Below are 72,089 nucleotides of genomic sequence, written 5' to 3' on the forward strand. Positions count from 1 at the left end.
AGTCAAGACAGCAAAGAACAAATAAGATTAAAAGAGAAAATGAAAAATGTTTTGGAAGTTAGTGAACCAATGCCTCCAGCATAATGAATGGAATGCTGGGGATGAACTGATAAAAATTATTTGGAATGAACATGTGAGAAAAGCTGGAAAGACTATTTTAGAGATTTCAATGAGAATGGTAATGGTTTTAAATAGAATTAAAACTAAAATTAAAGATTTCATTTTATGAAGAACATTTGCAGGAATTGGGTATGTCTAGTTTATTGAAAAGAAGGACTGAGTGATATGATAGCAGTGCTCTAATATCTAAGGGGCTGACACAAAGAAGAGAGGGGTAACCTATTTTCCAAAGCACCTGAAGGCAGGACAAGAAGCAATGGATTGAAATAAATCAAGGAGAGAACCAACCTAGAACTAAGGAGAAATTTCCTGACAAAACAATTAATCAGTGGGACGACTTGCCTCCAGAAGTTGTGGGTGCTCCAACCCTGGAGGCTTTTAAAAAGAGATTGGGCAACAATTTGTCTGAAATGCTGTAGGGTCTCCTGCTTGATCAGTGGGTTGGACTAGAAGACCTCCAAGATCCCTTCCAACTCTGTTATTTTGATATAATTGTTAGAAAATATTGATGGAAGGCCATACATGCTGTTCAGGGGTGGGTTCTACTTACCTTTACTACCAGTTTGCAATGGAAGCATGTGCATGCGCAGAAGCTTCTGCACATGCCCAGATCATCCATGATGATATTTGGGCAGGTGGGCGGAGCCTCCCACCACTTTTACTACCGGCTCACAAGAACCGGACCAAACTGGGAGCAACCCACCATTGATGCTGTTACAAAATAAGACGGGTGGAATAGATGGTATGTATAACTGAAAGAATGTTGAAGTATTGATCAAATGTGTTTATAGAATACTATTATTTTTCTCCTATACAAAGCAAAATGCAAATAGCAACTATGAATGCAAAAACTACTGGAAGACCATTTTCTTAAATGCACCTAGGCAGCTATTTGACAGAATATCAATTTTCAATTTGATTGAAAGGATATAAGGAGTAACAATGTACAAAATTTGAGAGTATGGTATGGTTTTATTCAGACCAGATTTTCCTATTCACCAAGACTGTGAAAAATGTATGGGAGCGAAAAAAAACAGTTATTATTAATTTAACCAATAAATAACCAAAAATGATTATTGATTTAAATAAAGCATATCTTTCTGCTGTCATTTTTCCAACCTATGAAAGTTCTATTTGTGTGTGTGTATGTATGTCTCATTTACCAAATTTTGTCACCTTGGAAGGAATTCAGGTTATTGGCAATGATTGGAAACAGAGGCAGTTAAGGCCCTGTAAAGATTAGCTATGAAAAAAGTGAATTTTGCATCAATTTATTTATTTTATTTATTTATTTTATTTTGTCACAACAATATATGTAGGTATCATATAAAAGATTATATAGTATATAAACACATATATGAGTAAATATAAGGAGGTATAAGCATATATATAGGAAGAAGAAAAGAAAAAAAACAATAGGACAGGAATGGTAGGCACGTTTGTGCGCTTATGCACGCCCCTTATGGTCCTCTTTGGAATGGGGTGAGGTCAATAGTAGAAAGTTTTTGGATAAAACTTTTAGGATTATGGGAAGAGACCACAGAGTCAGGTAAAGTATTCCAAGCACTGATGATTCTGTTACAGAAGTCATATTTTCTGCAATCTAGATTAAAGCGGTTGACATTAAGTTTAAATCTATTAGTTGCTCTAGTATTATTGCAATTAAAGCTGAAGTAGTCTTTAACAGGAAGGACATTACAATAGATTCAGTGAGTTAAGCTTAGGTCATGTCGAAGGCGACGGAGTTCCAAGTTTTCTAAGCCTAGGATTTCAAGTCTGGTGGGATAGGGTATTGTTGTGACCCAAGTTCCTGGACCCGGACTCCTGGACTCGGATGATTCAGAAAGTGAGGGAGAAGACCTGGCCAGCCCTGCTTCTCGTGAGCCCTTTCCCTCCCTGGCACCCACTCAAAGGGAGGAGGAGGGGCCGGCAAAGCCTGATTCCATGGAGCCTCCTTCTGATTTGGCAATGCCCCAAGAACAGTTTTGGAGTGATGCAAGATTACGAAGACGTGATCGGCGTGCGCAGCAGCGGAAGAGTTGGGACAAAGCCAAGTCATAATTGTCATGCAGTGACATCTGCAGAGACTATAAATAGGAGGCGGGACTTCCTGGTTTTTTGTCTTGGACAAAGTAATGAATTTGCATGGGCAATCTGTATCAACGGAGGGAAGAATATATTCGTGAGTAATTCTGGCCTTATCTGTAATTTCCTTGTTATCTCCAGAAACTTGGCAGGCCGTGGGTAGACGTAGCCAGGACATTTATATATATGTAAATAAATCAGAAAAGAGGCCTCTGACTGACTCTTTGCTGGGAGTATTGGGGGAAGGGAAACAGAACAGGTATTTTATTGTTTTCAGAGGAATGGAGAACTCTTCTTGTAAAATATTTCTGGACACGTTCAATTGTATTGATGTCAGAGATGTAGTGAGGGTTCCAAACAGGTGAGCTGTATTCTAGAATTGGTCTAGCAATATTTTATATGCTCTGGTTAGTAGTGTGGTGTTTTTGGAAAAGAAGCTATGCAAAATTAGGTTTACAACTCTTAGAGCTTTTTTTGTTATGTAGTTGCAGTGGGCTTTGGCACTTAGATCATTTGACATGAAAACTCCAAGGTCTTTAACAGGATGGGGGTCATCTATAAGGTAATGTCCATCTAGTATGTATTTAGTTTTTGGGTTCTTTTTTCCTATATGTAAGACTGAGCATTTGCTGGTTGAAATTTGGAGCTGCCAATTTTTAGACCAAGCGGATAGATGATCAAGGTCGTTTTGAATGATAGAAGTATTGTCTGTGGTGTTAAATAGTTTGACATCGTCAGCAAAGAGAACACAATTACTTGAGATGTGGTCACAAAGATCATTAATGTATAGTATAAAGAGTGTTGGTCCAAGGACGCTGCCTTGAGGAACGCCACTCTTGACAGGAACAGGATTTGATAAAGCATTGCCAATTTTGACCACTTGTTGTCTGTTAGACAGAAAAGCAGATATCCATTTGTGGAGGGGTCCTGAGATGCCATAGGATGTTAGTTTTAGGAGAAGTTTATCGTGTACTACTGAGTCAAAAGCTTTGCAGAAGTCTATGTAGATTGCATCTATTGATTTGCCTTGATCGAGATTTGAAGTCCATATGTTTTTGCAGTGGAGAAGTTGTAAGTTACATGATAATTTTTTCCTGAAACCAAATTGTTTGTTGGAGAGTAGGTTGTTAGTTTCTAAGTGTGAGGTAATGGATTGGTTGATGATAGATTCCATGACTTTGCAGGTGACGCAGCAAAGGGAGATCGGTCTGTAGTTTTCGACTAAGCTGGGGTCTCCTTTTTTGAAGATAGGGATGACTGTGGCTAGTGACCAAAGTTTGGGAAGAGAACTGGTAGTGAAAGCTTTATCAAAGATAATACTTAGGGGTTCTGCTATATTAATGGAAAGTTTTTTTAAGAAGTATGCACATAGTCCTTCGGGTCCTTCTGATTCAAGGATGAGAGAATAACACTTGAATTGAATATCTATGGAGATTTTCAGTCATACAAGTCATGGTTATCCCAAAGGTGCTTCTTCAAAAAAGCAACTGGACTTTCTTGGCTTTTCCTTGAAGGCATTTTGCTTCACATCCAAAATGCTTCTTCAGTTATGAACTGAGTGGTGTAGAAAGGCCCATAGGAGGAGCCAAAGCCAAAGCAAGCAAAGAGAAAAAAATAATATAGTGAAAAGAAACAATGATTATTTAGTTAATTGTTTAGCCATCAGCTGAATATGAAAAGTTACCATAGAGACATGGAGAGGAAGAAAACTACAGAGAAGTTCCATTACATGAACAGAAGGATACTCATGTAGCAGCGTTGTTGTTGTTGTTGCTGCTGCTGCTGTTGTTATCAGAACTTGTGGCTCTGCTGTGGTACTGGGAGTCTGGCAATGGTGGGGAGCTCTTAAAATGGCTCTATTGAGCTGATGTAGAATTAATTCTGTCGCTGACTGTGATTTTTATATCACAAAATTTTATCTTTTCTATTGTAACAGTTTATATATATATATATATGGTTTTTTAACTTGTTTTACTGGGTTGTTTTATCTTTTGTGAGCCACCCAAAGTCACCTAGGTAAGATTGACAACCATATAAATCAAATAAATTAACAATCATTCTTCATCTTCATCATCATTTTTTAGCTGAAGGAATGCTTGAACAACACAATGTTTGTGAACTTCAATGTTCACTGTTTTAATTGGGATGAACACCTTTTGAATGGTGTGGGAGTAGGAATGGATTTCCAGAAGAAAAACTGCACAATACAGGAACCAGGACCACTACTCAGGTGACTCTGAGGACAAAGATAAACCTCCAAGTGCTTCAATGACCCTCTAAAAGGATGTAGATTACCAGCTGTCTGCAAGGAATATAAATCCTTCCATTCCCCACTGTCCTGTCAGAGCTGAAGAAGCTTCTTGGATGAGAAGCGAAACATCTTCAAAGAAAACAACAACAACAAGAAAGTCCAGTTGCCTTCTGAAAAAGCACCTTAGGGACAGCCATGACCTGGTGACTGAGAATCTCTACAAACTGTTGTAACCAGTGTTTCCTGAATTAACACTTTAGTTTGACTTTACTCACAAACTTTTACATTTCCTGAGAGTTATACTGTAGCATTTTTTTAAAAAAAAATCATTAAATCATTTTCAAAATACATAGTTTTGAAAGAAAAGCTATCTAGAAAAAACATATTTAAGAAAAGTAGTGGTACAGATTAAAAAAACAGATTATTACTTAATTAAAAAAAGATAAACATTGATCTTTTCATTCTATATTCTGGATATTTCTAGGAAAGAACGTAATGGAATTTTCCATTTCTCCATGAAATTCTTCTTCAGAAACAATCTACAAGAGGCTTTTTCAAAAGGTGCCTTCCAGACGTCTTGGGTATACAACTTCCAGAATCTAGGGAATGAGAAAAGGAAGATTCCTTAAAACAAGGCATCTTTCAAGAAGAAATTACATTTTGTTTTCTGTAGAGGAATGAATACTATTAATACATTTCAGGTAGCAAATCTAAATTTTGGGAAAATTTTCTCAACCAGAAGTTCAGTCAGTAGCCTTTGGAGAGCTGTTGTTTCCATATTTCCCAGTTTTTAAAATAAGGGAAAATTTCTCACAAAGTCTGCTCTACTGTCTATAATTAAAAAAACCCTAAATGGGTTAAGATAGTGCACACATCTTTCCATGAGTACTATGTTGTATATAGGAACATATTTGTTGTCCCTTTAATATAGTATTTACAAATGTGTGTGTTATATACATACTAAAAGCATGTTGCACCATTTGATAAGGCCATACCAACATTAGTTCAGTGCCCAGAAACCCAAACATTAACTGATTTTGAGATCATAAAACACCAGATACTATTTTGCAAAGTCTTCCATAACATCCATTATCAAACAACCATTTTCAGAAATCATAACTTATGAAGACAAGACCCTTAAGTAGCATAGTATAGACCAGGGGTATCAAACTTGCGGCGTCACATTGGCATCCTGTGACGTATCATGACTTCGCTAAGGGGTGGGCATGGCCAGAGTATGATGCATCTGGCCCTCTGGCTGTGAGTTTGACATGGTCAAACTCACGGCCAGATTGTAATTTGCAAGCATCCCCATGGTCATGTGATCAAAATTTAGATGCTTGGCAACTGGTATGTTTTTATGAACAGATGCAGTGTCCCAGGGTCATAGGATCACTTTTTGAAATTTTCTGAAAGTAAAGTCAATGGGGAAACCAGATTCACTTAATAACCATGTTACTAACATAATAACTGAAGTGATTCATTTAACAACTCTGGCAAGAAAGGTCATAGAATGGGGCAAAATTCATGTGTCTTGCTTAGCAATGGAAATGTTGGGCTCAACTGTAGTTGTAAGTCGAGGACTACATATACTACTACTAATATCAGTAATAGCCACCATCATTACCACATCTATCTATGGAATTTTATATACTCTTTTGCAGGCATTCCTGCATTTTGAAACATGTACTACCATCTGGTTTTGGCACTAAAGTGCCATCTGGAAGACTTTCAAAGTATATAAAAAAATTGAATCCATCAGTTACAGGTGTCATGAAGAAGGTGAAGACACCCCTATCTTTTAAAGAAATAAATTCTTGCGCTGTATTTTCTAACTTTTCAGTTCTGCTTGTTGCAGTTCTGATCTGACACTGTCAACAATAAAGTGTAGAAAATATTTCCTATGAGATCAGCTTGCTTGCAATCTCTTGTGTGTCAGCAATCAAATAATGACCCACAGGGCATCTCGTGATATAGGGTCAGATATAGAATGTAAACCTTATTGGGTATTGTTTGTTTGGAAATTAATATACAGAACAATTCATATCACCCTTATAATTAAGTTCTTGTGGTTCTTCCACCCGCAAAAAGCATCTGTAGGTTTATCATCAACCTGCAACAAAAAGAGAAGAAGTTTGTACTTGGTGCCTTGGGCTGAAGTTTTCTTCCTGCATTCCCCCCTCCCCACTGCCTTATTTTAAAGAAAATCCAACAAGGAAATGCAATACTTGAGAAGCTGGGGGGAAATAAAGGTTCACAAGCAATCCTGCTTGTGAACACAAATTTTATAAATAGGCACTCTGGCAAACATCAAAGAAATTGCTGCCGAGAGAAACTAACTGATCATGTATATTTTACATTGCCCATTTATTCTGAACAGAGCTAGCCACATATTGCCAGTTAACTCTGAAAGAGCAAGTAAATGCTGCCCATTTGGGATGTTAGATGCTTCTTTTCTTTTATCCATATGTTTTTCTATCTCAGTGCATTAATTAAACATTTTCTATTATGAGTTTAGATAATTTGGAAAGAAAAACACCCCTGGTCACCTAATCCAGGGAAACTGGTGAAATAATGTTAAACCAACATCTGGAGGCCCAGAAATTATGATTGTTAAGGAGGAAGTATCAGACAATAGCTGTTATTGATCACTGTTTTGTTTCCTAGGGATATGCTAAGTTTCAAACTTTAGGGAGACCTTTCCTTTCTGGAAAAAAAAATGCTCAGAGAAGTTGAAAGTTGATACCCTTTTGCCAAGAGAAGCACGTCTAATAAAATTCCCTTTATCTGTGTAGTTTTTTTCATAATCTCTAGAACTATTACAGCTCTTTTAAAATACAGAGGGTCAGTTGTTTGGGGACTCATTCTTTCCTCAGACAATGGCCTAGGAGTCAGAAGGCATTTTAGCCATGTAATCTTACATAATCTGCTTTTCTAATAAAGATGGTGTCATCAAGCAACAAAACATTATGCTTCTGGAGCAATGCAGTCGATGGCATTACTGTGAGCAGGTCCATTGTTTAGTGTTTTCAAGTTTAAGAATTATAAAGCTTTAAAGCTAATTATAAGATTAAAGAGATTAGGTTCTTAAAAGTTTATAGATTTTTGTGAAGTTTTAATTGTGAATTATTTGGTAGTCTTTTCTGAGCTGAAAGAGGACACTGAGTTAATTAAGAAATAAATATATCTTAAGGAGACTTGGAATAAGACAAACGTTGCATTCCAAATAAGAAGAGTCCTTAGTTCACATCTAGTCTCTGCCAGGGCAGTTCACTAGATGAATTCTCTCAGATAACCACTCAATCACTCTACTTCCCCATCTTAAAGCTCAAGGCAAAAAATGCACCGATGTTAACATATGGCATAGAGCTGTGGCAATGGTGGGTTGCTACCGGTTTGCCCCGAATTGGGCGAACTGCTAGTGGTGGCGGCAGGCTCCACCCATATGCGTGCACACCCACAAGTGAACCAGTAGCAACAGGTTTTGAAACCCGCCCCTGATCTGTGGGTTCTGTCAAAGACCTCCTTATTTGAACAGAATCAAATGTACTTTTTAAGAACTGTTCTAGGGACTGATAGGAGCATACTTGCAAAAGCAGTAAGAGCTGAAACAGGAATCCAGTCCGTGTATAGTCTAAAATAATCAAAGTATTTAATTACTAATGGAGGACATTCTCAATGGAACCTTACAGTCAAACCTTACCTGATGGGCACATTTTAACCTACCACACGGATCAATCAACTTTTCCAAATCATCTGACATCATGGCCTCTCAATAAAATACCTATCCTCAGTTGGCTGTCAGGCTAAGCCAATGTTCAAACTAAGAGTTTTCCATGTTATTGCTTAAATTGTTGAAATGGCTGGCCAAAAATAAAATGACCTTCCAAACAGAAAAACATTTGACAACAGGTTTGACTCATTACCACAGTGATAGATTTGAGCAGCTAATTCTACAATTACATTTGGATGATTCCATCAAGTGTCATAACTTGAGAGAATAAGTATGTTTGTGGAGCAACAGAAATAGAACACAATACACAGGTCCTGTTCAATTGCCAACTATGTGCCTTAGCAAAGGCTCAATACTTACAGATACTACTTGACAGATTCATATATTGGGACTCTAACAAAAAATATCTTATATTGTATAAGCACAAATACATATGGAGTCACTAGAACTGTTAAGTTTATGGTCAGGGCTGTCCAGTATGGAACATGTTTAATTGAACACATTGAGACTGTATGGAAAGATGATGAATTCATTTAAACACATACTGTTTTTGAATTGTAATTTTTGTTCTATTATATATTTTTGCATTACATTTTACCTTATACTCTTTTATCTTTATTTAATCTATTATATTTTAGTTTAGTTTATCTTGCCATAGTCTATTTTATCCAGTGGTGGGTTTCAAACTTTTTTACTACCGGTTCTGTGAGTGTGGCTTGGTGGGCATGACATGGCTTGGTGGGTGTGGCTTGGTAGGTGTGGCAAGGTAAGGATACTGTAAAATCTCCATTCCCTCCCCAATCCAGGGGAAAGATACTGCAAAATCTCCATTTCTTCCTGATCAGCTGGATCTGGGACTGGGGAGGCAGAAAATAGATGGGGGTGGGGCCAGTCAGAATTTTTACCACCGGTTCTCTGAACTACTCAAAATTTCCGCTACTGGTTCTCCAGAACTGGTCAGAACCAGCTGAAACCCACTTCTGAATTTATCACATACTAATATATTATGCCCTATCTTATTTTATTGTAACTTGCTGTGGCTGATGCCCATAATTTGATATGGTCATTGGTCAACTGAGTAATCAATAAAGTATATTATCATATATTATAGTAGTATAAATCAATCTTCAGTTATTTGATGATCTAACAAGAGGCAGAAATCTATGGACAGTAGAACTACAATCTATGGACAGTTGGACCATAGTCAAAACAGGCCTGAAAAATATTATCTTAAATTCATCCTTCATATCTTATGAGGCTACAACTCCACAGAAGTACTGTGGCAAATATTTCAGGCATTTAAGACCATAGAAGCAGTAAAAGAGGCCAAAGCCAGAAAAAATGCTGATAGAGTCTCTTAAAAATTATCACAGCAGTTCTGAAAGTTAGTTTCCTCTTGTGAAACTCTTGCCCAGGAAGCAGTCATTGTTTCAAGCAGACATTTCTTCAATGAAACAGGTAGCCATAAAAATCTGCTTCTAATTAGTACATGGCTTTTTCTCATTATTAAATACACAGAACAAGGAGCTAATTTCACTGAGAGGAAAACAATATATTAAGTTAATTTCTCCCTGGAAGGAAACACTCTCAGGTATTCAATATGCGAGTAACATTTCATGCCTTGACCATCATTTGACACCGTAAGTGTCTAATTATTGCTAGGGAAATATGGTTCACATATGTGTAAGGACCACATTCTTGGAAAAAGATCATACCATTTATAAAATCTTAAAATAAAACATAAAATAAAATAGAAAACTACCCAGTCTAGGACACAGAATAAAAGGGTCAGAGCTTTACAAGATCTAGAAACCTGATAATCTAGGGAAATCAGACCTGAATTTTCTTTCTCTTTTCTTTTTAAAATCAACTTGACCCCAATATTTTGTTAATTTACCTGAATAAAAATAATTTAAAGAGCATACACATGGTAAAGGAAAAGTATATAATCTAGATAGTACGAATGTGGTAACTGGTAGTTTGAAAATGTAATTGCAAACAATTGAAGTGGATTTTCAAAATATTAGGTATTTTGGTAGCAAATATAAATGGATTCATAATATATAGGCTTCAGAGAACAACTTCTTACTCACCGAGAAAACCAGATTAAAACATCTCCAACAGATGGCTGTCTAGCCTCAGCTTTAACAAATCCCAGGGAGAGGATCCTATCACCTCTCTTGGTAATTGGTTCCATTGTCAGAGAGCTCTTATTGTTGGAAAAGTCTCCTCCTCCTCCTCCTCTTCCTCCTCCTCCTCCTCCTTCTCCTCCTCCTCCTCCATTGAAATCTGCTTTCCTGGAATTTAAATCCATTGATTTGTATCACCTACTCAAGAGCAATGAAGAACAATCAGATCTTCTTGGTGGAAACCTTTGTAGAATGCCGGCCATGTTACTCCTTCTGTCACAAGGCTATTATGTGCAGACTCTTCAATCTCTCTTTCTGTGACATAGTTTCTACCAGTAGTAGCCTAATTATCCTGTTTGCTCTTCTTTGAATCTATTCTACTTTGTCTGAATCTGAAATTTCATTTGTCTTTCTGACTACCATATCCCGAGTTAATTCATATTCATATTCAGCTAGTATTCAAAGATATTTTTCCAAAATATTATTACCAACTCAAGTAGTAATTGCTCCCACATAACTTGTGCACTTGACTTTTGCTTCTTATGTGAAGAAATCTGCATTTGTTAAACTTCATTTGCCTTTCTTAAATTCCATTCTGTTGTTTTCTTACCAAAACAAAACGGTTTGAAATTTCATTTTTTTAAATTTATCAATTAACTTTAATTGATTTCTTAATTTTAATGACCCACTTTTGCATTATCTGAAAATTTAATAGAATTTCTTCCACCTCTTCATCAAGTCACGAATAAATATGTTAAAGAGTACAAGTTCCAGGATGGATTATATGATATTCCAATTGATACTTCTTTCCAATGTGATGAGGAACAATTGATTAAGACTGTTAAAGAAATATCAAGTACCAGCTAAGAGCTGAGGTTGATTAATTCTTCAGCCTGAGGTCATTTTTTTGGGGGGTGGGGGGGGTGGGAGGGGTTTGTCATTTTCTTTTTGAATTTCATATTGTGAAAGTGAATTTTCTTTTTTAAAAAAATTATTCTAATTGTTATAAACAACTATCCCTTTCATTGTTCCCAGATATAATAACTAACATTTTCTTCCTATGAAACTGAGAAGAAACTCATGACATTTCCTCTGGGAGAGGAAGTCTTTATCAATAAACATTACCCTGTCTCCCTTTCCTTGTTATTCATTCCAAATAAATTAAAGGAATCTGCAATATATATTGCAACATAGAAGGCAGGGCTGGCAACTTCACCAAAGCAATTTGCGCAGATGCCCCAGGGCCCTGGCACTGCTATGGGGCCCAAAGGCATCCATATGCTTGAGTTCTGCTACAGATTCTTTTGTCAGGATGATGTGGACTTCAATATAACTCACAAAGCCCGATGCTATAGCAAAATAAATTACCAGCATACTATTAGTCTCTGATGCCATTCCAGATTTTGAACCACATTGGCAACAAAGATTGGCATTGTTAAAGGCTTATTACTCAAGGCCCATAAAATGCTGGAAGTTGGCCTTAAAAGGAGGGGAGTGGATACATGGCAACAACACACATAGTAATGAAACAATAACAATAGATGATGTGTGTTTTTTTCCCAATTGGCACTTTCATCCAACATTTTAAACTTCTTTCTCACACCCAGAGCTGCAACTCCAGGCCAACGTATCATGTGATAGTCATTCTGGATGTAGCTCATGGACCACATTTTGCCTAAACTTCCTTGAAGAAATCTACATGTTGAAGAGAAAAATACACACTGCAGTAGTATAATAAACTAATGAAATGTGTTCTCCATGAGTAAAGTATCAGGACTTCATCAAATACAATAAGGTTTTATGACCAAATACATTTGAAAGACACTTTCGAAAGTCAGCTTTAGGCTATCTGAACGGGAGAAAGTAAGTTCTTCAAGCTTAGTAGGGGGCACGCAGAACTTCAAAACTATATTTCATTCTAACCTTTGCTTGAATAGCAATGTTTTCCCCTAAGGATCTATGAAAAAGTAAATCAGTAGAAAAATTATCAGATTGGTGGTAATGAATTGGCTAAAGAGACTTTTAAAAAACTGAACTGCTTACATTAGTATATTATTTCTTTTCCTAAAGCTTCCTGGAAAGATAGATCTTGCAAATAGAGGGCATGACAAAATGTAATTCTGAGAGAACAAAACAAATTTCATTCCTGACGTACACTGTAACACAAATGAATGAGCATGTCTTAAAGCCTCAACACAATTTTTAAATTGTTTTACTTTGATGTCATTGTGATTAGGTACAGTTGTCTGTTCCTGGAAGAAACAAGCTATGGATAGAGTAGAGTAGAGTAGAGTAGAGTAGAGTAGAGTAGAGTAGAGTAGAGTAGAGTAGAGTAGAGTAGAGTTGAGTTGAGTTAATGGTTTTCTGCAAAGGGTTCTATACTGAAGTAGCCCTTTGAGGTCTCAGTTAATGTTGTTTCATCTAAAGGAGAATATTTTCCCCTGTAAAGCAGCCAATAAACTGTTGGGCTTAATCTGTAAGAAAGTAAAGTGCTGTAACTGAAAGAGATAAGGGTACTTGAGGCAACATGAGCAGAAACACACATTTTTCAAGCCACACCAGGAAAAAGCATCTGTATATTGAATTTGCCAGGAAAGGGAAGTGAACAAAAGCTGAGATCATGCTTCTACACTTAAAAATGTTGCTATCCTCTTCTAGATAGTGCATACAAGTCCTAAATCACCTCCCTTGTGTCCACTTGGCTTTGCTTTCTAAGATACAAGGAGCATTGAGAACATTACAACACCCATGAACATCACAACACCCACTCAATACATATGCCTTCATCTTTCTTCTTTAACACATCCAGTGGTTCTGACAGCTGGACATTGGAAGAACACAAAATGGCAGCTAGTTGCTATTCTTTCCCCTTCCTTGTTCTTTTCTGGACATTATTTTTCTTCATAGAAAGGTAAAGAAGTAGAAGAAAAAGCAAACAGTACATGGGGAGTAGGAGTGAGAGCAGGAAAGCTGTCCCTTGTCACAACTGAGGAAACAAGGATAGAATAAGGCAAGATATTAGTGTGCCCTAGCTGCAGAAATGGGCAAGGAAAAATATGGATGACGTGGGAATTACATACTGTGGCTGTTCTCTCCACAACTCTAAAGACTTGGGGCAAAACTCACTTTGCAGAATTTCTTCTAGAGAAGGCGTTTTCAAACTTTTCAGACTATAAAGGTAAAGGTTCCCCCACACATATGTGCTAGTCGTTTCCGGCTCTAGGGACAGTGCTCATCTCCATTTCTAAGTTGAAGAGCCAGCGCTGCCTGAAAACGTCTTTGTGGTCATGTGGTTGGCATGACTCGATGCCGAAGGCGCACGGAACGCTGTTACCTGCCCACCGAAGTGGTCCCTATTTTTCTACTTGCATTTTTTATGTGCTTTCAAACTGCTAGGTTGGCAGAAGCTGAGACAAGTAATGGGAGCTCACTCCATTACTCGGCACTAGGGATTCGAACCGCTGAATGGCTTACCTTCTGATCGACAAGTTCAGCATCTTAGCCACTGTGCCACCATGACATTTGTCATTAAAGTGTAAACAGTGTAATAAAAACAAGCAGGTTAAAATATTGTTGGATTTTCAAATACAAACTGATAAAAGTCTTGGCTCACAACACACCAGATTTAACTGTGGTAGAAAAAAAACTGGTGTGGATAATTGATGTGCAAAAGCAGGAGATAGTAGAAGTCAAAGAACTGGAGAAGACCACAAGCTATCAAGATCTGATAATCAAAATTGAAAGATTGTGGCGTAAACAGGGTGTTGTGATCCCAGTGGTTATTGGCACCCTGGGTGCTATACCAAAAAATCTTGGATGGTACCAAGAAAATGTGCTCATTGACAAAATTTCAATCTGTCAACTACAAAAAGTCAGAATGCTTGGATCCACACACATGCTACACTGATACATTACTACATCCTAGGTTCTTGGGAAGAACTCAAAGCACCTGAAGAACTTAAAACTGTGATCTTACCATTCTGTGTACAGTATATAATAGTAATAATAACCCAAGGATGGCATGCGTGATAATCATTTTTAGTCCACTGAGAATGCTTTTCTGGTGTTTCGGAAACTCGATAGTTTATTTAGTACTATTTAAAAGCTATCTAAAATGGCTTATATATATAATTTGGACTGTTGATTGACCCACATTTTAATGTTGTTCTGTGTTTAATTAAAAAATCACCATGAGTAGGAGTCTTAGATTATCTTTTTCTTAATATACACATTGATGTGATTTTTTTTCAGTATAACATTGAGTTATCCTCATTTACCATATAGTTTTTGTATGTTATAACAGAAAATTTAGCTCAATAAATATGTACTATTCCGTTCACATTAAAATACAACACAAATAACATTTTCTGCAGCTCTAGTAAGTTCCTCTTCTCCTATTTTAATGCAATGTCATTTTAATTGTTTTGTGCTGCCATATGAATTTGTCCTTTTCCATTCATGTTTTACAAAAGAAGCAAGCATTTTAAATATATAAATAGGAGGGAAAGAAATGAAGTTAGGGAGAAGCCAAACACTTCACCAAACAATCAGGTTCAATTTACAATGGTAGAGATATCTTGACATATTTTCTGCATTCTGGGCACAATAAGGTACCTTCAAGATCATCAGGACTTTTATTCTTCTTGCAAAGCATAGAAAAGTTCACATGTGAACAGACATTTCCTGTTTTCCAGGTGGTTTTTTTTTCTCTGAAGCCACAATGAAGGTGACAAAGAAGAGAGAGAGAAAGAGAAGGCAAATAAATACCATCAGAACCTGCAGATTACATCCGTTTAAATAAAATAGATAATATGTGTGCCCTGAGAACTGACCTTTACCATACAAAAGAAGGTTATGTTTTAGACCTTATTTCCTTGCTGTGCTTATTTGTATTGAGAGTAATGTAGTTAATGTGCAGTGCAGAAAAAAAAACTTGAGTAGTTTTAGTATTTATTCTATTTCTCTTCCTAGAAAATGTTCTGAAATGCCACAGTGATAGTGAAGGTGGCTGAGGTTACTGTTCCCCCTGGAAAGCGGGAGAGTTCTCTAAGTCAAAGCAAGCATTTTATCCCTTAAAAAGTTATTGGCTTTTCATACTGCCTTTTATTTCACATTGCAGAGTGATTTGCAAAGCCTTTGCAGCATAAATATGTGGCATGAACTGACAGTCAAGAATTATTTCAACTTTTTTTTTAAAAAAAGCTACTGTTTTATTCTTACTTCATTTGCCCTAATTCAAATTTATATCGTTTAACATCTACTGTACATTGTGCTTCATTGAATATTAACAACTACCCTACTTTGTCTCAGTACAACTTCCTTGTTAAGTAGAGCTGTTTTTTTTATTCCCATATTACAGATAGGAAAGTTGAGGCTGAAGCTAATTTCTTCCCTTCCTACCTCTTACTAGTTTGACATTTATGCCCTTAGCTGTTGTTTTATACACAGTTCACTTTAGATTTCAAGGTATGTTTGACAAGGAGTTCTACTTTAGATTCCTGTTCATGGATTTATCTGACATCAGCAGACAGTTACTAGCTGCCATTTTAAATATGTTAAATATTGCTGCAGGCAGTCCAGGAAAATTAAAGTGACAGGCTGTGGACCCTACCACTTAGTGTGGGAGCTCCCGCCAAGTATTACCATATGCAGGATCTGGCAAGATACTAAGGCTCTAGTACCTGCCTGGGGATATGCCAGAACAATCATGTTGAAAGCAATTAGCCATGGTTCTTCTCTGGTTATAAGTTACTTTCAGTACTAAGGAAAAGTTTAATCATTCCTTTCCATTACAGCCCAATGCACAATAGGGGAGCTATTCAGTGTACAAAGTAGCAAAGTACAAAAAAAGAAAAAAGAAAAAAAAAGAAAGAAAAAGGTAAAAACCCAAATTTAAGTCACATATGAGAATTCATGTGCCTAACTGAAAGTAAACACATGAAACACACAAAGCCAAAAGCAAACAAATGAAATGTGATTGGACTAGACATCCTGTGATAAAAACGAATGGCATTTGAGGAGACAGTTTTGGTGCTCAGCAAAGGGCTTAGGCAAGTTTTCCCAAAGCAGCAACCTTCCTATTTGAGTCTTCAGTTGCCAAAGCCGAACTACGAGATTTGCCAGGTTGGTTAAGAAATTGCTTCCATGATGCTCTCTTGCCTCTTGCTCTTGGACTCAGAATCACATACTGAAGGTTGCAAACACCATATGTTCTCTAATAGTCCTCCTGAGCAGAGAAAACCCTGTGGAGATAAAATCCAGGTTGCTCACTTAAGTCATTAAGTCCATTTCATGCTCACTAACTGGCTAAAGCTTGAAATGAGCATGTCTTTTGCCTAGCCCTTCATTGCCACCCCCTCTGGACACTGTCTATTCCCAGGCCTCTGGACATCGCATATTCCCTCATCTCCTCTGGTGGTTTCAAGCCTTATTTGAGGGTAGGCTAATCCCATCACAATCTTTCTCAGGCCAGGTAGGCCACAGAATGAGCAACTGTAATGCCCTTTGAAGTAATTACTGACCCTCAGGGGGCTGAAGAGGCCTTGCTAAGTGGTTTCTGCTTTTTCAATCCGTATTATGTGTCCCTGAGACTCCTTTGCATGGACAAGGGCATAATGAACTTAAATGGCCTGTTGAGTATTCATTAAAGTACTTCCATAGGAAGAAGACCAAAAGAAATCATCCCAAATGATTAGAGCACAGGACTACAGTCTTTTTAAAAAATGATGATTAAAACATGATTTGTGAAACTTGTTGGGAAACCTCCAGTCAACTCCCTTAAGTGACCTTCTGAAATAAAATATTCATCTGACAAATGACCACATTTTGAATACCGTGTATATTTCCTGCAATATCTCTGCAATGCAGAAAGGATATTGCAGAGTCCCCAAACATGTAGAAAACAGCCCCAAGGACTAGAACTTTTGGAGGGATTTTTTATTATTATTTTTATTACATTTATATCCCGCCCTTCTCCAAAGACTCCGAAGACTCAGGGCGGCTTACATTGTGTAAGGCAATAGTCTCATCCTATTTGTATATTTATATACAAAGTCAACTTATTGCCCCCCCCCAACAATCTGGGTCCTCATTTTACCTACCTTATAAAGGATGGAAGGCTGAGTCAACCTTGGGCCTGGTGGGATTCTGCAGGCTCGAATCTGCAGAATCTGCAGGCTCGAAACACAGCAAGCAGCTGTGTTTAATAACAGGCTGTCTTATAGCCTGAGCCACACCGCGGCTTGTTGCATTGAAATGGACTGTCAGAATTTAGAACTTAGAATGATAGGAAAGATTCTTTTTCACAGAAAAGGGAGGAAGTAAGTAGGCTGGTCCCTTTTACTGCACATCAAGCTTTTTAAGATGTGTGGGTCTGCATTTGTTATAATATGGAAACAAAAAAAATATTCTGTCTTGCAACCCTCATCCATACACTGAAGTGGTACAATTATGGTAGCTATTTGTCTAGTTCAATTCCCAAGTCTTCCTAGGATTGATAAGATAACAGATGGAGCAGGATTGAGAAATTGAGGCACCTGGACTCATTATTAATGTCTTCCTCCTTGATAAGCTATAAAATCATCCAAGCCAGCTATAGAGGTTGTCAGATTGTTTTAAAGATAAGGAGTGCCATCTGAAATCGTTCTGCAATGCAGAGTAACACATGTGACAAAACTATGCCAGTATATATGACCCTGCATAGGGCCTAGTATTGGGGAAAGGCAAAAACGACGCTGCCTTTATAGATTGGAAGTATTTTTCTAGTCCAGTTTCCAGATTCCTTGTCACTCATAATATCGGATGAAATGCTTCATGAACCAATCATGCAGCTGCCCTGAAAATCTTCCAGAGGAGCCGTCAAACATCCTATTAACACACTTACTGACACTGGTCACAGATGACTGTCTTTCTAACATGCCAGACTCTGAAAATATAAATAGTTTTGTTGGAGGTTTCCTTGAATATGAACACACTAAACAAATAATGCTGTGTTGCCCAGAATTGGAAACAGGAAAACATGCCATCAAATGCAATGATAACAAAAAAGGTGCTCGATTGTGCAGAAATGGATAAATTAACCATGGAGTTAAAAGAAAGAGAAGAAACAGAGTATTACAAAAGTTGGAATATGTGGTATCAATGGCTAGAAACGAGATGTAAAATCAGTGCATAAAGATGATATAGAAAGTATGTTAAATTGAAAGTTATATATATTCATGAATATGATAAAATTTGTTAAAGGGTAAAAGGAATGTGTGTGTGTGTGTGTTACATATATGAAGAATATACTAAATTGATGTTAATGAAGAACAAATGTAGAATATAGTAAAAGATATTACATATTTAAAGGGGTACATAATGTATAAAATAATAGGCCACAAACTAGAATTATAAAATTTGAATTGTTACCAATAATTGAAAGCTGTAAAAATGGAAATGCATTTTTAAAACTAAAAAAGGTTGAATAAAGACTATTAAAAACAAAAACAAATGCTGTGTATTAATGTAAAACTATTTTTTTCAATGGAACTAAATGTAGTGTGGCCTTAGTTTGGGGAATGTACATGCACAATTCATTTATTAAGCCAAATTTAGCAATTAGCAAATTTAAGCAGATTGAGAAATATTTAGAAATATAAAAATAGTTATGATTATTTTGCATGTGCAAAATATGATGTTTGCATGTGCACAGAGATGGAGATATATATATATATATATATTATATGATTTCTTGAATATTTCCCATACATGAAATATTTTCTCAAGCTATTAATATTCCTGTTCTTTGTAGACATCACACTATTCTGTAAATTCCAGAGCTGCTCCTTTCCTCTCGGCATCAGGGATTATTATGAACACTTTATGAATCATTGCATTCTCATCATCCTTTATGAGTATGCTTGAATCAAAAATACACACAGGTACTGTTTTATGATTGGCACAGCTTTGATTGGCTTTTCTCATTTATCAAGTTATAATGCATTTCAGAAATCTACTCAGAAGACAATACTCTGAATTCTCAGCAGAAATAAAAGTTTGGGACTGATTTTATTTAAGTGAAGGTTCTGTTATTTTATAAATACTAGTCTTGGTAGATAGAAGCTTGAAATTGCTATCTTAGAAAATATATAAAATAACTGTATACTCTGGCACAGGGGTTTCCAACCTTGGCAACTTTAAGACTTGTGGACTTTAACACCCAGAATTCCTCAGCCAGCTTTGGTGGCTGAGGAATTCTGGGAGTTGAAGTCCACAAGTCTTAAAGTTGCCAAGGTTGAAGACCTGTACTCTGGTATGCTGATGGGGAAGAGAATGACCATGATTATCCACAACTAGAGTTGTCATTCTCCTCCTCCTCCTCCTCCTCCTCCTCCTCCTCTCTACTGGAGAAAATATAGTAACTCTATCATGTCTGTCTGTCTGTCTGTCTGTCATCTATCTATCTACTGTGTTTCCCCTAAAACAAGACCCACCCCGAAAAGAATCCCTATCATGTTTTTGAATGCATGCTCAAATTAAGCCCTACCCCCAAAATTAGCCCCAAATAAGACCCCGCCTACCACGGGATGCAGGGGATGGGGTGAGGTAAAAATTAAGCTAGGATGCTGATGTGGGGGTGGAGCTGCCCTACTTACCAGGCCTAGCACACCCTGACACCTGCCTCGCCTTCTTCTGCGGCCATTTCTTCTGCAGCCCACTTCTTCTGCAGCTGCTTGCTGCTACTCACACATGTCACCCCTGGCCTCTGTTTCGTCATCAGAGCCTTCCAGAAAGCCCTCTGCAGCTGAGAAATGGGCTCCAGATTGATGTGTGATTGATGTGTGCCTCTATTTCGCTGCCAGAGCCTTCCTGAAAGCCCTTTGCAACCAATAACAGAGCTCCAGATCAATCTGGAGAAATGTTATCGGCTGCAGAGGGCTTTCCAGAAGGCCTCTGATGGCAAAATGGAAGCCAGGGGCTGCCACATGCATCAATATGGAGCCTGTTTCTCAGCTGCAAAGGGCTTTCTGGAAGGCTCTGGTGGCAAAACAGAGACTGAGGGTGATGTGTGCAAGCAGCAGCAAGTGGCCACAGAACTGGGTCAACAGTGCGCTCCTGCTGGGCGGGGCTGCCAATGCCGGGTTGGCAAGGTGAGTCAATAATTAGTCCCACCCAAAAAGAAGCCCTAGCCATTTTTTCAGGGGTCAAAATAAAATAAGACTGGGTCTTCTTTTCGGGGAAGCATAGTATCTATCTATCATCGATGAATCGGTCTGCCTGCCTTCCTGCCTGCCTCTATCTGTCTGTCTGTCTGTCTGTCTGTCTGTCTATCTATCTCTAAAAAGCCATGGTGGCACAGTGGTTAGAATGCAGAATTTCAGGCGAACTCTGTCCTCAGCCTTCCATCCTTCTGAGATCTGTAAAATGAGGACCCAGATTGTTGAGAGGCAATATCCTGACGTTGTAAACTGCGTAGAGAGGGCTGTAAAGCATTATGAAGCAGTACATAAGTCTAACTGCTATTGCTATCTAGCTATCAAATTTATATAGTCCCCCTCTACCCCTCCCCCATTTCACCAAAAGCAACTCTGGAAAGCACATAACAATCAGATTAAAAATGAAAAATACAAACAAATATAAAATTGAAAAATCCATGTTAATAAACATTATAAAAATGAAAAATGCAGACCATAGAAAAGGGAGGATAAAATTGCCATCCCAACAACACAGCCATCTGAGCAACTCTCCAGTTGCCAGGGAACCCCAGGCCTTACAACATAGCCAGGTCTTGAGTCAAAAACTGCCAGTCCCCAATTCAGCATCAAAGAGATGTCACATGAAGGTCATTTTTTCTTCCAAACCCTAAATAAAGCAATATGTTTCTCAACACCATATTATAAAGGAGATAAATCTAGTTTAGCATAAGAAGAATGATTCCAGGTAGCTACTTGCAGAAAGAGTTAGGATCTCCAGCCAAGTGCCTCCACAATTATATTTCTTGTCCTAAACTCTCCTTTTATTTATTTTACTGGGGGGCAAATGAAGTACACAAGTGCTTAAACCCTGAGAAGGCATTAATTTTCCCCCTTCCTCGAGATCCAATTTATTCTATTACTAAATAGTGCCAAAGGTAATGTATTTAAAAGAGATGTTGAAGTGATCAGGTTGAAATTTATGTTCACTAAAGAAAAGAGGTGGCTTAATTGAATTGGTGCACTTAACTCATTAACCCTTTGCCTCTAGGACTAATAAGGGTGAATCCTGGGTTGTTAATAATTGCAATGGCACAAAGTTGTGCTTTTCATGGCTGTTTAGAAAAAAAGAAAGAAAGAAAGAGGGCAAGAAGAATTAAAGAAAGAATAGAAGGAGAAATTGCATAGCCAGGTGAAATTGGTTCACAACCAAATGAATATCAGGTTATTTTCTTCCTTCTTAAGATGTAGATGAGGACAGGTGAGAAATTCATTTATTCATAATTTTATTAATTTTTATTATTGAAAACTGCCCAGAATCTAGTAATTTTTGTAAATAAAGAAACAAACTTGGCCTTCTCTTTGCAGCTTGTAGTGCTTTTCCAGAAGTAATTCCAAAAGCAACTAGATACATATCATCCTTCTCTTCTAGTAACTTAGAATTCAACTATGAAAAGAAAACTCATGCAAATTAGGAAAAGGGCAAAATACTTTTACAAAATCTTTTCCTTAGACAATCTCACAAGCTGAGGTTCAGGTGATATTTTGTACCCCATAATCTATTTCTTCACATCTTTCTTTCTTCCTTTTAGAAGATGTTCTAATCATATTTTCATAGATCAATATTTAGCCTGTCCTAACACTCAAATGGCTAAGCTGCCTTAATTAATGCTTCTTTCAAAGGGCATGAAATTAAAAAACAATGTACGTTCCTCTAAAAAAATCTATAAGATGAAACTAAAATGTATTCTATTAGAGAGTTACAGAGCCAATGAACTCCAATTAAATTGGATCTAGGGATCAAAAGCACGTTTGGTAAGTTAAGTTTCAAATCAGGCTACTTTCTTGTCATTCAGAACTAATTCATGAAAACTATGAGATTTAGATCTCTGTGAAATATTGGTCTTTTTTATGTTATAGCAATATATCATGCAGGATGCTAAATGTGTGGTTTGAATATTCCTTTCTCTTCTTTTCTTTTCTTTTTTTCTTTTCTTTATGTAAACCTCTGACCCCATTCTCACACATTGATCGTATTCAAAACCATGCTTCTTGCAACAAAAAGCATTTTTAAAAAGTCCTTTTTCTAGCAATCTAGGGTAACCATATGACCTTTATTACAGGCAGTGAAGGTCTTTTTACTAAAATACTAACTGTTTGAGAAGCTGTACAGTCTAAATCCAATTTATTTGCATATGGATTTAGAATATTTGCATTTCATGTACCAGGATTGTAATACTCTGCATGGAGCATGTGCAGGGTTTGATGAAAGAGCAGTAGCAGGGATGGTGGGCCACTAAGAAGTATAGGGATGAAATAGTTTTTACCTTCCCTCATTAAGCACAATACTCAAGATGGCTAACTCTTCTTGCCTGCCTGCCTGCCTATCCCTATCTATCTATCTATCTATCTATCTATCTATCTATCTATCTATCTATCTATCTATCTATCTATCTATCTATCTATCTATCTATCTCTTAAAAGCCATGGTGGGACAGTGGCTAGAATGCAAAACTTCAGGCTAACTCTGTCCTCAACTTTCCATCCTTCTGAGATCTGTAAAATGAGGACCCAGATTGTTGACAGGCAATATATTGACATTGTAAACTGTGTAGAGAGTGGTGTAAGGCACTATGAAGCAGAATATAAGTCTAACTGCTATTGCTATTGCTATCTAGCTATCAAATTTATATAGCCCCCTCATTTCACCAAAAGCAGCTCTATCATCCATCTATCCATCTATCTTTAGCAATAGGACATCAAAAGCATCACAGCAACTAGATAAAAGTAAAAAAGCCAGATGTGAGCCATCCAATAACATCTGTTAAGATTAATATTACAAATTAAAACAAAGATAATTTAATTCAAGAGGCCCAAAATATGTTTAAGGAGAAAAAAAAGGTGTTCTGCAAAAATTACCATTCCAGGATCAGAATATCCTTGGGAGCCTTAGAATATTTTATTCCTCCTCCAAACCACTGTAGGAGTGGTTCAATTTTTCAGAAATTAGTCCTTAAAACTGAAAGTAGGCAGAACATGAAGTTTTTTTCTACTTTGAGGGAGTTAGGTGATTCTGTCAAATGCAACCATACTTGTGGGATATAGGAAATTATGAAGGTTTTCCATAAATATATAAAAAATATTGAGATCAGAGATAAAAGGTGTTTGAATTGGTTTGAAGGGGTCTCAAGCAAAATGTAAAGTGGGAGTCCATGGCTTCCTTACGCTGGATCTTAATTAAATATCTAGCTTGCTTGCTCTACTCTTTCATCTGGATAATAGTAATCATACCTTCTCTTCTTCATTGCTGCTATGTGGATGCTATATTTGTCTGTCTTGGTTGTAGGAGGACTGGGGGATCATAGGCATGTTCCTTGTGGTCTATGATGTTCGTATGCACTAGCCCAGGGTTCTCCAACCTTGGCAACTTTAAGACTTGTGGATTTCAACTCCCAGAATTCTGTGAGTTGAAATCCACAAGTCTTAAAGTTGTCAAGGTTGGAGACCCCTATGCTAGCCCATCAAGAAAAATATTGCATCAATAGTATGGCCTTTTTGCTAATTGAACAAAAGCAAAACAGATACAATTAGATGCTGAGTCTCTAGAAAGAGTACAGAGAAGAGCATCAAAGATGATTAGGTGATGAACAATTTCAGGAATTGGGTAAGTCTAATTCCCCAGTCCTGTTTCTAATCCATTGTTGGGCCCTGGAATGTCAGTGTTAGCATAGGCAAAGCTTATGAGCTGTCTCCCATCATTTTTAGCCATAGATTCATAAAGTTGTAGTTCAAAATATCTAACAGGCACTAGGTTAAACGGGATTAGCCATACCACATTCAGACACATCTTTTCAAAAAAGCATGCTTAAAAAAACCAGTAAACAATGCAAAGGAATATATTCTTGCTGAGGAAGTATGTCATCTTTCTCTTGGATTTGAAAATATATTTTGCAAGTGTATAATCAACTTGCCAAGCCACAGCTTCTCCCTTCAGATCTGATGTCTAATGCTGCTTGTAATAAGTACAGAAAACATTTTGGTATTAGTGTGGCTGTCATCATCATCATCATCACGCCAAATGTTATTGTCACTTTCCTCCATATTTTATTTAAACAATTATGATATATTACCTCACTTCATTGCAGTTCATATGATTACATAAATCACACAAACGATAAGTTTAGGCATACTAAGGTATCCCCATGAAGCAACATATAAAGTACAGTATAATCATGTTAAGATAATTTGGATTCTTGAAGAGATTTAGGGATTTGAAATGGCTCAAAAATACAATATTCCATTTAGATAGTTACAGGCCTCTATCTTCATTCAGAAGTGTAGAACATGAGGAATAACAAATATCTTCAGCCTACCCAGGAATGTCAGCGATATATTTTCTGAACTTTCTAGTTTCATTTTTATCCTTTTTAGGATATTGGAATCTCAGTGAATAAATGTAAATCAATTCTGCATTGTCACCTCCAGGTTGCCAGTGTTGGGAAGTCATCTGTATGTGTGCGAGAGAGTGAGTGTGTCTATTTAAAATAACATAAATGAAAAGCAAGAGAGGACTTGATGGTAAGAGCTGTTTCGGTAGCAAGCATAATCTAAATACTTGAACATAAAAATTAATACCTCACAAAAAAGGTGAATGGTAATGTTTTTGCAAAATTTTGCCCATACTGATAGACAGGTAACTTTGTAGATGCTGTGATCCAGTACAAAATCAGGGAAACAATAAAACAAGCAGATTTTAAATGTTTCTACTTTGAAATGAAAACTTCATGAATTTCTTGCCTTCAATCTAAGGTAGCCATTAAACATTTATCCATTTGATATATTTATAGTCCATTGCAAACGTGCTCAAGTCGTAAGCAATAATAAAATAGAAAATAAAATACTAGATGTATAATCCAAATGCATCAGTAATATTAAAAATAGATGGCAGATAGAGATGGATGGTTCCTACACTTTCTCACTTCTCTTGTTTCTTCTGATTATGATATAGAGATAGGGTCTTCTTTAATTTTCTGAAAGATGTGAGAATAGAAGTTTCATTTGAATGTTACCAACACTATCAGCACCACCTGATAGGCTGCCTTCTCTTTCTATATTCCATTTTCTCTCTCTATTGATTTTGAAAATTATTTGAAAGAGGTACCTCAGAACATGTAGGAACTCAAGCACAGCAGCCTTCTCAAGCAGCTGCATGTTATTTTTGGCTTTCATAGGAGCTTGAAAAAGTGACTGGTTTAATGAGCCAGTCATCAATCATAATTTTTAATGAGTTGACTCCTTAAAGTAGCAATATCCATTTTTGGATTTGGGCCATAACCAGAGAAAAAAAAAAGCAATTGCTCCAAAGAATTTCTTTGCATTCTGAAATCTCTTCCAATTCATGTGCAAAACATGCGTAGTTGTAGAAATTATATCTTGTGGAAAGTTCTATACCCCAAACACCAAACCAACATGTAGTTAAAAAAAATATCTAAGAAATGTAGCACACAACTCTATATAAGTAACTTGTTACTATCAACTACTACTGACTTTCCAACCAATGAGGAATAATTGGTTGAGGAATGAAGATGGAAGAAAGAAGTGGACCATAAACTGGATTTTCATGAAACTGGATGTTTGTGAATTCAGATGGAAAGAATGTCAGATCCAATGGACTGAAAATGGTATAGGAGAAAAGTATCTAAGAAGGATGAGAAATCCTGCTAAACAAAAGATTGAACACTTGAATCCTACCAGATTAGAAAATAGGAGATATATAAAGATATTAGTGTAGACCTATGCAGAGCGCACAAAGGTAATGGAGGAGACAGTATTCCAGTTGAACTATTCAAAATCTTAAAAGAAGATGCAATAAAAGTGCTACACTCAATTTGCCAGCAAAATTGGAAAACTCAACAGTGGCCACAGGATTGGAAAAGGTCAGTTTACATTCTGATTCCAAAGAAAGGCAATGCCAAAGAATATTCAAATTATTGCACCATTGCACTAATTTCACATGCTAGTTAGGTTATGCTTAAAATCCTATGAACTAGGCTCCAGCAGTAAGTGGATCGAGAACTAACAGAAGTACAGGCAGGATTTCAAAGAAGCAGAGGAACTAGAGATCAAATTGCCAAAATTCGCTGGCTCATGGAGAATGCTAGAGAGTTCCAGAAAAACTTCTACTTCCGCTTCATTGACTATGCTAAAGCCTTTGATTGAAGCCCAAAATCTTGCCACAATTTGTTGATTGATCACAACAAATTGTGGCAAGATCTTAAAGAGATGGGAGTACCAGACCATCTTATTTGAGAAACCTATATGCGGGTCAAGAAGCAACAGTGAGAACTGGACACAGAACCACTGATTGATTCAAAATTGGGAAAGGAGTCCGGCAAGGTTGTATACTGTCTCCCTGCCTATTTAACTATATGCAGAGCAGATCATGAGAAAGGTGGGGCTAGATGAATCAAAAGTTGGAATTAAGATTGTCAGGAGAAATATCGACAACTTCAGATATGCAGATGATACCACTCTAATGGCAGAAAGCGAAGAGGAACTAAAGAGCCTCTTGATGCAGGTGAAGAAGGAGAGTGCAAAAGTTGGCTTGAAACTCAACATTAAGAAAACTAAGATCATGGCATCCGGCCCTCTCAATTCCTGGCAAATAGATGGGGAAGAAATGGAGGTAGTGACAGATTTTATTTTCCTGGGCTCCAAGATCACCACAGATGGGGAATACAGCAAAGAAATTAAAAGATGCTTGCTCCTGGAGAGGAAAGCTATGGCAAATCTAGATAGTTTACTAAAAACCAGAGACATCACCCTGCCAACAAAAGTCTATATAGTCAAGGCTATGGTTTTCCCAGTTGCAATGTATGGCTGTAAAAGTTGGACCATAAAAAAGGCTGAGTCCAAAGAATTGAGGCCTTTGAACTATGGTGCCAGAGAAGACTCCTACGAGTCCCTTGGACTGCAAGTCAATCAAACCAGTCAGTCCTAGAGGAGATCAACCCTGACTGCTCTTTAGAAGACCAGATTCTGAAGATGAAACTCAAATATTTTGGCCATCTAATGAGAAGGAAAGACACACTGGAGAAGAGCCTAATGCTGGGAAAGATTGAGGGCAAAAGAAGAAAGGGATGACAGAGAATGAGGTGGTTGGATAGAGTCACTGAAGCAGTAGGTGTGAGCTTAAATGGACTCAAGAGGATGATAGAGGACAGGAAAGCCTGGAGGAATGTTGTCCATGGGGTCGTGATGGGTTGGACACGACTTCGCAACTAACAACAAATGCAGAGCACTCTAAAATACTCAAATTAATACTAATAAAAAATCAAACATAGACAAAATAGAAGGATGGGTGTATTACCAAAGAAAAATACAATTGAGAAATTATAAAGATTAGGCCAACTTTGAAAGAACTGAGGCTAAATCCAATGATAATGTTACCTAGCCTGGTAACGAAACATTCAGAAACCAGCCCCCAAGCTCAGAAAATGAACCTTCACCCTCATCCTATACCCAAGCTACAGATATTCACCACTATTGCGAGCTGAGGATTGTAATAAATGCTCAAAATAATAACAACAAAAATGTTCAGAAGGTCAGAATAGGTCAGAGTAGGTCAGAAACAAAAAAGAAGAAAAACAGGTTGTAAATATGTTGTGAAGAAAAAAGTGGTAAATTAGTACTTGATGATAGTAAGAAGAAAGAATATTTTAATTTATATTTTCAACTGTCTTTTCTCAGAAGTGAAATAATCCCTATTCTTCTATGAATTATACACTAGTGCAGGTACTAGTAGAGGTGACTGTAGATTGTAGAATTGCTAACTCTTTGAAAAACCCAGAGAAAGTTGTAGAAGACTGGAGGAGACTAAATGCTTGTATCTTCAATAAAGGGAAGGAGGATCCAGGAAAGTACAGACCTGTCAGCTTGATTAATATATTTGGCAAGGTCCTAAAGCAAATATTAAACAGCATATTTGTGAGCACTTGGATAAGATTGCAGCAATTAACAAGAGGCAGCATGCATGGTTTTGCCGCAAAAAAAGTGTATAAGACCTATCAACCAGTTGCCTCGTAAAGAAATGATCCCTTTCATTGAAGGTCTTCAAATGAGTGGTCCAAAATGCTTCAGTAGGTCTGTAAGGGAATAAGAGTTTGCACTAGTTACCTCAAAAGTTATTTCCAGTTCTATCAGTGGTAGGATTCAAATTTTTTCAATACCAGTTCTGTGGGTGTGGCTTGGTGGGCATGGCATGGCTTGGTAGGTGTGGCTTGGTGGGCGTGGCAGGGGAAGGATACTATAAAATCTTTATTCCCTCCCAAATCCAGGGGAAGGTTACTGCAACATCCCCATTTCCTCCTGATCAGCTGGGACTTGGGAGGCAGAGAATAGATAGGAGCGGGGCCAGTCAGAATTTTTACTACCGGTTCTCCGAACTACTCAAAATTTCTGCTACCGGTTCTCCAGAACTGGTCAGAACCTGCTGAAACTCACCTCTGAGTTCTGTGATTATATTGCAAAAATGTAAAGCATCCAAATATGTTTCTCTTTCAAAAAGGGAAAAATGAGAAGAAAATAAGGTATACTAGTATTGAAAACATAATCTGCAGGAAAGTGGCATCCAGCTTATAAACAGTGTACCCATGGCTGAGGCTCCATTCCAGACCTCCAAATACAATAGTAAAGCCATGTCTTTGGGGCCTTCCAGAAAGCCAAGAGGGTCAGGACCAATCTAATCTCAAGGGGAAAGATAATCCAAAGGACAGGTGCTATGGCAGAAAATGTTCTCCTTTTATATCTCCTCAGATGACATTTCTTGGTAGACTAGACTATTAACATGCCCCTTTTGCAGACCTGATGGTGCAGAAAGATGTGACTGGGGGAAAGCAGTCCTTCCAATAGCCCTCAAATAATTTAGAATTCTAATCAGTTTCGTTTTTATGGCATTCTCCTACTTTTTGCTCTCAGTTTTTATGTTACAGCCTGGTAAGGGCAGCTTAGTCTGGCAGCATTTTGCACTGATCCAGGAGAAAGCCTATTTTCCATTGAAATGCTAATGGGAATGTAAACTGTATCATCTGCATCTCCTTTGGGCCCACATATAATTTACACATAAAATGAAACTGCACATGGCCTTGTTTCTTCACATATTTGTTTAATTATCTTTCTTTAAAAGCTTTTTTTTTCAATTAATTTTCAATTAAAAAAAGGAAATTTAAAAAGTCAGTTTATCCACATACCTGATAATTAAATAATGTTTGGGGAATAATTAGATGATCTAATAAAGGAAATCTGTCCAGCTGTAACATAACTAACACTCTGCAAAGGTTTTTCTAATAACTCCTCACTGAGCAGCGTGTTAAGTAAGATGACCAAATAAGAACAGAGCATGGTTCCTGCACTTTTAGTACTTGTGCCAAAGACATTTCAGCAGCAGCAGCTTTTCATGCAATAACTAGAGTACTGGAAAGTTATTTTTTTAATGTTATGATTGACAAACAGTAAAGATGACAGGGTTCCTAACCCTAATCCTAACCCTCCAATACCATTTGTTGTATGTCTAATGATCTGATTTCCCTCTCCTCCAAGTTCTCCAGAAATCAGTGAAAAATTTACCAAGGAAAATGCTAATAGAATATAACAAAACTAATAATATGCATATGTTTGCAAACATGCAGTACTTTAGCAAAAACACTGATCCTAAATGAATAAAAAAAAAGTTTTCCCTTGACATCTAAGCATTTATAACATTGCTCTTAAAAGAGTACGTTCGTATACAAAATGGAACTGTCCTGAATGCATTTAAAAGTTCCAGTAAAATGTTTCAAGGTGGCCGTTTTTTGACACAACGAACAATAAACAAGCAATAGAATCTTAGAGCTGGAAAAGATCATTTATTTTATTTATTTATTTTGTCAAATAAATATTAAATAATATATATAAGCATAAATTGAGGTGCACCCGGAGGCTGCAGTTAGTCCAGAATGCAGCTGCGCGAGTGGTAATGGGAGCCGCTCGTGGCTCCCATGTAACACCACTGCTCCGTAGTCTGCACTGGCTTCCTGTAGTCTTTCGGGTGTGCTTCAAGATCCTGGTTACCACCTTTAAAGCGCTCCATGGCTTAGGACCCGGGTACTTACGAGACCGCCTGCTGTTACCTTATGCCTCCCATCGACCCGTACACTCTCACAGAGAGGGCCTTCTCAGGGTGCCATCCGCCAAACAATGTCGGCTGGCGGCCCCCAGGAGTAGGGCCTTCTCTATGGGAGCACCGACGCTCTGGAACGAACTCCCCGCTGGCTTACGTCAAGTGCCTGATCTTCGGACCTTTCGTCGTGAGCTAAAAACATATTTATTCATTCAAGCAGGACTGGCATAAATAGTTGATTTTAAATTGGGGTTTTAGTAATATTTTAAATTTTTAAATCTTTTAAATTACCGGCCGTTTAGTAATAGTTTATTTTAATTTCTTTTAATTGTATATATTTTGTATTTTATTCCGGCTGTACACCGCCCTGAGTCCTTCGGGAGAAGGGCGGTATAAAAATTTAATAAAATAAAAAATAAAATAAATAAAAATAATAAATTGAAAACATAAAAATGAATACAACTAAAGGGAACATTAGGACAGGGACGGTAGGCATGCTGGTGCTCTTATGCACGCCCCTTACAGACCTCTTAGGAATGAGGTGAGGTCAGCAGTAGACAGTTTTAAGTTAAAGTTTTGGGGATTTGGGGATGAGACCATGGAGTCTGGTAGTGCATTCCAGGCATTAACAACTCTGTTACTGAAGTCATATTTTCTACAATCGAGATTGGAGTGATTCACTTTAAGTTTGTATCTATTGTGTGCTCGTGTATTGTTGTAGTTGAAGCTTAAGTAGTCTTCAACAGGAAGGACATTGTAACAGATGATTTGCGAGCTAAGCTCAGGTCATACCGAAGGCGGCGTAGCTCTAAATTTTCTAAACCCAGAATTTCAAGTCTGGTGGCATAAGATATTTTGTTGCAATCAGAGGAGTGGAGGAATCTTCTTGTGAAATATTTCTGGACACGCTCAATTATATTAATGTCTGATATGAAGTGTGGGTTCCAGACAGATGAACTGTAATTTATGCAATGTCAAATCCATTATTTACTTCAGGTATCCATCTTGAAGAATTCCAGAGAGCTCAGCCTCTTCTTGACCATATCCAATGACTACATCCTCTTTGTGCTGTTGGTTCTACTGAAAAATTGGACTTATTCTTATCTGGCTTCCTATAATTTAAATTCATCATTCTGTGTTCTGCACTGTGGAATAAGAGAAGGCCACTTTTATAATCTGCTTCAGAATTTATGTGACATCCTTTTCTGATTATTTGAAGAATGTTCTTGGGTCCACCAATCTTCGAATCATTTTGGAAAACAAACATATCCAGTTCCTCCAATCTCTCCTAACAGTACTTAGTTACTGGACCTCGGATCATCTTTGTTTTCTTTTTCTGAATCGGTTTTAGTTTGTCTAAATCAGTAGTAGTCAACCTGGTCCCTACTACCCACTAGTGGGCATTCTAGCTTTCATGGTGGGTGGTAGGGGTTTTGTCCAAGATTGAAGCACTTTCCTTTTTTTAATTTAATTGACTTTTTTAAAAAAAATTCATAACATTATTTAAAAACATTTTTATTAGGTTTTCATAATAAAATTCCCTGTGAAAATTTAAATTTCTAAAAATATACTATTTGTATTGCCCGCACATAAGTTTAGTTCACATTACGTAAGCAAAACTAAATGGCGCTATAGTGCGATCGCAAACAAAAGAGCCTCGTCCCAGAATAGCTCGCACATCTTCCCCCACACCACCTAGCTGTAACAGACAAGAAGAGCTGGTAGCCGGCCCCCCCAAACCCAATCCACAATGCACGAGAGGCATGCACAGATGATGATACATGGCGCATTACTGTGGAACCTGTGAGTGGTTAGAAAATTTTACTACTAACAGCGATACAAAAGTGGGCGGTAGGTATAAAAAGGTTGACTACCCCTGGTCTAAACTTTCTCAAAGTATAGTACCTAGGGATTATTTGATCAATTTAAAATAATTCTAGGATTTGGAAACTGTATTTCTATTGATACAGCTCAGAAGGCAAACTAAACATGAGCTATGCCACCACACTGCTGGCTCATACTCAACTTGTAATCAATTACTATTCCAAGTTCTTTTTGACAAACAGTATTACCAGCTCATGTCTTTCCCCATACTATATCTGTGGGTTTGACCTGTGTTTTTGAAGTGAAGAACTTTGCATTCTGTGCTGAATTTCATTTCTACTTACAGCACATTTTCCCAACTTATCAAGATGGCATTGAATTTTATTTTTATCAGACGACCAGATGTACAGTACCACCCAATTTTGAATTAGCTGCAAGTCTGAAAACCTTGCCTTCCATCTCATCTTCTAAGTCACTAATAAAAACATTGAAGAGCAGAGAACCTGTGACTGATGCTTTTAATATCCCACTTGGACCACCTTTTTCCAAGCGGAAGGGGAATCAGTGATGAGCACACTTTCTTTTTCCAATCAGCTATGTATTTGTCATGTCAATTAATTGTCATGCCATCAAACCCACACTAAACTAACTTGCTAATTGGCATGTCAGTGGGTACTTTGTCAAATGTTTAGCTAAAACCTGGGTAGATTATCTTTACTGCATTCCCACAATTCATAGAGACAGTTATCCAGGTTTTTTTTAAGGAGATAAAATTAGTCTGGCAAGATTTGTCTTTGTCAAGCCCATGCTGATTTCTAGTAATTAGTACATTATTTTCAGAGTGCTTACATATCATTCTCTTTATAATCTGCTTCAGAATCTTCCTAGTTATGAGTCTCTCTCTCTCTCTCTCTCTCTCTCTCTCTCTCTCTCTCTCTCTCTTTTTAAGCTAGAGGTAGCATTTGTTATCTTCTAGTCACTGGCACTGCTGCAGTTTTCTCAAAACCAATACATACCGGTATATTCAGCAAGCCCACCAGTGCTGTTGGATACACTTCATCTAATTCTAGATATTTAAGTTCATTCATAGCAATGAGATATTTCCAGATCATGTTTCTCTATCCTGGTGGAAACGGTGAAACATTAGTTTGGAATATTTTATTTATTTTTATTTATTTATTTTGTCACACAGTATATATAAGCATAAGTATGAAATAACTATACAATATATAAGCATATATATAAGCATGACAATGTGATAACTATATTAATTGGATATAACGAAAGGAAACAATAGGACAGGAATGGAAGGCACGCTTGTGCTCTTATGCATGCCCCTTACAGACCTCTTAGAAATAAGGTGAGGTCAATAGTAGACGGTTTTTGGTTGAAGCTTTGAGGATTTTGGGAAGAGACCACAGAGTCAGGTAGTGTATTCCAAGTATTAACAACTGTGTTACTGAAGTCATATTTTCTGCAATCAAGATTGGAGCGGTTAACATTAACCTTAAATCTATTGTGTGCTCGTGTATTGTTGCAATTGAAGCTGAAGTAATCTTTGACAGGAAGGACATTGCAATAGATGATTCTATGAGTTAAACTCAGGTCATGTCGAAGGCGGCGTAGTTCTAAATCTTCTAAACCCAGGATTTCAAGTCTGGTGGCATAAGGTATTTTGTTGTGTTCAGAGGAGTGGAGAACTCTTCTTGTAAAATATTTCTGGACACGTTCAATTGTATTGATGTCAGAAATGTGGTGAGGGTTCCAGACAGTCGAGCTGTTTGGAACTCATATGTTTTGAAGAAGACTGAAACAAAAGAGAAGTTAAGTTGCACGGTCTTTTCTTTTTCATCTCTTAATATTTTCCTTCTTCATTGAGCACCTGAAATATTCATTCTTTTATTCTGAGTATGATTACTCTTACAATCCTGAAGTTGCTCATGATGTTAGTTCTACTGTTCTGGGTTCAATATTTGCAACCATGTTTTCATTAGTTCCTTTTTTTAGAAAGCCAATCCAACCTGAGCTGCTTTCCTTATTAGTTCTTCCTAGTGTGGCATCCTAGTGATCACTGCTCTGTGTTTATTAAAATCCACTTTTTTTGACATTCAGTGGGAAACCAGCATGTTGCCCTCTGTTTTTCACATTTCACAGTAGGTGCCATTTCACTTCATAGTGGCTGCTAATTGCTATCTAATTTTTGTAAAATTGTCCAAGAGAATTATTTTAAGGCTTTTGTATTATAATTATGAACATCTATTGCTGTTTCTTAATATTCTCTTTCAACCTGTGTACCCTTCTTTGATTATTCTGTAAATTGGGGGGTAGGTAACAATCAGTATGGCTACAATTTTAGTTACCAAGCCAGTTAATCCAACAGGTTTTAGAGCAAATGATGTAACACTCAACATCAGAAGGCAAAAGAACTACTTTTACTTGTAATGTTTATACCTGCAATATACAACCTCAGCAAACTTAACAATTGATAGAATAGAATAGAATAGAATAGAATAGAATAGAATAGAATAGAATAGAATAGAATAGAATAGAATTCTTTATTGGCCAAGTGTGATTGGACACACAAGGAATTTGTCTTGGTGCATATGCTCTCAGTGTACATAAAAGAAAAGATATGTTCATCAAGTTACAACATTTACAACACAAAATGGTGAATATATCAATATAAATCATAAGGACTGCCAGCAACAAAGTTACAGTCATACAGTTATAAGTGGAAAGAGATTGGTGATGGGAACGATGAGAAGATTAATAGTAGTGCAGATTTAGTAAATAGTTTGACAGTGTTGAGGAATTATTTGTTTAGCAGAGTGATGGCCTTCGGGAAAAAACTGTTCTTGTGTCTAGTTGTTCTGGTGTGCAGTGCTCTATAGCGTTGTTTTGAGGGTAGGAGTTGAAACAGTTTATGTCCTGGATTTTATTTGATTAGCCAAATAAAACAATCCTGCCCCTTTTCATCCAGCAGCAAAGAGTTCCCTCTGACTCTTCATCTCTGAGTTTATTTGCTCAATTAAGTGGACCTTTGCCCAAGCAGCCGCCCTCCTCATTCCAACATTTAGTCTCATCCAAACCCCCAGAGATTAAACCTGCAGGTGTATTGGATAGGATGGCAAAAGCCCAACTTGGAAGATCCTGAAACACTCAAAACGGTACATCTTAAGACAGCCAAGATTTGTTCAAAGTAGATGGTTATTCCAAACATCAAGCAAAACTCTTCAAACATGACCATTTTGGGATTAGAACATTTTGCATGCACCTCCTTTTCAAAATCAATCTGTTTACTTCATGCTAAATTGTTTGAAAAATCAGTTAGATTTGTTGTGTTGTGGAAGGCTTTAGGCTTCCATGAATAGCAGGCTGAAATTCATTTAGGATTGATGCAGGAATCAGCAATATGAGAACCATAGGGAGTGGAACACAACCAATAAGTACCCTCAAACTTCTGCCTTCCCCAATAAACATACATTCTCAATGTGTTTGAATCTTAGTAGCTCGGGTTGGTAGTTAGGCTGTTGGTTTGATCTCCAAGCTTGGCAATTTGGCTGCAAATGTTTCGTCACCATTCAAGGAATGAGTCATGGTTGGGTTTTGGCTTGTTTGATAGTTTGAGTCTCTGGCTGTTGTTACTGAGATGTGTTCCTATTTCTTGTGAGCCAATGGGTTATAATTTTGTTGCTGCTTAGTGGGGTGCCTGTTTGTTCATTTTAAATGCTACCTTTGGGATCATGGTTGATGTGGTTCTTTCATTCTCAGCTATTGGTAGACTGGATCTATGTCAATGTGTCCATTTACTAACTTATTGATGGAAAACCAGGCTGCAAGAAATTGTCTTTCGCTCCTTGATTTCACCCGGGTGACAACTGTGATCCCGGTTAGATCAGATTTGTGACCTTCTGAATCTTCATGGACTGACATGAGGGATAATGGGTCATGTCTTTTTTTTTTTTTTTTTTCATAAAAAGTTTTATTTTTACAATCATATCAAATAATTCATCCAATGTACAGTTGTATACAATTAGTCGGGCTTGCCCAGTCACCACCCTCCTTTTTAACACTCTTCCCTCTACTACCTTCTTTTACTTTCCAAACCTTCCTCTCTTTCTCTTATCTACATCCGCTCCTCCTCCACCCTACACCTTCCTTCTCCCTCTACTATCCCTCTTCCTTCCTCTTCTCCTCTTTCCTACCTCTTTTCTCCCTCCTCACCGTTCTAAAATGGTAACTATGCAGACCCGATCGTACATTAATTATATTTCTTCAATAATCCCTGTACATTAACCATCACTCCATCTCTACCAAACCCCCAGTTCCCTCCCCTTACCCCCACCCCCATCCCGACTTCCCAGAACAAAATGCAGGGTATCAAAACTAACAATCATAATCCAAAATAATTCCTAAATTATAATCTCTAGTCACACCACACTTAGTCACACTCTCAATTCCTCTCCTTCAAAAATATATCTAATACAAAATATTTCCTAAATTTACTCATATGCTATTCAATATTTTTTTATCTGATACTTATTTTAAATATAATCAATCCACATTTTCCATTCTAGAATATATTTTCTAGTGTATAGTCTTTCAAGTAAGCGGAGATTTTGTCGTCTCTGCCAGATTTGATACTTTGAGTGTCCATTCTTCGATTGTAGGTAATTCTTCTTTCTTCCAATACTGAGCAATCAAAAGTCTTGCAACTGTTATTAAGTTCAAAATCAATTTAGTCTCTATAGCTGTATAGTCCATAATTATTCCTAGTAGAAAGAACTGCGGAGTAAACTTAATCTTCTTTTTCAAAATATTCTGCATGATCCACCATACTTTAATCCAAAATGCTTTAACTTTTTTACAAGTCCACCATATATAATAATAAGTAGCATCTTCACAATCGCATCTCCAACATTTAGCAAGATCTAATATGTGTTTCTTGTAAACAGGTAATGTCATTTTTAAATTGTTTCAAATAATGAAATACTTTCCTTCTCTTCTACGGTGAGTTCAGGCCATTAACATTCCAAGATAGGAAACTTTTGGAACACCAGCCGCAGATCACATTTTACTTTAGGCCTTGCTCCTCCCACTGTTTCCGTTGTAGTAGTTGCCAGTTGTTGTTGTGCCTTCATCTCTTGTTCCTTGCATTTAGCAGCAGCTAAACCTTTGTTCTTTTGAATCTAAACCCGTCGTAGGTATTTCCAACACTTGTAATAAATCTTCTTCCATCACAATCTGTTCTTGTACCTGCTTCACTTCTCTTTCCTTCACTTCAGCCTCCCTTCCTCTAGCTTCCAATGGGGGAAGACTTCCAACTTTTAATACCTCAACATAAAATTCTCTTGCTTTTCCAACCGTATTGAAACGATATACTTTCCCTGCATAATATACTATTATACCAGTTGGAATATCCCATCTATATTCAATCTGATGTTTTTTAAGTTCATTCACCAGGAAGGCAAATTCCTTCCTAGCCCTTAACATTTTTGGTGGAATTTCCTTTAATATCAAAATATCTTGACCAGCAATCTGAATCTTCTCCCTTATATGAAGCTTGCAAAATCTGATTTCTCACTGTTCTGTTTGTAAAATAAATAACAACATCCCTTGGCAACTTTTTTGCCTTGCTATCCAAGAATTCACACGATATATTTTATCAATTTGATAAGCCACATCTGCTGGACGAGCTGCTAATATCTCAGCAAATACTTCAGAAAAATTTCCCTTAAATTCTCTTCCTTATTTTCTTTCAAACCTCGAATTCTAAGAGCAAATTCCATATTTCTATATTGTATCAAAACTATTTCATCCTCTGTTTTTTCCATTTTACTTTGAAATTCATCCATTTTATTTTCTAATTTTAAATTATGTTGCTTAATTTCTTCAACCTCCTCCTCCAATAAAATCACATTCGTTGCCAAACTTCGTACTGCCATTACAAATCCTTCTTTAACTTCTTTATTTCCCACTTGAATTTCTGATATCTGCTCTTTCATTTCAGACATCTCATCAGTTATTACTTTAAATTTTTCTTCTATAAAGCCTTTTAAGTTCTCTTGTAACGCCTCTAAATTCAATGTTCTAGTCTCTGCTGTATGAGCTGGAGAGGCACCAGCTGATAAAGTTCCAGAGCTCTTTGTTACAGTAGACTTTAATTGTTTGGCTGCCATCTTCTATAAAATTATATATTTATTTATTTCCAACTTAATATTCACTTTAAATCTTCTTAACCTCTAAAAAACACAGTCTTTTAAAGCAGTATTTAAAAATCTCCCCTAGATTCTATCAGCAGGCAGCAAAGAGTTAAAGAGTAAAAGCAGCAAGTAACATGCAAATTACCAACTGCAGACGGAACGCTGAAAGTATCACTTTCGCTTTCCACTCGTTAACTTGTTAACAATTCGCCTCCATTTTTTTACTGTTTTCAAGCTTGTTACAAAGTATCGGGGAATCGGCTTGGCTACTTGCATAAAGTTCTCCCACTTTCGTTCTGTCCGGTATAATCCTTTATTGTCCAAAATAAATCTCGGCGTTTGGTCGTGGTGATTGGTTCCGCCAAAGCAGAAGAATCCTCGGATCTGGAGCACTTCGGGTTACTGGAGGGAACTTAACCCTTCAAACCCCTTTTTTCTCAGGGGCTTTAGGGAAATTCAACCTCTGCCCTCAGCTCACCCCTTCTCCTTCTCCCGAAGAGGGGGTTTTCCGAACCGCTGGACAGCAGATTTAAGCTGTCCTAGCGATTCCACATAATCCAGAGGTTGGTGATCGTAAAGATCACCGCCATCACCTACGGTGCCAAACCGGAAGTCAATGGGTCATGTCTTTTGATGCCAGGAAGTGTTTGTGCAGTCTGGTTTTTTCCTGTTTGTCCAACACTGTTCTTTTCGCAGTTGCTACACAGGATTCGGTATATTATTATTATTTATTTGATTGATATATGATATCAATCAAATAAATGATGCCTGATCTTCATATAATGCCTGATCTTTGGTTTGTTTCTGTCTGCCCTTTCAGTTTCGACAGGGTCCATCTGAGAATTGAGGTTGGTTTGTGGGCTACTATAAGGTCATGTTGTCTTGCTGTCCTGCAGTAGTCTTGCTATAATTTCTCAGACATTCTGTATGTTGGGGATTGTGATTCATCTGGTCCTAGTTGTTCCTGTTATAGTTGTTGTTTGCATTGAGTGTTTGCATTGTTTGCAGGTAGTCATCTCTGGATGAAGTTTTGTGGGTATCTGTTTCTCTCAAAGATTTTGTTTAGGTGTTTTTGTTCTGCTTATCTGGCCTCTGTGGTGTTACAAAGGAATTCCACTTTCCGAAGCAGTGTCCTGATGCAGCTTTGTTTATGGCATTTTGGTAGTTGCTGTGGAAGTTGAGGATTTGATCTGTAGACCATGACCCAGAAGCACCCAGATAAACAACTCTAGTCCTAACCTGCATCACACAGATGGTACTTAAAAACCAAAGACTATAGCCCTGCAACAACAGTCAGCCAATCAAATAGTCCAAAATCAGACCATGACTCAGAAATATCAGAACCAATAACGTTCAGACTAATTTGCATCTCATAAAAAGGTATTTAGATACCTGTGTTCTGACCGATGAGCACAATTCAAAATGCACTAACGATGTCTCCTCGAATGGTGACAAAACATTTGCAACCAAGTTGCCAAGCTCAGAGCTCAAACCAACAGCCAATACATTCTCAACATTTTTATATAAAATTTCATATTACTTGAGTTATGTCACACGGTAACATATGTACAAATGGTAGTTGTTTCTGGTGCTTAGATCATTGTGGCAAATTGAATGGTGGTGAACAGGAGTTGAAAAAGTTTTTGAACTTTGGGCACATTAATTGATAGGTTAAAGTTTTAAGCAAAGCCAGACAATATAAAGGAAAAAGTAAGTCTGTAGTGTTACTCATTCAGCATACATGGGAAGACCACTCGTAGATGAATGCAGAAAAGTAATATGTGGACCATCCTAAAGAGGATGAGGGATTCTGACAAAAGGTAACCATCAGTTGTATCCCGGAAATAAAAGTAACTGACAGGCTTGTAAAGGAAACTACATTTAATTGTTAAGAAATCAGATTCTTACAGTGGTGCATGAATTAAAATTGAATAATTAATGGACAAACTTAAAAGTATATTGTGTTCTAGAGTTCATGTCCTGTAAGAAGGCAATGGCAAACCCCTTCTGGATTGTGGCTAAGAAAGCTACATGGATTTGCCTGAGATGAGCTCAGCTTGAGGGAATCTTTGCTCTCTGATGCCAAATACATTCACATAAAGCTTAGGTTAATAAAACATAACATGTTATGCCCAAACAATTAAAAGTCTATTATGGCTTATTATTATGGCCTGCTTATTATGATATTAACTGAATTTCCCACAACACACTGAAGCAGAAACTTTTCATCCCCATTTTAGTCTAGTCTAGTATATTCTGGGAATCCAGCCAGTAAGGGTGCCTCTGCTAAGTGTAGCAATTAGATGTCTTGCTTTTTTACTAGGTTGTAAAGGAATGTAAAGGAAGCAAAAGTGTCTATGATTTAATGGACTTAATTCAGCCCTGAACCACTTGGCAACCCATTAAGTTATAACATATGTTCCATCATTGCCTAACAACCCTAATCTTTGAGTGGTTGCTCTTAGATTCTGTTTCTATTTCAGTTAACCTGGGCAGGCTGCTATACCAAGGCAGGTTTGGAGATCTCATAGTTCACTAAAAGTAGAGAACGTACTTGCCATATCATAACAAAAGTAGAGCTAACTCACAATGAAGAAGGAAGCATGCAAGCAAGATTTAAAAAGGTTATCATTTCAGTAGTTTGATCCTAATAGTAGATTTATAAATGTATGCTGCCTCCATACTAAAGTCTTTAGAACTAATGTGACTATTTTCAGCTTGTTGAGTCAAAAATCATATAGCTATGATTTTGACATTGTTGTCCATTCTCTTTTACCCAATGATGGTACATTTTGTACTTCTTGTGGCCCACTGTGGGCCCATATTATTCAGAATCAGCAGGAAAAATCTTCAAACAATATCAGGTTCCTGGATATTAGGCTGCAATCCTAATTATTAAGTAATATAGCTGTAATTCTAAATCCCTAAGTATAATATTCCAAGATTCAAGTATTAATCATATATATGATTCATTCACTCCTGTATCTACTCCCCTAATTGCAGTGAGATCATAGAGGAATTGAAATGGAATGAATGAGAAATCTTTAAAACAAAAAAGACAAGCAAGTTTTTTTAAAAAAAATTCCTTCCAAGTAGGGTTGGTGCATTGTGGACCTCTGGAGGAATGCTATTCCAGAAAGCAGATACCACAATACAGAAGACTTGATTCCTGGGGTCCTGGGATCCACCATCCCAAATCCCTTTCAAGGATGGGACCTGGAGCATGTCTACTCTGTCATGGTGAGCAAAACAAGGAGAGAAAGTTAGTCCATCATCTAACCAGGAACCAGGTAGGAAGAGTTTCAATAGGCTACAACCAGCAATTCAGATTGCACTCAGAAGCCCATTTAAAACCAATTTCATATAAACATACCAAGACAAAACCAGACCTTTCTACATAGCTGATTAACAGACTATGTCTGCAGCTTCTAAGTGCTTTTCAAGGATAGCCCCATGTACAGTGCATTATAATAGTCTAAACATGATCTGATTAAGCCATAACTGACTGTGAAGAGAGAGTCTTAGTCCAGGAAAGGGTTTAACTGACATACCAGACTAATGTAGCAAAGGCTCTTACGGCCACATTAATATCTGTTACTGTTGTTGTTATGCGTTCTTCAGCTATTTTTATGTTCTATATACAGTACTTTCCTTCAGTTTAGGAATTCTTTATTTTTTTTAAACTGGAGATGTGTATCGCAAGATCAAAGTAGTGATAATTTGAGAGGCTAACCAAATTTCAATGAGTGGGGCAACAGAAGTGCAAACAAATGTGTCACAGCTCTAATCTGACTTCTGTTTGCCACAAATTCCTCAATACTAGAGTGGGTGGTTGATTTACACATTATAGAGAGAAAAGAGGGAGGTGGAGAAAGAGAGAGGAAGAAGAAGAGGGATTTATCTTGAACATTCTGCTTCATCTAGCTGTTTTACTTTTTATATCTGAATATTTGAGGCTTAAGAAATGGAAAGACCAACTATGTGTAAAATCCACTTTTAAGTGTTCCCTTATATTGAGTTCTGTGACACAGAACAGGAGAGTCAAACTCATGGCCCACAGTCTGGATATGTCATGCACTGGCCATGCCCACCCCCGTTTTAGCAAAGGAAGGGGAGTCACAATACGTCATGTAATGACAACATGAGGATGCGAGTTTGACACCCCTGGCATAGAAACTTCACCTGGAGGTTCCCAACTGGATTAGGGGGTAGAAGGACAAGGAGAAAAATGTTAAAGATTGATAATGATGATGACAAATAACCAGCAAAATAGTTATTTTGCTTATACATCTGAGGACAGTTACTAGTTGAAATACTCTGTTGTAAATGTCAGCAAAACACAGACTAGAAACACAAGGGATACCAATGTAATTGCTTTCTACTGTGATCCCTTAGTTTTTCTTGTTGAAGAGATCATGTTGAGGGGTCCATGCTACTTTTTCTTTTCTCATAAGCTTTCGGCACTTAGAAGTATTTTCTACCATTCTTAATTTGCCTGGAGCAAGGCTTTCATCTAGACTTTTAGCCAAGAGGCACCTACTGAAATATTCATTGGCAGAAATTGTGCCATGGGTGCTTTTCCCCATTTGTCCAGTTGTGTGTCATTATAATGAGCCAGCTCAGGAAGAAAATAGTATTTGACACAAAAGAATTGGGTCCTCACAAGGTTTATTAAATAGAAAATACTTTTTTCTTAGGAAATTAGAGAAATCAACAGAGTTAACAGTATTTCTCTAAAAGTGCTCACATCTGTTAAAAATTAAACAAACAAATGAACAGAAACCAAAGCAAACCATTAGATATTTTATATATTATTTTTAACTTCCAATGGTATTTTCTACATTGCTTTAGCACAACTTCTTTTTATACTGTCTGCCAGATAAGTTGGAATCTGCTGTTCAATGTTTTCCTCATCTTTCTTCCACTGGCTTTATTTGAGGTGTCTATTAATAAAGAAGGTCCACTGACTTTCTCTCATGGAGTGGTATAGCATTGCTGCCTTGTGGGGTGACCGGACAATTGATATAACTGGTTGGCAAGTTCTGGAAAAGATTATCTCAATACCAGGGTTTTAATGGGTGTTAGGCTTATCCAGGTACATTGGCAAAATTGGCAAAACTTGGTCTCCCCTAGTGAGCCAGAGTTATAGATTTCTGGCATTGTGTGCAGAGGCAATAGAAGTATGCTAGCACTGGGAGATATAACCTCTCAGAATTAGGTAGATGAGAGGAAAAAGTGGTAAGACAGAGCCTTGTTGGAATGGGACTTTTTGGCTCCTACCCTTGGCCATGCCTGCTTCTCTGCCAGTGTCCTGCCTCCATGCATTAATCTCTAGCTTTTCTCCTCAGCTGGCCCACCCCATTCATTCACCCTGGTTAGTGGGCCATGGCCCCTGCATCCCATGCTTTTTGGCACAGCCCATTCACTGAAACATGGTTTGTCTTGGGCTTTTCACCACTCGGGACAGTTAGCTGCGAACCAATCAGCTAGCTGCCAATGCTGGTAGCCAAAAGCCATGGTGCGATTGATCGCAGGGGTGGGTGGGTTTGGGGGAGATGCTGTAGCCAAAAGTTCTCAGGTGCTTGTTAGGAGAAGGAAAGGGAAGGGGTGGAAGCCTTGTAGCCTTGTAGCCTCTCTACTGCCCTTCTTAAAAGCAATGAACAGGAATCTTGGTACCTATTTAACTCTTATTGAAAAAATTACAATTGTCCCACTTGTGAAGACTGAGGTGGGAACAAGTGATTCCCAGGTTGCAGATGATCTTTATATAAGCAGAAAACCATCAAGAGTTACACCAATTAATTCACAAAGGGAGGAAGAGGAGGAGGCACTTGATCCCAAGTTATAGAAGTAAATTACATCTTCTCACCAGCAATGTGCAGTCAATTGTTGGCATGGCTTCATAAGGGGATTAAGTAGTAAAGATTCTAATCCATCGTAGCCATGCCTGTGACTTTTAGCCAAGTCTAGCCAATGAGTCCAACTAAGCTGTGAAGTGTTAGGAGATTTGTGATTTACTGCCATGGCCTGATTAGGGGATCATGCCATCATTCCTGCAGATTTTAAAAGGAATATTTTATCTAATCTGTAGAGTGGCAAGGCTGTTCACAAGGATGTTTCATAGTGTCACAATGACAGGTATGGCTTGATTATTAAAGCCCCACCATTTTTAATGTGTATGTTCGGTGTGCCAAATCATGCCTGCCATTTTGACTTCATATTCACAATGATAAGAGTTGAACTGAACCCCTGCCCATGATTACAGATCCTGCACAGGACTCTAATGTTCATAAGCACAAAAGAGAAGCAAAGTCAAGATTGGTGGCTCACCACACTAAAGAAATGGAGAGTTGAGGAAATGATTAAACTCTGATAGTTGACAGTTGCATGAAAATGCAATACTAATGCTATCTCATCAGAGAGCTCATTACACCTTTCAACAACCCTCCACATTCTCCATATGTGACAGAGAAATTGCAGCACTGTATATAGTCCAACTGAAGCAACAGAAAAGTCACCAAAAACATTTGATTTGATACAGTTCACCGCAATGAAGTAAATTTGCTCCAATTCACCAAGTTGGGTGACTCAATTAATGTTTCATCAAAGCAAAGCATGCTAACAGATATTGTGGATAATGGCAAAGGAAGCGGGAACATTAGTGTAATGTATCTTTAAGAGTTTTGGAGGGAAAACTGAGCGGGAAAAAGCACGTTGCTGATTGGATGAAGCCTCTGGCTAAACTGTATATAAAGAGAGGGTTTTCCCAGCCCGAGCCGCTGGGTTAACCATATAGTAAAGAGCTGTTGTCACTATCCTGGTCTCCTGCCTCGTTATTGCCCGAATTTAACACTGGCGACGAGGATGGGATTTCGAGGCTAGGAGCGCCAGGAAAAAAGCTGAATTCACCAGGAAGACGCGAACCCAGCAAACAAGGGGCGGAAAGCAGCGATGTCCAGCTACACACCGCCAGCGCCATTCGACCCAGCTAAGGAAAAATGGGGGTCATACATGGCTCGTTTCGAGTGTTTCCTCGAGGCGAACGAACTCCAAGGAGTCTCAGACAACAGGAAGCGAGCGTATTTCCTGAGCCACTGCGGTCCAGAGGTTTTCGACACCGCAGAATCGTTGGCGGAGCCAACGCCGGTACAATCGGTGCCATGGCAGACTCTACAGACCGTATTGAAAGCCCATTATGCACCAACGCCGTCCAAGTATGTGCAACGGTACGAATTCAGGGAGCGTAGGCAGCAAGAGGGCAAGTGTTCTGTTTCCCTTCCCCCAATACTCCCAGCAAAGAGTCCGTCAGAGGCCTTCCTTTTTTTTTCCCTTTTATTTACATAGATACATGTCCTGGCCACGTCTACCCACGGGCCTGCCAAGTTTCTGGAGATAACGAGGAAATTATAGATAAGGCCAGAATTACTCACGAATATATTCTTCCCTCCATGAAATAGTTAGCTCGCGCCAAATTCATTGCTTTGTCCGAGACAAAAAACCAGGAAGTCCCGCCTCCTATTTATAGTCTCTGCAGATGTCACTGCATGACAATTATGACTTGGCTTTGTCCCAACTCTTCCGCTGCTGCGCACGTCGATCAAGCCTTCGTAATCTTGCGTCCCTCCAAAACTGTTCTTGGGGCGTTGCCAAATCAGAAGAAGGCCCGGGAGAATCAGGCCGTGCCGGCCCCTCCCTTTGAGTGGGTGCCAGGGAGGGAGAGGGCTCAAGAGAAACAGGGCTTGCCAGGTCTTCTCCCTCATTTTCTGAATCATCCGAGTCCAGGAGTCTGGGTCCAGGAACCTGGGTCACAACAGCAAGTCCATCAGCGTATACATGGCAGCCCTGAGGAAAGCCACGAACCATTGCGAGTACCGAGACTTGGAAGAGGCATTGCTGGAGCAACTCATTCGTGGGGTCAGGGACATCCGTTTGCGACGGCGGCTGCTGTCCAAAAGCAACTTGACGCTGGCAAACGCCTTGGATGAAGCCAGGGCTCATGAGATGTCTACCCAAGCGGCGGAAACCCTACAAAAGCAGGTCGCACCAACGGCTGGTGCGAAATCAACCCCGGTCCACAATGAAGAGGTCCAGGCCGAGTCGGACGGTGAGGAGGAGGAAGGAGTCTTCCACACCGGGAGGCCGGAGAAAGAAGACCGGGGTGACTGCGCGAGTTGTGGAGGGCAACACCAACGACAACAATGCAAATTTAAGGATGCGACTTGTCGGCGGTGCGAAAGGAAGGGGCACATAGCACAGGCCTGTCGAGCACCCCAACCTTCCCGCCAAAAATTCAAACTGACCAACCAGAGCGCGGGAACGCCGAACCGGCCCGTGATTGGCCAACTCAAAAAAGGCGCGAAGTTGAACCAGACTGCCGTGAGAGTGGGTCACGCAGCAACACGCCTAGAGAAAAAAATCTTTACGAAAACAAAGATTGAGGGGGTGCCGTGCCGATTGGAGGTGGACGTGGACTCAGCGATCACGATCATGTCCTGGGACACTCGTGAAAGCCTTACCCGCCCTCGCAAAGCGCAAGCTGAAACCACAGAACTTAAAGGTACAAGACTACCAAGGGAATCGCATCCCTGTTCGAGGGGTAACGTCCATCCACGTCGAGTATGGACAATACAAGAAAACTCTGCCCATCACCATAGTCGATGGGACCCTGCCAAGCTTGTTGGGACTGGACTGGTTCCGAGCATTGGGCATGGGAGTGACTGGAATCTTCAGAAACGAAGTCAACCTCAAAGACGCACTCATGAAGGAATTTGGGGACGTTTTCAGAGACTGCCTGGGCAAGTACACAGGGACCCCTATTTCTTTTAACTTAGACCCACAAGTTGCCCCTATTCGTTTAAAGGCTAGGAGGGTCCCGTTCGCCCTAAAGCCCAGGATTGACCGGGAACTGGACAAGCTAGTAAACCAGGGAATTCTAGTGCCAGTTGACCATGCTAAGTGGGAGACCCCTATAGTCACCCCAGTCAAACCGGACGGGTCGGTCCAGATTTGCGCTGACTATAAGGCAACGCTTAACAAAGCGTTGCAAAAGAGTGCTTACCCGTCCGGTGGTACAGCACTTACTGCACTCAATGGGGAAAGGGCAGGTTTTTGCCAAACTAGACTTGACCCAAGCCTATCAACAGCTGCCTGTAGATAGCAGCACAGCCGAAGCGCAGACAATTGTGACTCACAGAGGGGCTTTTAAGTGTACCCGGTTACAGTTTGGGGTTAGTGTGGCTCCAGGGTTATTTCAGAACCTAATGGAGCGGCTATTGCAGGGACTACCAGGGGTGGTACCATACTTTGACGATGTACTGGTATCCGCTGAGAATCTAGAGGAATTAGGGGTAAGGCTGCGAAAAGTTTTGGGCATTTTCCGGTCTGCCGGTCTCAAAGTTAAACTGAACAAATGCCAGATCGGGGTTGAATCTGTGGAATTCCTGGGCTACCGGATAGACAGGGAAGGGATTCACCCCACTGAAAGCAAGGTACGGGCCATCAGGAAGGCCCCGGTTCCAAAGAACAAAACGGAGTTGCAGGCATTCTTAGGTCTGGTCAATTTCTACGCGGTATTTTTAAGAAATAAGGCAACAGTAGCCGAGCCGCTTCATAAATTACTAGCAAAGACGGCTGCATGGTCTTGGGGAAAGGCGGAAGCTAGGGCATTCCAAGGGTTAAAGAATCTCCTATCGAGTGATAGCCTCCTTATCCAATACAATGGCACACTGCCATTAGTGTTAAGCTGCGATGCATCTCCCTATGGGGTGGGGGCTGTGCTCAGCCACAGGTTGCCAAATGGCACAGAAGCCCCTATTGCATATTACTCCCGAACAATGTCATCAGCTGAAAGGAATTATAGCCAGCTAGATAAGGAAGCCTTGGCTATAGTCTCCGGAGTAAAGAAATTCCATGAATATGTATTTGGTCGTGATTTCGAGATCATCACGGACCATAGACCTTGCTAGGCCTGTTGGCAGGCGATCGCCCAACGCCCGTGGCACTTTCGCCCAGACTGACCAGATGGACTATCTTCCTAGCGGCGATTCTTACAAACTACTACACCGGCCAGGAAGGAATTAGGCATGCAGACGCCTGAGCAGATGCCCGTTACCAGAGACTATCAAGACCCCACTCCGGGACACCAGTTCTGCTAATTGACTCTTGGACTCTGGCCCAGTCACATCCAAAGAGGTGGCTCGGCTTCAGACAAGGACATTACAATAAGGACTGTAATTGGTTGGGTACAAAGAGGTTGGCCCGCTGCGCGGGCGGCGTTTTAAAGAATTTGTGAAAAACGTGGGAACTCTCAGCTCAAGGGGTGCCTGCTATGGGGGATCGAGTGGTGATCCCGGAGAAATTGAGGAAAAGGTATTGGAGCTCCTTCACGAAGGCCACCCAGGGATCGTGAGAATGAAGGGTCTAGCGAGAAGCTATGTGTGGTGGCCCTTAATGGACACGGAAATTGCTGAAAGGGTAGGGAAATGCCAGGCCTGCCAGGAGTCCAGACCGCTACCCCAACGGCCCCGATTCGGGAATGGGAGAGACCCCAGGGCCCTTGGTCTAGGATCCATATCGATTTTGCCGCCCTTCCACGGCCAAACCTTTCTGGTAGTAGTCGATGCCTACTCCAAATGGCTGGAAATCATTCTCATGAGATCCATGACAGCCGAGGCCGTGATTTCAGTCCCACGGCACCTATTTGTAACCCACGGGTTGCCCGACACTTTAGTCTCCGATAACGGCCCGCACCACGGCAACCCAGTTTGAGGGGTACTTGGCAGAGGAGGGCATCCGCATGTCCTCTCGGCGCCTTTCCACCCTGCGATTTAACGGCCTTGCAGAACGTTTCGTTCGGAGCGCAAAGGAAGCATTGTCCAGAATCAGGCCAGGCGATTGGCAAACAAAAATCGATACATTCCTAGCAGTCCAACACAGAACCCCCTGTGTAACAACTGGCCGCAGCCCGGCAGAGCTATTAATGGGTCGGAAGCTTAGGTGCCCACTAGACCGTTTAAACCCAAACTACACACCAGACGGTTACAAAGGGGCACACGGTAAAACAAGAGGGATGGCAGTAGGCGACCTAGTGTGGGCACACAACTACAGCGAGGGCCCGACCTGGTTAGCAGGAAAATCCTAGAGATAACAGGACCAAAATCATATCTAGTAGAGATAGAGGATGGCCGGGTATGGAAGCGCCACATAGACCAAATAAGGAAACGATAACCGTAAATCAGAATCAGACGAAACAGGCCCTGACTATCCAATGTTTGAATCCACAGCTGACTCAAACCCGGGCAAACGCGGGACTTATCTGAGTTCCAGGAGGTCCAGCGACGCCAACCGGTTCCTCCTGAAGACAGCAGGGACGACTCTGCAAATAATCCAGGGCCGGATGGCCTAGAGGAGGAGCTGAGAGGAACAAACAGTCCCTCCGGTCAGCTCGACTCACTCCCAGAAAATGAATTGCGCAGGTCCGAAAGAGTCAGGAGACGCCCAGTCTACTTGCGTGATTACGTAGAAAAATAAGATGTTAATTCTATGTAAATATTGGTAAAGTGTTCTCTGGGAGGGAAGGAGTGTAATGTATCTTTAAGAGTTTTGGAGGGAAAACTGAGCGGGAAAAAGCACGTTGCTGATTGGATGAAGCCTCTGGCTAAACTGTATATAAAGAGAGGGTTTTCCCAGCCCGAGCCGCTGGGTTCACCATATAGTAAAGAGCTGTTGTCACTATCCTGGTCTCCTGCCTCGTTATTGCCCGAATTTAACAATTAGGATCAGCCACATTTCTCCTCCTCCAAGCATTCAGAGTAATCTAATTTTTATGGCCCTCAGAGAAGATTTTTCAAAAGTAGTTTATCCTCCAAGTCTCTCCGACATCTGAATATAAGCAGGTAATAGAGAACTTTCTTAGTTATTTTCCTCAAAGATCAGCTGCCATCAATTTAAATATTTTTTTTCAGTGCTGAGTTCTTATTTAAATTGGTCCAAACATTGTCTCTGTGCGTGTGTGTGTGTGTGTGTGCGTGTGTGTGTGTGTGTGTGTAGTTACTGTCTTTATTTTTAAAAATTAAATTACTATTGCATTTATTATTGTTATGACTCCTTGCATGGTCAGCCAAATTTGGATTTGGCATTTTCATCCAACTCTCAAGTCCTTTCTAAGGACCTGGGATAAGAAGTTGTTTGATGGTGTTAAAAGTATTGTTGGGGGGGGAAATGGGGGGGGGAGGGGAAGATTATTGATTGCCATTGTACAGAAATAAGGGTAGAATTAAACAAGTGGAATGGTGTAAAGTCGGGGCTGCTCGGTAACCACTCCCGAAGGGAAAGGGTAAGGAAAGAGGAGTAAAGAAGGAAGAAAGTAGGTAGGTAGGTAGGAAAGAAGGGAGGGAGAAGAAAGGATAGGAGGAGGAGAAGGAGGAGAAGATAGAGGGTTAGAAAGGATGGTAGTGAGAAGTGGGAAAGAGGAGGGGAAGTAGGAAAGGAGAAGGATGGTGGGGAAAGTCGAAGAAGGATGAGAAGGGTAGAAAGGATTAAGGGAGGGAGTGGCGGTCGAGTAGCCCGGATTGAGCATAATTTGAGTATAGGTTCGATTGTTGTATAAGTGATTGTATTGTACACTGGTCAAATTGTGGGAATTATTATGGGGAAAAAAATAAAAAAAATTTGCCCCCCCCCCCAAAAAAAAGTATTGTTGCAGCATGCAAGCTTCCTTTTGCAATTGACTGACACGGCATTTGTTAATGGGGCTGGTGTCCAAGTGATGCTCCAGATGTTTTGGGATTGCACCTACTATATGGTGCCTATTACTATTGGTACTAACTTTGCTTTCTTTGCCATTTGCAAGTCTGTGTATTTGTTTGATTTTCTTTAGTACTTTCTCTTCTATTTTGCTGCATCTATGTACTGCCATGTCCACTATCCAGTCCACATTCAGACGCTATCAACAATTTTTAAGTCTGTGACATGATGTGGCAAGTGTAGTCTACTTGAATTCTAAGGACCCAGAGTGTTTTAACTTCTTCATTTTCAATTACTTTGTCTATTTTCTGGTTCTTGTAAGCAGATGGTTTTCTGGCAGATACTCCAATGCTACCTTGTTATACTATTGTCTGTAGTCAATTTGTGTGATCTTCTTGCAGCAGCTAGCTGCTATAGATTTTATTTTTATTTATTTATTTTGTCACAACATCATATAAAAAGATTTTATAGTATATAAACATATATATGAGTAAATATTGGGAGGTATAAGCATCTATATATATGTAGGAAGAAGAAAAGAAAAACAATAGGACAGGAACGGTAGGCACATTTGTGCGCTTATGCACGCCCCTTATGGTCCTCTTAGGAATGGTGTGAGGTCAATAGTGGAAAGTTTTTGGTTAAAGCTTTTAGGATTATGGGAAGAGACCACAGAGTCAGGTAAAGTACTTACCAGTAACTGATGATTCTGTTACAGAAGTCATATTTTCTGCAATCTAGATGATCTACTGTTTCTTCAACTTCTTTTCAGAGGCAGCATTTGCTGTCTGTTGCTTCTCTTCTCAGTTCTGGCTTTGCAAGCATTTGGTCTTATGCAGCCAGAATCAGTGCCTCTGTCTTTTGCTTCAGTTTTCCTGCTCTTAATCATTGCCAGGTCTTATTGTTAACTGCTTTGCCTGCTATTATTTTATGCACTGGCTATGTAATATTTTGCCACGTCATGTCTTTTTTCTAATCTTCATTTGGTATTTCTCTCTGTTGGTCTGTTACTCAGTAAGCCTTCATTGTATACTAACTGCAATGCATATTCTTAATTTTCTTCAGATATTCTTCAAATGCCTTTTTTTCTTCTTCAACTTTCTGGCATAGTTGCAACATTCTACACCTACTTATGCTCCATGGTAAGTCCTTGGTAAGTCTGCAACATCATTTTATGGATGAAAAGCATGATTCATTGTTACTATTTTTCTAGTCTTCCTATCCTGGCCTTTCAATTCTGTTTGAGCCCAATCCACTATTCCAGCTGTGTATTTAATGACTAGAATTGCCAGGTGTTAATTGACTTAATGGTATTTCCTCCACTGAGTTTGGACTTTAAGATCTTCTTCACTCTCTTGATATATTTCTAATACCCTTAAATAAATACTTCCTAATACCCTTAAATTAAATGTACAGAGTAAAAAGAAATGAATTGCTATTATTATTAAAAGTTTTGGGTATCTGTGTGTTTAAATAAAAATATTTTATACATCTTCATTGTACATATGGGACTATTTCATGAGTTTTTCATTTAACGATTCAAATACATCACTTCAAGACTGATGGTTTTGCAAACACATATGTAAATGTATTTTCATCTTTCTATCTGACATTGTTGGCCAAAGAAATGCTAGTGGGTGTCAAAGCAAAATATTAAAATGTCAAAGCAGAATATTGCACACATAACACATCCATGATTTTGATTCCTTTTAATGGGCATGTACATGTTTGTGTGTGTGTGTGTGGTGTGTGCGTGTTCATGTGTAATGTCAGTAATATTTCACAACAGCTCTACTTGTTGATTGCACTCATTATTATGATCAATATATAAATAGATGAGTGGAAATTGCATTTCTTCTCCGAGACTATAAATATTGCTAATTTAGAGAAATCTTTCAAGAAAATAAGTTTTGAATACTGCTGAAATGACAATAATTAAATAAATCAGATAAAATCTGATTCCCTCAGATTTACTGTAAAATTTTAATATTCATCCAAAAACTGACAACAGTGAACAGCAAGGAAGAAAAATATCTCAAAATCTGATATGATATGAAGAATCAAAGTTAAGGAGAATATTTTTGTAAATGTAAAAGTATTATTGCATTACTTCACTTTTTGTGTGTGAAAATCTGTTTTGAACTTATTTTTTCTTCAGAAGTATGACTGCTTATCCAAATAGTATGCACTTAGTAGTATGGAAACTACTCATTCCATTTTGTTTTCAATTCTGTGCCAAAAATATCAACTATTACAGAATCCCTGCCTCCTAAGAATGTTTGTCAAAATCCATCAACATTAGTTAATTTTTCATCTTTGAATAAGATCCATAATTATGTTTAATTATCATGGTTTCATTCATTATTCACTAAGTCCAGCCCACCTTGAATTCTGTTGACTCTTATCTACTGCCAATTTGCTTTGACCGTTAGTAATTCAGATGCTTGTAAAGAGCTGAAGTTTGCAAAAAAACCAACCCTATATATTCATTTAAACTGCTTGGACTCATGACTTCCTGCACATAAGGGGGAGGGGGAGGGGGAGGGGGGAGGAGGAGGAGGAGGAGGAGGAAATTTATTCAGATGTTTCATCTTGGCCTGGGCCAAGACTAGTTACCAACTAAGGGCTAATAATCAATCACAAGCATCGAAGTACTTGACACTCTTTCCAGAGTCAGGTGGTGTAGAATTTTAAAACAAGCAAACAAACAAACAAATTAATAAGAACTTTAAACCAGATATAAAGTTTTGTTGACTATATGCATTAGACCAGCTGTCACTTGGGGCAAAAATCTGGTTGCCAAGGTGGCCATGAATTTCTGCACAAACCTAGAACCTTCATCCAAGATATGGAGATTGAAGATAGCATCACCATCAGCTAGTCGTAATCCACCAGTAGCCCTATGAAACTTCAGAGGCGAAAAACACCTCCATGAAGAAGAATAAACAGTATGCATGACTGATTGTTATTTGTCCTGCTACTGCAACATCACAGACATTTTGTTTGAGATAACAGCTAGTTATCTCTTTGCTAGGAATATCAGATCTTTTTGTACAGTCATTCTTTCCCCACTTCCCACATGTTAGGATCATGGCTGCTGCAGCCCCAAAACTGTGTGAGGTATTGTCACTCTTCTCCAGCCTGGTTTCAGTAATATACACTGGGACTGCATGCTTGTCCACAATAAAGTAATGGACATTTGTTGTCTTGTTTTATATACTAGCACAGCAATTTGGCCACCTACAGCCATAAATGAGGCAAAACTGGAAATAGTTACCTATTAGCCCTCTCCTTTTCTCTCTATCTCAATCTCCCCTAAGTATGTTGTGTCTTCCATGTTGTGTCTTCTTGATTCTTCCTTAGTCTTTCTATCCCTAGTCCCAATCCATCCTCACAATTCCCATTGATCACTATTATATTCACACTCCCTTCCAATTTGACACTGGTGTCCATTCCTCCCTCACCACAGCCAAACCCACCATAACCTTCACATTCCACTTTTTATTAACCCCTGAACCTCTGCTTCTTATTTTCACTGAGATACAAGGATTCTTGGACCACCCTATTCTCTCATTCCAACAACAAGCAAGCCTCTATGATTCTCAGTTTCCTATCTAAGATGAAATTTTCTTTTGGAGCTCCCATGGTTATCAATATACACAACACTTGTATTGTAGTCCATCCAGTCCCTTGGACCTGCTTGCATTTGTCTAAGGCAGTGATGGCTAACCTTTTTGCCATCACGTGCCAGGAAGGGGGAGGGGCGGGTGGGATCACACGTGTGCGTGCCCACACCCATAATTTTATGCGCTCTACCCCCGCGCATGCGCATGTGACTCTTCCCCCCCCCCGACACACGATGGCCCGGTAGGCCCGTTTTTCTTTCTTATCTGTCTCCAGAGCATCTCTATGAGTCTGGGAGGATGGAAAATGGCCTTTCCCATTTCCCTGGAGGCCAGAAATGGCCCGTTTACCAACTTCTGGTTGGACAGGAAGTGACGTTTCCTGGAGAGAGAGAGAGGCCTCCGGAGGGCCTGGGGAGGGGTGGGAAAGGCAGTTTTCCATTCCCCCAGACTCCTAGAGAGGCTCTGGAGCCAGGTAAGAGAGAAAAATGGGTCTTCCCCACCACCACCCAGGCCCTCTGGAGGCAGGAAACAGCCTGTTTTCCTACTTCTGGTGGGCCCAGAAGGCCCGAAAATTAGCTGGCCAGTGTGTGCATGTGCACTGGAGCTGAGCTCATGTGCCCACTGATATGGCTACGCGTGCCACAGGTGGTATAGGTTTGCCATCAGGGTCTAAGGCTTAACAATTATATTGTGTGACCTGAACTCACAAAATACCTCAGTCCCATACTTTGGAATGGGGTATGGCCTTCCTGTTGTGTTTTCATTTCCAAAGTAGCAGCCTATCTTGAAGACTTCTGTTCTAAACAAGAAATAGGCAGGTCAATTTCCCATCTCCCTTTCCACTGTTCACTCCCCTTAGGATAGCTCAACAGCCAGACTGGATATTTGTTGTTACTAATCCCAACTTTCCTACTAGTGCTATAGATACTATAGTATTAGTTTCCACATTCAGTTTCATTCTTAAAGCTCCCAATCTTTCTTTCATTCATCTTTTGCTATCCTCATACCACTCCATCTGTCATGATTATGATTATGATATCATGATTAAGGGGCGTGCATAAGAGCACAAAAGTGCCTACCGTTCCTGTCCTATTGTTCCCTTCATCATATCAAATTGATATAGTTGATGCATATTTTTTTACATATATGTATATATTTTCTTCAAAATATGTTGTTTTATCTATGACAATTGTTTGTGTATACTGTTGTGACAAAAAGAAATTAAAAAAAAAATATCACTCATGCCTTTCTTCCATTCTGCCTCCTTCACCCCTAACATCTCTATACCAAACCAAACTCTATCTGTATCTCACTATCTTCCACTGTCCCTTCATCTTGTGTTTCAGCTGCAATGTCATCATGATCTTTACTGTTTTAGCTTCTTCTATTGTTCTTCCTTTGTGGGAATCAGCTATTTACTTTCATAGGCTAATGGTTCTCTACACCAGGGGTGTCAAACTTAATTTCATTGAGGATCGCATCAGGGTTGTGTTTGTCCTCAGGGGATGGGGAGGCATGACCAGGGTGGGTATGGCCAGCTCAATGTCATTTGTGTTAGGGGCGCTTGTGGTGGCCCAAGCGCTCCACCAGAAAAAATGGGCTCCTGAGCTCCATTTTCAGCTGTCATGGCTTCCTGCAACCCTCTGCCAGTGAAAAAGCTCCCGAGCTCCATTTTCACTGGCGGAAGCACCATGGGCCGGTCCTTTGCTGTTTCCAGGGCAGCCCTGCAGCCCAGATCTAAGTACACCACGAGCCGGATTCAGCCCCAACCTTGAGTTTGACACTCCTGGTCCACACCATCCTTATTGCCTGGACCCTGTTTGCAATCTTTCTGGCCACATCAAACCTCCCAGCTGCTGTCTGCCAAACAGACAATCAACCTAATCTAATAATTTGTCTGACTCCTTTCAATAGCATCCCAATTGCTTCCTTATCCAGGCTTCCACTGTACTCTCCATCTTCCAGTCAAAAAGAGCTCTGTCACACAACTTTTTTTCTTTCTTTTGATATCCAGGCTCTTCATTAAATCTCACTTCTACTTTAAAAAGTTCAAATCTTATTTCAAAAGCAAAGTTCTAAGTTATGGGTGCCATTACAAATCAAAACAAAATCCAACTTTTTTTGTTTTGAACTCTAAGAAGTCAGCCATTATGTAAAAGCAAATTTCTTTCATGTCCTGTGTTAAAAGGAGTTTAATAGAAATAGCTGTGTAGTGACAAACTTTGATTCAATGATGTGCAAACCCTTCCAAAAAAAATTCTACACAGTTTTATATCTAGGCTTAGTTCAAAACAGGTCAGAACACAGTACAGTATTTAAGGAAAGGCCAGAGGCAAGAGTGGTTCTGGATATATTCTGATAAGTAGCCTGATTGGATATATATCTGCATAAATAATTTTATTGCTATTACAGACAATTTTCTCTGCAAACTCCTTGGGTCAAATCCTACATGTGATCTAACAAAATATGTAAATCTATATATTGGTTTATATATTGACCCAAAGCCACCAAAATAATGGAAACATTATTATTTCATGCTTTCGAAGAACATCAAATGTAATTTATAGTAAGACCACATAATAGTAGCTCTGATTGTTCACTGATTGTTCACCTGCTACAATGGGGTTTCTTTTGAAGTATTCCAGAAATGAATTCCTGATCAAATCAAGGTAGGCATTGCCTCTCATTTGTTAATTTCATGACTGGCTGGTTTGCCTTGCTTAGATCCAAGGGATAAATATTTTACAGCTCTGATTTTTCCAGATTCTATCCAAACTTAAGTAGATGCATTCATCTATTCCAAATAAACAACAAGTCATTTGCTCTTAACTTTGCATCTTGTCTCATCTTTGATTTGAGTTGGAAAAAGACTCTACTTTTCTAAAGTAGCAAAGATTTATCAATTTTGTATTGAAATCTAAAGCACATAGCCCTAATCGTAATTTAATATGACTAAATATGTGCATACTTTATGGTCAATCATCCAGATCTCTTACAAGGTCTCCTGGCTTTGGAATTGCTAAATCGTAAGTGGTACTATATATGAGGCTTGTCTGACATGATATATATTGAAACAGACTGCAGAACGATCACTTAGTGATGAGAACCTTGCTACAGTGAACCAAAGCTAAGAGGCAAATTATTCAATTATAGTAAATTTACAGTAGCTTAATATTTGATAGAAGTGGTTCTTCTATCATCAGAGTGTTGCATTGAAAACCCTTGAGCAGCAAAATAGCTCCGGAAATTCCAATGATGTTTTAGCCACTTATTAAGAAAATTCATCTGTCTTGATCTTTTATGAACACTTTGTGCCTCTTATAGCCTGTCTGTAGTAATTATTATAACATATTTTCCATACATATTTTTGATTTTTCTGATTAGTCTTAAACCATGAAAAAGAATCCAGTAGGGGGAGCAAGAAGGTAGGTGGTCAGCTGCAAAATGGACCTAGATAAGTCAGGCTCCCCAAATAAATATTCAACATGTAATTTGTAATACAGTCACATCAGGAACAAGCAATTCCAGATGTTTCTTATAGTAGAAGCTGGGGAATGAATATTGTCTCTAAGGGGCTATTGTTATCCCATTTTGATGGCCAATTCAGAATTGCAGAATAGGAAGCACAATGCACAATACCCTTGATATGGACAAGTAGGCAGTTGATTTATATCAGGTCAAATTATCCATCCCATCTTGTCTACCATCCCATTCTTGAATGGACACAGTTCTCTTGACTTCTAGGAAGACAAGCATTTTCCATATTACCTGACAGTTGATTGTTATAACTGGTGATAACTAGGATTAAAGCTGCATGCAACAAATATATGCTAGCTCTCAAATGCAGTGCAATTCCTCCTTTCAAGTCTGGATAACATCTTAATTTTTTTTTTGTCTAATTTCCACACTACTTCTTTACATCATCAGCAGGTAATTACATCAGCAGGGAGAGGGCAATTATGTGTTTAAATCTGCATCCCTTTTGTACATACCAACATTATGTGCACATACATACAAAAGGGATGTGGTTTTGATCAAGTTGCTACAGTTGTCATCCTGCCTATCTTCACTGAAGGCAGCTCTGCAAGTGAGGACTGCTTCATACATTACAGTATTAAAGTGCCCCTTCCTAACTGAAGGAAAAGCACAGCCAAATAATTCTATAAAAGGAGCTTCAGGTCAGTTTGCATTGCTATTCTAAATTATATTTACCGATGCACATACAGAAACATACAGCTTATTGTCATTCAAAAAGAAAGATATTGCCATAGAGGAGGAGAAAGTGACCAGATGACCTGCGGTAGCTGCTCAGAATGATGGTGATCTTTCTTCTTAGAGATGTTTATTTTTAAGCTAGACTTGATCTTAACAGACATTCAAATACAAGACAGTATATGATCTGCATTCCATCTGAAATACTGACCTTCCTTATATGAGCGCTTATAATGAACCCTGAGATAGAATGGAAGAAATGCTATGAATATTTTCACCTTCATTTTCTCTGTTGGCTTCTCTGCTATCCAGCTGAGGAATTATTCGTCTCTGTGGCTTAATATAGCATGTAAATATCATATACTTTGCTGCTGTTGTTGTTTCTGCTGCTGCTGTTAGCAGCAGTAGTGTTAGTACATGATTTTTTCCCCCTTTATAAATTCTATTCCACTGATTCAAATAATTCCTGAATGAGTCATTCATCTTTCCAATCTCTTGTTTTAAAGTTATCAAAGCCTGTGAGATTGTTTTGAATAAACAACCTTTCTTTCTTCCCTTAACATGCATCTCAACAGACATTTGCCCTATGTAAAACCCAGATCTGTTTTGAAGCCACTAATCCTCATTTTAGCCTGAATAAAAGAAAAGCCTGCCAAACAGTGTGTCTGATTAATACTAAAAAAAAAAAAAAGATCTGCCTGGATTTTCTAATTTCTTTTATTAACTCATATACCTTAGGCTAGTCCGAGTAAAAAGACAACAGCATTGTGGAAAAGAAAGGGGCGAGATCGTCTTTTACCTTTTAACCCAGAGATTGTCAATTTCTATCAGTAGAAATAAGGCCTGACACAGTCAGGGTAGCTTCAGCCTGATTTGCATACTGTGAATTCTTTCATCAGCAGCAGGAATTCTGACAGGGGCTAATTAGCATTTCCACCCCCTATTCCATTCTTTTATTTTTTGACGACAAGTGCCAGAAGTGGCAGAGGAAGTTTAACCAAACCCAGATTTGTATTTTTATTTTAAAAATATAGGCTCTGATTTTGGAGGTTAAAAAAAAAATCACAATAATTGAACCACAGTTTAGCAGTGGGGAGAGGGAGAGGAATTCGTTACAGAAAAAGAAGAGCGAACTCAATGGGAAGATAAAATAAACGGATGGAACTTGTGTGGCTTTGGAAGATGTACAAAAATCTGTGTTTGCAGAGAAGCTGATTCAATCATTCTTCCTAACTAACCCAGCACATTCAAGTTGATGTTTTGGTTTTGCTGTCACTAAGGTCCAAGCAGTGGCAAAATCCAATTTTTTTTTACTACTGGTTCTGTGGGCATGGCTTGGTGAACATGGTGTGGCTTGGGCATGGCTTGGTGGGCATGGCAGGGGAAGGATACTACAAAATCTCCATTTCCACCCCACTCCAGGGGGAAGGATATTGCAAAATCTCCATTCCCACAGCACTCTGGGGCCAGCCAGAGGTCGTATTTGCTGGTTCTCCAAACTACTCAAAATTTATGCTATTGGTTCTCCAGAACCTGTCAGAACCTGCTGGATTTCACCCATGTGTCCAAGTATGTAGATGTATCAGGGGAGAAGCTTATTAACTAGATATCAAAAGAAATGTTTTCCTCCTTCTCCTGGGTGAAGTTCAGTATGTAGCCTCCACAAGCCCATTGCAGTGAGATCAGCATAATGTTTGGCCCAGCTGCCTTTCACAAACATGTGATCTTTTGTTTGAGTTGACTCTACTATACTGCTCAATGCTACAGGGTCATCCTAGACGGCCTCACATGCCATATAGAATAGAATAGAATAGAATAGAATAGAATAGAATAGAATAGAATAGAATAGAATAGAATAGAATAGAATAGAATAGAATTTTATTGGCCAAGTGTGATTGGACACACAAGGAATTTGTCTTGGTGCATATGCTCTCAGTGTACATAAAAGAAAAGATACGTTCATCAAGGTACAACATTTACAACACAATTGATGGTCAATATATCAATATAAATCATAAGGATTGCCAGCAACAAGTTATAGTCATACAGTCATAAGTGGAAAGAGATTGGTGATGGGAACTATGAAACGATTAATAGTAGTGCAGATTCAGTAAATAGTCTGACAGTGTTGAGGGAATTATTTGTTTAGCAGAGTGATGGCCTTCGGGAAAAAACTGTTCTTGTGTCTAGTTGTTCTGGTGTGCAGTGCTCTATAGCGTCGTTTTGAGGGTAGGAGTTGAAACAGTTTATGTCCAGGATGCGAGGGATCTGCAAATATTTTCACGGCCCTCTTCTTGATTCGTGCAGTATACAGGTCCTCAATGGAAGGCAGGTTGGTAGCAATTATTTTTTCTGCAGTTCTAATTATCCTCTGAAGTCTGTGTTTTTCTTGTTGGGTTGCAGAACCGAACCAGACAGTTATAGAGGTGCAAATGACAGACTCAATAATTCCTCTGTAGAATTGGATCAGCAGCTCCTTGGGCAGTTTGAGCTTACTGAGTTGGCGCAGAAAGAACATTCTTTGTTGTCCTTTTTTAATGATGTTTTTGATGTTAGCTGTCCATTTGAGATCTTGCGATATGATAGAACCTAGAAATTTGAAGGTTTCTACTGTTGATACTGTGTTGTCTAGTATTGTGAGAGGTGGAAGTATGGAAGGGTTTTTCCTAAAGTCTACCAGCATTTCTACAGTTTTGAGTGTGTTCAGTTCCAGGTTGTTTTGGTTGCACCACAAGGCTAGTCGTTCGACCTCTCGTCTATATGCGGATTCGTCATTGTCTCGAATGAGACCAATCACTGTTGTGTCATCTAATTGTGTCATCTAATATAATTCTTCATATGCCATCCCTTAGGAAGCTTAGAACAGTAACAACCACACATTAACATAGATTAAAATGTCCCCTAAGGTCTGCAAATGCACATTTGTTTAGGTACCCAAAGTGATGTGGACTAAGCATTCTTAGTGATACAAAATAGAAGAAAATATTTGTAAGCTCAGGGTTGGGGACCTTGGTATTCTCTGAGCTTGGTTGTTTCCTTGCAGATGTTTTGTTACCCAGCTAAGTAATATGGTCAGTGCTGGAAGGGAGTGGGGTTTTCTTTCTGTTTATAGGCAAGTGGCTTATCTGTCAGTGTTGGTAGACATGTTCTTGGTGGTTCCTTGATTAGACTGTTGTTTGCTATTTAATTGTTTGTTTGGTAGTTCCTTGATTGGGGTATTGTTTACCACTTGATTATTGGATAGTGAGCAGGAAAGCTCAGCCGAGTAAAGTATAGAAAATAGATGGCAAAAGAAAGGATGTGGAAATGCAGGAAAGGAAAATGGGAGAGCCTGTTCATTCACTACTTTACCAGTTAGCCTCAATTGGTTCTCTTGTCTCATGGCACTCCTTCCCTCTCCAGTGCCATCAGTGCTATTTTCTCAAGAAGGATTGTGCAAGGATCATTCTCCAAACATGTACGCCGAAGGCTCTTTTCAACTTGCTGCAGTCTGTCCTCAGTTGGCCTTCATTCTATATTCACAGTGAATTCCATCCCTACCTATTAATTATTATGTTAAAAAAAAACAACCCAATGCCATCCACATATGATTAGTTTGCTAAAAGGGAAAAAAAAACAACCTCTGGAGGAAAGGAACCTAAGGGGGATTTTTTTTTCAAATAAAATAATATTACAAGGTGGAAAGAGAAGGTTAAGCATATGTAGATATTGTTTGGGGGAAAGTAGCACATTGTGAGTGGGTGTTCTAGAAAAGGATACAGCTGGCAGGAACTTTAACCAGACTTGTAATGTTTTGAAGCAGCTCCTATTTGTTGCCTTCCAAAGCATAAAGTGTTTATAAGCGAATGTCAGCATTTCTCTATAAACAGCTTAAGAAGGCTTAATACTAACAGGCAGTGCATGTAGTATTGATTAAGACTTTGGGCTACAATCAGAAGGTTCAAGCTCATCCTTACCCATAAAAATTCACTAGGTGACTTTGGACAAGCCATTCTAAGCTACCTGTTGGAATTGGAGATGCAGAGAAAAAAATGAAGGGTGATTCCTCTGAAAGCCAGCTTAAATTCTCAGTGGAAAGTACTGGTTGTAAGTCGTCGTCATCATCATCATCATCATCATCATCTCATCATCATCTCATCATCATCACAAAAATTACTGTTTGAATATGGTTTTGCTTAACATTGAATAGTTGGAACACACAAACATAACAGGGACATTTGCTCCTGGAATAGGCAGTTTACGAGTGGAAGTTGGTCCACTTAAATAACTTAAATAACTTAAAGAATAAACACTTTCTAAAGGAAGAAAAATAGAAAATATGATTTACAAAAGAAAGATTTCAAACATTAAAAATCTCATATGATATAAAAGCCATCTTTGGAATAAGTGGCTCACTTCATTTATGCAAACGGATAAAAAAAAGAGACATAAATGGAAGTTACTGCTCTAGACTGCAGGTACAGAAGAAGAATAAAGCTAACATCCTTGCACATTATCAAAAAAGTCCAATCTAAGTTTGGGAGAGAAGTACTAAAAGTAGTAGCCTGTGATGACATTCATCACTAAGCCAGCTGTGAGGGACTCATCAAAAGAAGACAATTGCCATTTAAAGGATTTTATATCAATCTATCAGGGCAATGAAGACCCCCTTTGGAATAGTTCTTTCGATTAGGGTGTCCTGGGAAGAGGGATGATATGGAGGTGATTTTCATTGCAGAATCTTTTGGGAGGAGTTTGAGGGTGTTTGGAGGGTCACTTAAGGGTTTGCAAGCCTCTTTCCTTTTACAGCTCACTTTTCCATGTCTAATTTATAGTTAGGTCAGGCTGATGCTAACTAGGGATGAGGGAGGCATTTGACTCAGGTTGTTGGAGGGAAATCCAAGCATACACTGCAAGTCTGAAAAGCAAACACCCATATGCCTTTTAAATCATGGCATGATAATGCGAATTGTCACCATTTGCTTGAACCTAAAAGACTGTATGTCTGTGTATGCATTTATTACACTAGAATTGGGAAGATTTGAATCTTAACTTTCTCTCTCTTCTTAATCTGTAGATTAGTTTCTTAGTAGGAGAAGCTGTAAATCAAGAAGTTCAAACTCATTTTCAGTCAAGAAAGAACTGCATGAAAGTTGGCTAGGGTAATTTTGGGTCAGGAAGCCAGGAGCATTGTCAAAAAGCCAGGAGAGTTGTCAAAAATAAAGGCAGGATAAAAATGAAATGAATAAATGTCTTTTCCATGGGCAGACTAAGTGTTATAATAAATGCATGCCTAAAAGCCCCCAAATTTGATTTGACTACTTGCATGAAAATAACCAATGTGGCTTATAAACCATCACCTGTGGCTCAAGGTGCCACATACTTGGTAGAATACACATATTTCACAACCCTATGTATGATAAGTCAAACCATAGTTTTTTAAGATGCATAAACCTATCCACTTTGACTTATAATGAGTTCCAAGACAACTTCGGAGATCATCCCAAAGATTATAGTTTTGACCTATCACACAGAACCATAAAACATATTCTTTTCATATTTCAACTCTGCTAGGTACTTATTCAGAAGCACATAGTTTCTCATTTCCATACCCAGTTCTAGCTCTAACCTTGTTATTATATGAAAATAATAATATAGACCTTTCTTACTGAGCCACTATACTTATTAGAAGTAGTTTGAACAATTTGAAATGTTCTCTATAAAGGCTAAGTATTATTAGTCTGATTCATTTCTTTCTTTGTTTCTTTTCACTTGAAGTTTCATACCTTATGATGAGAGAAGCCAAGGCATATTCCTTTGATTTCTACTGAGCAACTCTACACAAACACAGCTTAGGCTTCTACCTGGATTGTACCTTAATTACAGAAAATTAAATAGAAGAGCTCTCCTCACAGTCCCATGCGTCTCACTGTGTTTGTGAAAATGTTCTGCACTTTGAAAAGTATAGAACTTCAGTGCCTTAAGGATATAACAGTGCTTTATTTGGATTCAAATGATTAAAGAGCTAATTTTCTTAGTGGGAGGTTGGTACATTTATACTAGATAACTGCATTACAGGGATATGGGTATTTTTCAGTTTCATGACAGCCTAGGGAATTTTGAGTCACCCAACATTGTGTGCTATGTAGTATTATGAAAACAAGAAAGGCGCTCCACCGCAGGAACAAACAAACAGCTTCTGGAGGTCCTGTTCATAAATAGCAAGAAGACTCTCTCTCTTGGGGATTGACTTATGCAAATCTGTTCTATTTGATCAAGTTTTGCTTTTTTTAAATAAGTACATTCATTCACATCACAGAATGAACGTAGTCCGTATTATTCTGCTTGTGCTTTGCATGGATTTTAAATGTTGATGTAATTGTTCATTTTAATATGAATTAACACACATAACACACACAACGTACACTAACAAATGTACATAATGCATATATAGTGGTTTTATGAGCAGTCTATAAATAAGGGAGATACGGGGTTTCATATCGTCCTCAAACCCACTTTAACTGCTGATTATGGAGGTGGAAATACCATATACATCCAATATGTATAGAAGTAATGTTTTCTCTTAACATTATTTTATCACTTTCAGAGAGATGTCTTAACACTCAGTATTTCTGTCTCTGTTGGTGCTGATGAATTTTATTTCCAAATTCCAAAGAGCATCTGGGGAATTATTGAAGGCCTCCTTGTAATCTATCTGGAAAAGAAATCACTTGGGAGATAAATATGGAATACCAGGAAACAATTACAGTTCCGGTTGCAAAGAGAAATGGAAACCAGCAATACTATCTCTCCCTCTTCTTTCCAAGATGAATAGATTCAATATTTTCGTCTTTCTGGGGTCAAAGAGGATTTAAACAAATTTCTTGTCATACCAAGTGAAAAATTTGAATGTCTTCATTGGGCTCTTCCTTGCAAGTTTCCAGAAGGAAACACAATCTATTGACTTGGAAATCATTTCACACATTCTTTCCATTAGTTTACTGATAGAGATTCTTAAAGTGTGCAAATACAAAACAATCAAAATGAGGAGTTTTGGTAAACAGATACAAATTTTCAGGCAATCCAATAATTTCAATCTGAGCTACAGTTTTATTTAATAACTGTTGAAATTAATGCATAGATTAGCCTCTTCTTTGAAAGCAAAGTCTTATTGTGGAGATTTTATAAAGTTTCTTGAAAGCTGATGGAGATTGATGTTGTGTCTCTCTCTCTCTTTTTTTTTTAGTAATTATACATAGTACAGTAATCTGGGTTCAGACAAGTTGTCTTATTCAATAAAACCCCCCTTCTGCATTCCAGAATTCAAAAGGAAAAAAAGAGGCTGGGATTAAAGCCAGACTGAATAGTACTGATGCAGTCTGTCAGCAAGCCCTCAGGTAACAATATCATAATTTATAAATTCTACCAACAATAGAGTAGCAATTAAAGATGTAAGTTCCTTTTCTATGGCCCTATTTTCAGCCAGAAAAGCTTAGGCAAAAGCATTTGTCACATACAAAAAAAGAAAGAGGAAGGAATATTTTTTTTAAGTGAGACAGTCAAGAAAATAATAAAAAGCAGGGGGAGGACAGGATAGGACAAGACAGGACTTCATTCTTGTTTCTGTTGTAACTTGCAAACTCTTCCATTCTGAAGACTGACAGCTAGCCAGACAGACACACTTACAAGTCTCTTCAAATGACCCATAGTTTCTTTCATGCCTGTTCAATTTTGAACTTTAACTGGATTCATTCTATCAGTGCATCAGGACCACTTATTTGGGATAAAACAGTAGATGTTTCAGAACTGAACATTTCAGAATTCCTGCCAGAAGACAAGAACAGAAAGGAAAGAAAATGTGGGCCAGAGAAAAAGAGCAGACACAGTTCATTCACTCTTTCCTTCATGTTCCTTCAAAATACAGCCTCTGCCAAAAATCCAAGTAAAGCTAATCCAAATTCTCCAGATGTGATAGACTGCAGTTTCACTCATAGCATAACAAGATAGTTATGCTGTCTAAGAATTATGAGATTGTTAATCCAGAACATTTGGATATCACCAGGTTGGGGAAGATGAATGGACACTCTACCCTGACACCTTTGATGCAAAGTCCTAGTGATCTCTGGATGGAAATTCCATAGGAAGTTCCTTATATACTGTATATCGCAAACTAAGTTTCAGGTTATTTGTTTGCCTAACCCAGAATGGTGATTCTGAGAATTACACTGGTAATAGTTTTTGGGATATAATGGGAGATTACATTTTCTCTTCTGCTTCTTTAATCATCTTAAGAAGTTCTAAAGCAAGTTCTTTTGCAATTAAGTGGGTTGCAAATGGATGGAGGCTGTTTCAATTTGGGAATCTTGCATCCTCTTAGGAAAGCTCAAGAGAAATTTGATATTTCAAAGGACTGAAGTCTCCCCATCAAGAACACCACACACACACACACACACACACACACACACACACACACACACCAGGATTTTTATTGTGTCAGTGATCTAACTGTAAACAACCCAAAATTCCTTGCTTACTGTAGCACCCACTTTTTTTTCCTACCAACATGTCTCGGAACATTCCTCAATGAATTTTATTTTTACTTTACTTTACTTTACTTTACTTTACTATTCATTCATTCATTCATTCATTCATTCATTCATTCATATCACTGCCCAACTCACAGATAGTGACTATACAACATTAGTGTTGTATAGTGGTATACAACATTAAACTCTAAGTTTCATGGAAAACTTCTATTTCTTTTACCTTCTACACATGTTTTTGTGAAAGTTTTTGCATTTTTTTACAGCTTGTTAAAGCTATAACGAAGTGGGTATGTTTAAATCATGTCATCTTTCTCCTCCTGCTTATACATGCCTCCATTTCCACTGTCCTTTGCTGTTTTCTGCTATCAATTTTATATCAGGGAAGAATCTGCCTCTTGTAAGAACCAACATGCCTATGTATACTTCCTATGAAAGTGCTGATCTCCCAATGTCATCTGATTTACTTTTTTAAAAAAAAAACATTATTTTAATTAAAATTACATGGGAAACTAGCAAAAAGCTGATCTGCATAGCTAATCTAGGGCAGTAGAAAACATCCAGGGAAGTCACAGAAAGGAGTAAAGAGGAACCTCATTAGTCTGCAAGTTTTGTAAGAGAATTCATGTATGCACTTAAAATTTTGTATGTCCCTACCAATTCTACACTTTCATCATAAATTGTACATAACAAATAAATATCAAACTGCAAATCTCAGGGAAGTAGTGGTCACAGTTTGCCTAGGAGCTGAACTGGCTTATTTATTAACCAAATAAATAAGTTGCACAGTTAAACCCACAAGCTATTTAACTGTTGGGTTAAAGGAACATGATTTTATATTCCTTTGAGAAACACACTCCATTAAATGGTTAGGGAACAGGTGGATTATTCAGTGGCTAAGAGCAAGAAAATTTCCCATTTTGGTTGGCAAATGTGTTCCCCCCCCCCGCCCTTTTTTTTAGGAATGTTTCACCTTTTACAAAATGCTCCTATATTATAATTTTCTAGAAAGTGGAAGTGCTGGCTTCCTCACATTGTTGCTAACCTCACCTTGAGGCTTCGTTTTGAGACTGGAGAGATATCAAAAAATCAGGATAGTGTCTTCAACCATGTGCAAATTCACACTCCTAAAAAAGGTGCAGAGCTTCAATTATTCTGTCATGGGTACCACCTTGACTTTTTGTTCTACTGCCTACTGTGGACATTCTGGATAGGCAATCAGGGCTTTCCTTCCCTGCTCTTCATTTCTCCCAAATTTCCTCACAAATCTCAGTTGTTTGTCCTCCTGCCCCAACTGGTTCTTCCCTTTCTAAAATGTTGAAAGGGGCTTGGGACTACAAAATAGAGGCCCAGCTGCACAAAGCCCTGGGGCTGGTTGCCCCTTATTACATTGCTATGAGATTCTAATGCTAACTGTATCAAGTATTAAACTTTGGGCCCCAATTTCTTTCTCTCAAGTAGATATATGGTAACTATTTGATTTTTGTAACTTGTAAACAAATCACTACTTGTCAAACAAATCGAATAAACACATACATATAGATGGACAGGAAGTAAAATCCAAGGTAGAATATGTGAATATAAATTGAAATAATAATTTCTAGAGTTTGGAAATCACCCACAAGAGCCTACAAATTTGCTACACTTTAACTTTTCAAAAGGTAAGATACTCATCCAAATTTGGTGACTGAACTGGGCCTTGTAGTCTACTATGGTCATCTGAGGAAAACAAGTTATTTTGAAGAGGTTCTAAAATTACTTAGTTCTTTCTTGTTACACACCCTTAAATTCCTTCATGTTATTAATATCATCAATGGTCTCCTGATACACAGAGATTATGAAAGGAGCTGCTTCAGGCATTGTTGTTTTGATTGAGGACTAGACTCTGGAAAATAAGAAAGTATATTTGAGTGTGTACATGTGGGTATCGGTTAGAAACCCCAAAATGAATATGGTTAAAAAATTCACACAATGCTTAAGCCATTTATACTATCTATAAGCATTGTGGTTCAATCTACAAATTATTCCTACTTGATGAGAATTAGAAAGCTACTGTGATTCTGAATGCACTTTATGGAGAGAACTAAATGTTACAAAAGAAGATGAAGTTGTTTTCCAAATTTACATTTCTTTTATAATCTTAATGGAGAATCTCCAGGACATTTGTCCAGAAGATTAGCAGCAGGAGAAGTTTAACACTTTGTTAAGGTCCTAACCCATGTTAATAAATATGCTCCACCCTGTAAATGTCTATGGAGATTCTCAGTCATCCAGGTCATGGTTGTCCCAAAGATGTTTTTTCAAAAGACAACTGAACTTTCTTTGTTTTTTTCTTGAAGACATTTTGCTTCTCATCCAAGAAGGTTCTTGGATGACAAGCAAAATGTCTTCAAGGGAAAACAACAAAAGTCCGGTTCCTTTTGAAAAATCACCTTTGGGCCCACCCTCTAAACTATCCTCTGAAACTGGAAAAAAACAAAGTTATTAGGGAATGTGCTCTTATACAATTTAAGTTATTCAGGAGCATACTGTCACAGCTATACTGAGTGATTCTTAAGAAAAGAGGGATGCAAATATTTGACATAAGGAAATGTACTACATCACAATGCAATGTATGCTTAATGAGAAGTTCACTGAGCTAAGTGCTATTTAATCTGTACAAATTTGTATAGGTGTATTCCAGTAATCAAGCATCTTCCCTCACCTACCTCCATTTTGATAGCTGAAAAACTTGTTAGTTTATCATCAGAAAAGCATCAATAAAGTACTTTATTCTTAAAGCCAAACTATTTTCTTTTAAACATTTTAACTGTAAGACTGACTTGCTCTAGAAGAGGGCATGGTCAGAGCCTCAGGACATTCAGATAAATAGCAAACACCAGCTAATTTCTCTGCATCCTTCAAGAGGTATGCTCAGTGAATGATATCTAATACAAAAAATCAGAAGATAATTTGTCCTATGAAGTAGAGATGAATGCCTGAATCAAATAATCTGAGAGGTGTATATATTTATGTCTGCCCATAGGGGAGTGTCTTGTACCAAATTACAAAATAAGATCACTTTCATGTGTATAATATAATCCCAACACATATATAAAGTTCCAGGATTTCTATTTCTATTTGGATGTAGTATATGACAATGTGGTGGAAGAGAAAGAACAGGGGCAAAAAGAAAGGGTCAGAAATAACTAGATATTTATTCACCTGTATTGTGGGTCTACAACTCCTGTCAGGAGAATTGTCTCCCTCTATTCATAGGATCAGTGTTGCTAATTATTATGATGATTTGTCCATCCTACCTTCTGACCCTTCCTCATTCAAAAGGAACTCTGGAATTAGTAATTTTTGATAGAGGTAGATTTGTGTCTAGAAATGCTTGGGCCAGCAATTTACCTATCAAAATCAAGCTATTGATTTTAACCAATGATCTAGCTACCTGATGCAACTTTCTCTAACTTGTGCAGGTGTTGAATCACATTTAGAAGTCAGTATAAAACTTAGCTGGCTTCCTCACTGGTGTCCTTCCTTTCCAGCAACTCTCATTCAGTAGAAAATTGTTCCTGAGCCTGAAAGTAGATTAGAATCATTGGGATTAGTAGCCACTGCTTTAAATTCTCAGGAACCTGTATTTATTCCATTCACTTGTTTCTCATGGCTTCTTATACAACACCCTAGGAGCAAATAATTGACTTAAATGCACTTTGCACAAGAGGAAAAATAGCTTTCAGTGACTTATGCCCTAAAACAGCAGATTCACTCAGGAGGCCACACTTAACTACCCACCTAGGGAAAAGGATTTAGGAACCGTAACATTTACATCTCCGTGACTCTCTGCCTACTCACCCAACAAGCCTATTCAGATTAGGTAAGAAATGAAATCACCCTGGAGGACATATATGGGGTCCCCTAACTAACTTGCTCAGACTGAAGAAAGCACTTGGATAAGCAGCAAAACCTTTCGAACTAACAAGAAAAGAAGTCCACTTGTCATGACTAAACTTCCAGACAACTCCACCAAGATAATTGAGAATCTTCTTTAACAGCAGATATTAATCTGCTCCTAAATAAATAAAGAACTAACAGAAGAAAAGAAAAGAAAATTTTTAGGTCAGCCAAATAATATAATTTCTTGTTGGTTTGAAACATTTCATATATGGAAAGGAGAATTCAGGCTCAGTAAATTTTTGTTACATTCTTATTACATTTAAAGAGTTTATTTCTGTGTGGACAAATATGTATGCGCTTGTATGTATTAAAACAAACACAAATTCCCTAGATTTCAATCTGGGGCAACTAGCATGGGCAAATAAAG

The 72,089-nt window shown here is 38.5% G+C and overlaps 1 long non-coding RNA gene across 4 annotated transcripts; it reads right to left on the reverse strand.

Annotated features, from left to right (window-relative positions):
- Positions 1-3,253: 3,253 nt before the first annotated feature.
- On the reverse strand, positions 3,254-59,668 carry LOC131187894 (uncharacterized). 4 transcript variants are annotated; one of them, XR_009152656.1, is made up of 4 exons: positions 59,467-59,668; positions 10,283-16,560; positions 6,507-6,569; positions 3,255-5,055 (listed from the first exon to the last, which is right to left on the reverse strand). It is a non-coding gene; the product is annotated as an uncharacterized LOC131187894 (long non-coding RNA). The 4 variants fall into 4 exon arrangements; XR_009152655.1 differs by having other exon boundaries at positions 3,254-5,055; positions 6,507-16,560; XR_009152654.1 differs by having other exon boundaries at positions 3,255-6,569.
- Between the last annotated feature and the right edge of the window lie 12,421 nt (positions 59,669-72,089).

The sequence above is a fragment of the Ahaetulla prasina genome, chromosome 1 (assembly GCF_028640845.1).
Source record: "Ahaetulla prasina isolate Xishuangbanna chromosome 1, ASM2864084v1, whole genome shotgun sequence".
In the NCBI taxonomy this organism is placed as follows: Eukaryota; Metazoa; Chordata; class Lepidosauria; order Squamata; family Colubridae; genus Ahaetulla; species Ahaetulla prasina.